Source organism: Elephas maximus, chromosome 3, assembly GCF_024166365.1.
Source record: "Elephas maximus indicus isolate mEleMax1 chromosome 3, mEleMax1 primary haplotype, whole genome shotgun sequence".
Lineage (NCBI taxonomy): Eukaryota > Metazoa > Chordata > Mammalia > Proboscidea > Elephantidae > Elephas > Elephas maximus.
The window spans coordinates 60,657,832-60,718,779 of NC_064821.1; the positions used below are offsets into that span (position 1 = coordinate 60,657,832).

At 46.7% G+C, this 60,948-nt stretch overlaps 1 protein-coding gene and 1 long non-coding RNA gene across 3 annotated transcripts; one reads left to right on the forward strand and one right to left on the reverse strand.

Moving 5' to 3' along the window:
* Nucleotides 1-49,421: 49,421 nt before the first annotated feature.
* Nucleotides 49,422-54,437, reverse strand: CAMK2N1 (calcium/calmodulin dependent protein kinase II inhibitor 1). Its single transcript, XM_049878154.1, has 3 exons — nucleotides 54,213-54,437; nucleotides 52,447-52,662; nucleotides 49,422-50,752 (listed from the first exon to the last, which is right to left on the reverse strand). The coding sequence occupies exons 2-3, from the start codon at nucleotides 52,610-52,612 to the stop codon at nucleotides 50,682-50,684; spliced, it is 237 nt and encodes a 78-aa protein (XP_049734111.1). The 5' UTR covers nucleotides 52,613-52,662; nucleotides 54,213-54,437; the 3' UTR covers nucleotides 49,422-50,681.
* On the forward strand, nucleotides 53,582-59,664 carry LOC126072669 (uncharacterized). 2 transcript variants are annotated; one of them, XR_007516548.1, is made up of 3 exons: nucleotides 53,582-54,337; nucleotides 55,263-55,338; nucleotides 58,962-59,664. It is a non-coding gene; the product is annotated as an uncharacterized LOC126072669 (long non-coding RNA). The 2 variants fall into 2 exon arrangements; XR_007516547.1 differs by lacking the exon at nucleotides 58,962-59,664 and adding an exon at nucleotides 55,780-58,189.
* Nucleotides 59,665-60,948: the final 1,284 nt, after the last annotated feature.

A 60,948-nucleotide genomic window follows, 5' to 3' on the forward strand; every position in this document is an offset into this window, starting at 1 on the left:
GATTACATTATATCTGATGTCTTCATGGAGGTGATTACATCATTATGTAACTACCAAACCACAGCATAAATGCCAAACCACTGAGATTCATGGCCCAGCCAAGTTGACACACAATCTTAACCACTGCAGCTATTGTTATGATTATTTGCATGTTCGCTTACCCAGATGCTTAATAAATGTGTAAATGAACGAGTGCAGGCAGGACTAGCTACGTAACTTGCAGGACTCAGTGCAAATGTGGGCCCTTTGTTCAAAAATTAGGCAGCAGCAGAGCCCTAACCAAGCATGGGACCCATCTGAGCTTGGGACCCTGTGCAACTTCGCAGGTCACGTGCCCGGGAAGCCAGCACTGAGAGCAGGCACATGGAGGAGGTAGAGGCATGGTTTTGAGGCACAGATGACCAGAAGGTTCCCTTTCTATGGTGATTTGGTGCATCCTTCTGGAGTCCCTGGGTGGTGCAAACAGTTTAATGCACTCAGCTGCTAATCAAAAAGTTGGAGGTTCAAGTCCTCCCAGAGGTGCCTTGGAAGAAAGGCCTGGCAGTCTACTTCCAAAAAACCAGCCATTGAAAACCCTATGCAGCACAGTTCTGCTCTGAGACACGCCGGGTCGCCATGAGTGAAAATTGACTTGATGGCAACTGGTTTGTTGGTTTCTGGCTTTATAGATGAGGAAACTCTGTGAGAAGTACCAGAGCTGGAAATTGGACTCAAGTCTCTGACCTCCTGCCCCCACCGACCCTATGCTCCCACACTCCATGGGGGGTGTCTATGCGCCTGTGTGTCTGTCTGTGCGCCTGTGTGCCTGCACGTACCTTGGAGCCGACTGGGGAATCGTTGAGGACTTGCAACCGAGAAATGTTTTCACATTTGCACATTGCGAAGAGACTTTGAGTATGTTCCCCCATGAATCGTGGGTATTCATTCCCAGGGAGCTCTAACTGCTCAGAGAAGGGGTGTGAAATTTAATTTGCACTAATTATTCTGAAGTGAGAGGAGCGGGAGATGAGCTGGCTCTGCACATTCGGCCTCTTCCAGCAGCTCCAGTTCCCCACATTGCAGTTTATTTATGTGCAAGGGGTGGCGATGGGGGTGGGGGTACTGTTACTATGGCAACTGCAGCTGCTGGGATTTGGGGGTGGCTAGGCTGGGTGGTGGGATAAGGAGGAGGGAGTAGGTGAGGGCTGGGGCAGACTCGGGGCTTGTGTGCCCCCGAGTTTTGGGGGCCACTTGCAGAGCCCCCCTGTCTGAGATAGGGGCCTCCCTCTCTCCTTGTATCTCCTGGGCTTTGGGGTTTGCATACGCTACAGAAGCTCAGGGGGAACTGAAGGGGCATTCCCACCTCTCTCTCTCTCTCCCTGTCTATCTGTGCCCCACCCCAGGCCTGTTTCTAGCTGAGCTGGGCCTTTGATGCGGGCAGGTGGGTATCTCAGTCCCACAAGAAGGACTGTCCCAGACCGGAGGGAGGGAACGGTTTCTGTTGTCTCAGTGGTTCCCTGGGTCTGGGAACAGTTTCTGTTGTTTCAGTGGTTCCCTGGGTCAGGGGTGTCCCTCTGAGGCCCCAGGCCCTAGGTAAAGCTGACACATGTGGTCCCTGGGGTAGAGGACAGAAACCCAGAGAGGCCGCTGGCAGAGGACACCCTGGAGGAGAAGAGCAACTCTGGAGCAGAAGCCAAAATGCCCATCCTCCTTCCTTTTGCTCCTCTCTCCATCCCTCCCTCAGCTCCAACTTCCTCTCTTCCCACCTCTTCTACTTCCTCCTCTTCCCCTCCCCCTCTTCCTTCTCTTCTCTCCTATCTTCCCTCTTCCTTACCGACTTTCTTTCCTGCCACCACTAGAGGGCACCAAGGGGCCACAGCAGCCCCATGATTTATCACTCAAGGATGGGCTATGGGGCTATGGGGGTGGGTGGGGCAGGGTGAGGAGTCCGCGCAGCCAATGGGTCTTCAGCAGGGCTGGATGATTCTAGCCAGTTTGGAGTCAGGGGAGGTTTAGGCTGTCCCAAGGACTGAGATCTAGATTGTCACAGTGACATCTCCCCAACAGACTTTGGGGGAAGGGGTTTTAGAGAGGCAGAGGGTGCAATCCCACCTCTTTACATCTCTGACTCCAGTAGGATGGCCTGGAAGGAAGGAGCCTGGATTTGCATCCCAGCCCTGTCACTTCCTTGTGGTTTCACCTTGGGCAAGTCTCATCACCTCTCCAAGCTACAGTTTCCTCTTCTGTAAAATGGGGACAACTAATCCCTCCTCAAAGGCTTACTGTGAGGATTGGATTTGTCTTAGTTATCTAGGTCTGCTATAACAGAAATACCACAAGTGGGTGGCTTTAACAAACGGAAATTTATTCTTTCACAGTCTAGGAGGCTAGAAGTCTGAATTCAGGGCACCAGCTCCAGGGGAAGGCTTTCTATCTCTGTTGGCTCTGGGGGAAGGTCCTTGTCATCAATCTTCCCCTGGTCTAGGAGCTTCTCAGTGCAAGGACTCTGGGTCCAAAGGACACCCTCTGCTCCCAGCACTTCTTTCATGGTGACATGAAGTCTCTCTTCTCTCTTTTATAGGTCCTCTCTTTTATATCTCAAAAGAGACTGACTCAAGATACACCCTGTGGAAACAGGGAACCCAAGATAGAGAAAGGGAGAGTGTTGACACATCACGGGGTTGGCAACCAATGTCACAAAACAATTTGTGTATTGTTTAATGAGAAACTAATTTGTTCTGTAAACTTTCACCTAAAGCGCAATTAACAAAACAACAACAAATAGTAATAAAGGCACTGCTGTCACGTTAAAAAAAAAGATAACCTAATCCTGTAGATTGAGTCCTGCCTCATTATGTTAACTGCCTCTAATTCTGCCTCATTAACATCATACAGGTTAGAATTTACAACACACAGGATAATCATATCAGATCACAAAATGGTGGACAATCACACAATACTGGGAATCATGGACCAGCCGAGTTGACACACATTTTGGGGGGACACAATATAATCCATAACAAGATGGAAGAACATATGGAAACCAATCACACACTAGGCACTCAAATGGTAGCTTCTCTTTGCCTTAGTAGGTCAGTCAGTCAACAGTGTTTGTTGAGCACCTACTATGTGCGAAAAAAAAAAGGACCAAGGGTGGTACAAACAGTTTGTACTCAACTACTAACCTAAAGGTGGGCTGTTTGAACCCACATAGCAGCATCTGGAAAGGACGGGCGAACTGCTTCCATAAAGATTACAGCCAAGAAAACCCTATGGAGCAGTTCTATCCTGCAACATATGGGGTTGCCATGAGTCGAAATCTACTTGAGAGCAACTCGTTTGGTTTTTTGGTTACTATGTGCTAGTGGGAAATGCTGGTGGCATAGTGGTTAAGTGCTACGGCTGCTAACCAAGAGGTCGGCAGTTCGAATCCACCAGCCGCTCCTTGGAAACTCTATGGGGCAGTTCTACTCTGTCTATAGGGTCGCTATGAGTCGGAATCGACTGCAGTGGGTTTTGGTTTATATGCTAGGGGCTCTGCTAGACACTGTGGATCTAGCAGGGAACAAGGTAGACACAGGGCATATCATCATGGAACTTTCACCCTGTTGTTGTTAGGAGCTGTCGAGTCAGTTCCAGCTCATAGCGACCCTACATACAACAGAGCGAAACACTGCTCAGTCTCTCACTATCCTCACAATCATTGCTATGTTTGAGCCCATTGTTGCAACCGCTGCATCAGTCCATCTGTCGAGGGTCTTTTTCTTTTTCGCTGACCCTCTAGTTTACCAAGCATGATGTCCACCTCCAGGGACAGAGTCCCTCCCGATAACATGTCCCAAAGTAAGTGAGAAGGAGTCTTGCCACCCTCGCTTTTAAGGAACATTCTGGGTGTACTTCTTCCGAGACAGATTTGTTCCTTCTTCTGGCAGTCCATGGTATATCCAATATTCTTAGCCAACACCACAATTCAAAGGCATTGATTCTTCTTCTTCAGTCTTCCTTATTCATAGTCCCGCCTTCATGTACTTATGGAACAATTGAAAATACCATGGCTTGGGTCAGGCGAACTTAGTCCTCAAAGTGCCATCTTTGCTTTTCAATACTTTAAAGGGATCTTTTGCAGCAGATTTGCTCAGTGCAATACATCGTTTGGTTTCCTGACTGCTGCTTTCATGGGCGTTGACTGTGGACCCAAGTAAAATCCATTTTAGTTGGATTTACCTTTTTCAGCCTAGTAGGGGTGAAATTATTATCCATAACTGAAACTTTATTTTTAAATTATAATACGTTCTTAACCCAAAACCAAACCCATTGCTTTTGAGTCCATTCTGACTCATACTGACCCTATAGGACAGAGCAGAGCTGCCCCATAGGGTTTCCAAGGAGTGGCTGGTGGATTTGAACTGCCGACCTTTTGGTCAGCAGCCAAACTCTTAACCACTTCACCACCAGCACCTAAGTAGTGATAAATATGTGTGGTGTGTTGCAATAGAGTTCTCCGTGATGTGGGGTGCAGGTCGGGGGAACCTGACGGCTCTGATGTTCAGGTTGGGCCCTAAAGGATGGACAGGGTTTGTGACAAGGGAGGCAGGAGGGAAAGGTGTTAGAGGCAGAAGGAACAGCAGATACAAAGGCCTGGAGGAAGGGAGGACAGGATACATTCAGGCACTCGAGGTGGTCCAGGGTGGTGGAGGGTGGAGGGAGAAGGAGCAGGGTGTGAGAAGAGCTGGAGAAATGAGGGAGTGTCAGGTGCCTGCAGGATATGGGAGCAAGTGTAGCCCTGGAGCAGCGGGAACCCAAACTAAAAGGCCCAGCTGCGTTTTTGTGACAGAGAAAAGATGGGTGTTTTAAAAGTAATGACAACGTTCCTGAGCAGGAAACTGGATCTTTTTTTCGTCCCCAATAGCCCTAGAGCATCTAAAAATAAAGCAGGCATCAAGAGAACATCCTGGCAGTGGCCTCAGGATGCTGGGCTCTGATGTAAACGGAAGAGGACCGGAGTGGACTGGGAGGTTGAGGTGTCCTCACAACGTCCAGGGGGAGGACTGGGAGTCGGGACCCTGGGTCTCCAGCTCTGCTGCCCAAGCAAGTCTTTTTGCTATTGGTTGCCTCAGTCTAGCCACTTGTGAAATGGGAGAGGCTGGTCCTGGCCACCTCCCAGGGACCCTGTGAAAAGGTTCTCCGAACTCAGGAAGACAAGAGGCTTGCTGGTGCCACAATCAAGGTTTGCTTGCTTCATAGACAGCTGGTCTGTTTGCATCAAAGGGCAGGGAGACAAAGCGCAGTGGTTGAGAGCTACGGTTGCTAACCAAAAGGTCAGCAGTTAGAAACCACCAGCCGCCCCTTGGAAACCCTATGGGGCAGTTCTACTCTGTCCTATAGGGTCACTATGAGTTGGAATTGACTCAGCGGCGATGGGTTTGGAACGGTTTGGTTTACTGTGATAGAAGCACTGACTGGGTACAGAGTGGGGCGGGGTGCGCCGGGGGAACAGAAGTGGAAGTCTGATTCTAGTATCAGGCGACTGTCTAGTTGGAGAGACAAGATTCATGCATGAGATAATTTTGAATGTCACAGAAAAAAACAAGAACAAAAAACCCAGTCTGTCCATCTCCTTCCTCCCCTCCCTCCCTCCCTCCTATCTCTGACTGTCCGTATCAACATTGGCAGGTTCTCTCTCTGCTCTGCACTTTGTAAAGTACTCCAAGTGCATCACCTCCCTTAATCCTTACCACACCCCTGAGAGATGGCTGTTATCGTCCTCACTTTAGAGATGAAGAAACCAAGGCTCAGAAAACTTGAGTTGATTTGCCTACCATCACATAGTTTCGAAGTGCCAGGTGTGAGATTAGACTCCAGGTTGTCTGAATCCAAATCTGTCCTCTTAACAACTTGCCAATGATGTATGTGGACCCACGACCACCGTCACCAGTCGTCATGGAGGTAATGACTGAGTGCCAGCCTAGCGTCATGGAGAGACAGAGCACAATTGCAAAGGGGTGACCTCTGACCTGGAGTAGGTTGATGGGTCCTTGTCAGCTGTTACAAGGTCACATTGTCCAGTCCCCTCTCTGAGCTTCAGGTTCACATATGTTGAGAGAAGAGTTTAGACTGAACAACTGGACAATCTCTTCCAGGCCTTAGAGTCTAATATTCTTTCAAAATATAAAGATTGAGGGAAGTGGGAGCCCATCAGTCACTTACTCTTTAATGCTAATTATAGTAGCTTTCCTGGAACTGAGATTGGGTGTAAGAGGAGAAAGTAATAAGGGAGCACGCATGACCAAAAGGACAGGTTGTCTGCTTGGGAGTGTTGCTCTGGGTACCAGGGGAGCGCTGGGTGCTAACAACAGGTGAGGGAGCAGGCAGGAATGGTATCATAGGTAATGCTTTGGTTAGAAAGCTGGACCTACTAAGGCCTCTTCTAGGTTAAAAAATCCATACTGACTCTCCTGGAGGTTTAATGTGGGGCAGCCATTGCTGGCATCAGAGGCCCAAGGAGAGCCCTGAAGTCCTGTGGATCTGGATGGTGCCAAACAATGGCAGGTGCTGATGGACTGAACCATCTCATGACTGGGTTGCTGGTGGCTCGGGGCTATTTTGAGTCATGACCTGCAGCTCTAGTGTCTAAACCTGTTGAGTCATTCTCTCCTGAAACCCTGGCAATCACTGATCTTTTATCTCTCTCTCTAGTTTTGTGTTTTCCAGAATGTCATATAGTTGGAATCATACTATGTAGCCTTTACAGACTGGCATCTTTCATTAAACAATAAGCATTTAAGGTTCCTTCATGTCTTTTTGTGATTGATAGCTCATTCCTTTTTACTCCTGGACAATAGTCCATTGTATAAATGTACCACAGTTTATTTATCCACTTACCTTTTGAAGGACATCTTGGTTGCTTCAAGTTTTTGGCAATTATGAATAAAGCAGCTACTAGCATTAATGTGCAGACTTTTGAGTGGACATAAGTTTTTAACTCATTTGGGTAAATATCTAGGAGCGCAATTGCTGAATCTTACGGTACTACTATATTTAGCTTTGTAAGAAACTGCCAAACTATTTTCTAAAGTGACTGTACCATTTTGAATTCCACCAGCAATGAATGAGAATTCTTATTGCTCCACATCCTTGTCAGCATTTAGTATTGTCACTGTTTGGGATTTTAGCCATTTAATAGGATCTTGTTTTAATTTGATCTTGTTTTAATTTTCATTTTCTCTATGACATATGATGTTGAGCATCTTTTCATATGCTATTTGCCGCTTGTACATCTTCTTTGGTGAAATATCTCCTCAGATATTTTGCCCTTTATAAAAATTTATTGTGGGGAAATATACATAATAAAACATTTACGATTTCAACTGTTTTTATGTGTACAATTCAGTGACATTAATTACATTCCCCAAGTTGTAGAGCCATCACCATTATCTCTGTCCAAATTTTTTCATCACCCTGAACAGAAATGTAGTAACCCTTAAGAAATACCTCCCCATTTTCCCTTCCCACTTGTCCCTGGTAAGCACTAATAAACGTTGGTCTCTATGCATTTGTCTATCCTAGATATTTCATATAAGTAGGATCATACAATATTTGTCCTTTTGTCTGACATTTCCCTTAGCATGAAGAGAAGGACAACACACAATACAGGGGAAGTCAGTAAAATGGGACTAAACCAAAAGCTAAGAAGTTTCCTGAACACAAGCAAACACTTCAAGGGACAGTGTAGCAGAGGCAGGAGTATGGCTTGGATCAGGCCCAGAACTAAAACCATTCCCGAAGCTAACTCTTCAGACAAAGATTAGACTGGACTGTGAGACATAAAATGATACTGGTGAAGAATGTGCTTCTTGGCTCGAGTAGATACATGAGAGTATGTGGGCAGTTCCTGTCCGGAGGCGAGATGAGAAGGCAGAGGGAGACAGGAGCTAGTTGAATGGACATGGGAAATACCGAGTGGAGAAAGGGAGAGACTTTAACTGACTTACTTTGGACATGTCACTGGGAAAGACCAATTGCTAGATAAAGACATCATGTTTGGTAAAGTAGAAGGTCAGTGAAAATGAGGGAAACCCTCAATGAGATGGATTGACACAATAGACTCAAACATACCAGCGGTCATGAAGATGGCACAAAAGCTGGCAACATTTGCTCTGTTATACTTAAGGTTCTGAGCCGACTTGATAGCAACTCACAACAACAACAACAATCAGTGTGAGCATCAGATTCTTTGTAAGTGATTGTCTAATCTCAACTATGAGCTCTTCCAGGGCAGGGACTGGTCTTGTTCTACTCAGTGTCCTGAGAGCCCAGTGCAAGGCCTGCAGCCCTGGAGGAACAAAAGGAGTGAATGAATGGAATGAATGATGCAGACTAGGGGAGTGGTTACAGTGTGGGCCTAGATTGGAAGCCAAGCTCTACCACTCACTAGCTCTGTGACCCAGAGAATGTTCCTCAGCTCTCCAGGTTTCAGTGCCTTAACTACAAAATGGGGAGAAAAATAATCCCTCTTACAATAAGGATTCAATAAGTTAATGAGTGAAAGCACTTTGCCTAGTGCTTGGCACGGAGCGGGCATGCAATAAAACTTGCTGTTATTATGAACCAGGCCTCCCCAGCCCAGCCTCTCCCACCACTGGCTCTGCACTCCCCTGACCACAGCCGCCTCCACCTAACTTCCTCCCAGTGCCCTAGGCAGCTGGCTGAGTTCCTGGTCCACCAACCTTGGCCCTCTGCCATTCAGGGGCTGGCCTATTTAGACTCAGTGTTGGCCTCCAGAGAGCCTGGCCCTGATACATCATGTCCTCACCTGCTGGCCAAGCTAAGACAGTCATCACTGGGGCAACTGAGGCTTCTTCTGGTACAGCAACAGGGCAGTGGGACCTGAATGAGGCATGGTGCCTGGGATGCCCATAGGACTGGGGCTGCTACGGGGAGCAAAGGCTGGCAGGAGTAACAGAGCAGGACGGAGAAGGAAGGCTGATCCGAGCACTTGTCTTGTGGATTTGGGGAAGTCTGGATTTTTAAAAAGACAAAACTCATTTTTCTCCAACCAAGGCATGAATATTTCAAATGTTGACCTTTGGTAGATTGTAAGTTCCAATTCCATTACCCGTCTGTCAGTTTGTTACACTGTGGTAGTGTGTGTGTTGCTGTGGAGTATTTCAAAGACCAACAGGATTACCCATGGTGGATAGGTTTCAGCAGAGCTTCCAAACTAAGATAGACTAGGAGGAAAAGCCTGGTGATCTACTTCTGAATATTAGCCAATGAAAACCTTATGGACCGCAACAGAATATTGTCCAACTCATTTGCTTTGGACATGGCCTCAGGAGGGATCAATTGCTACAGTAGATGTTTGGTGAAGCAGAGGGCCCGCGAGGGTAAGGGAGATGCTCAGTGAGATGGATTGGCACAATAGCCTCAGTGGTAGACTCCAACATGCTGGTGAACATCATGATCCTGCAGAACCAGGTAATGTTTCATTCTGTTTTACCTAAGGGTGCAATGAGTTGGAGTTGACTAAACAGCAGCTATGTATCTGTTTAAGTTCCAGTTAAAGCCAGGGTCCTTAAGCCTTTGAGGAAGAGGCTCTACAATTCCATCCTTCAACTCTCGAGATTTGGGGCTAGGTACCCGGAGGGAGTACTCCGTAACGTGACAGACAAGGGCCATAGCTCTGATCTCCTGTATTGTAATTGTTCATTCGTAAAATGCCTGAGTTCCCTCCAAGGGGACATCAGGGTCAGGTCTGTTTAACTTTGTACCCCTTTTGTGTCCAGCACAGTGCTTGCCACATAATGATAATAAACCAAAACCAAACCCAGTGCCGTCGAGTCAATTCCGACTCATAGCGACCCTATAGGACAGAGTAGAACTGCCCCATAGAATTTCCAAGGAGCGCCTGGTGGATTCGAACTGCCAACCCTTTGGTTAGCAGCCATAGCACTTAACCACTACGTCACCAGGGTTTCCAATGATATAATAATAATATAATATAATAATGATAATAGCTATCTTTTAATGAGCATGTATACCAACCCTAAGGTTGTTGTTGTTACATGCTGTTGAGTCGGTTCAGACTCATAGCAACCCTATGTACAACAGAATGAAACACTGGCCAGCCCTGTGCCATCCTCGCAATTGTTGTTATGCTTGACCCCATTGTTGTAGCCACTGTGTCAATCCATCTAGTTGAGCGTCTTCCTCTTCTTTGCTGACCCCCTACTTTACCAAGCATGATGTCTTTCTCCGGGGACTGATCCCTCCTAATAACATGTCCAAAGTAAGTGAGATGGAGTCTTGCCATCCTCGATTCAAAGGAGCATTGTTGTGCTTTTTCCAAGACAAATTTGTTCATTCTTCTGGCAGTCCATGGTATATTCAATATTCTTTGCCAACACCAAAATTCAAAAGCATCAATTCTTTGGTCTTCCTAATTCATTGTCTAGCTTTCACACAAATATGAAAATACCTTGGGTCAGGAGCACCTTAGTCCTTCCTCAAAGTGTTTTTTGAACACTTCAAAGAGGTCTTCTGCGGTAGATTTGCCCAATAAAATACGTGGTTTGATTTCTTAACCACTGTTTCCACGGATGTTGATTGTGGATCCAACTAAAATGAAATCCTTGACAACTTCAATCTTTTCTCTATTTATCACAGTTTTGCTTATTGGTCTAGTTGTGAGGGTTTTTGTTTCTTTATGTTGAGGTGTAATCCATTCTGAAGGCTGTGGTCTTTGATCTTCATTAGTAAGTGCTTCAAGTCCTCTTCACTTTCAGCAAGGAAGGTTGTGTCATCCCATATTGCAGGTTGTTCGTGAATCTTCCTCCAATCCTGATGCCATAATCTTCTTCATATAGTCCACCTTCTCAGATTATTTGCTCAGCACACAGACTGAATAACTTTGGTGAAAGGATACAACCCTGACACACACCTTTCCTGACTTCAAACCACGCAGTATCCCCTTGTTCTGTTCTTGATCTATGTATAGGTTCCTCATGAGCACAATTAAGTGTTCTGGAATTCTCATTCTTCACAATATTATCCATAACTTATGATCCACACAGTCGAATGCCTTAGCATAGTCAATAAAACACAGGTAAACATCTTTCTGGTATTCTCTGCTTTCAGCCAAGGTCCATCTGACATCAGCAATGATATCCTCACTGCATGCCCTCTTCTGAATCTGGCTTGAATTTTGGCAGTTCCCTGTCAATGTACTGCTGCAACCATTTTTGAATTATCTGCAGCAAAAATTTATTTGTGTGCGATATTAATGATATGGTCTGATAATTTCCTCATTCTGTTAGATCACCTTTCTTTGGAATGGTCACAAATATGGATCTCTTCCAGTCAGTTGGCCAGGTAACTGTCTTCCAAATTTCTTGGAAGAGACTAGTAAGCACTTCCAGCATGGCACCCATTTGTTGAAACATCTCAACTGGTATTACGTCAATTCCTGGAGCCTTGTTTTTCACCAGCGCTTTGGACTTCTTCCTTCAATACCATCAGTTCTTGACGATATGCCAGCTCCTGAAATGGTTGAATGGTAACCAGTTCTTTTTGGTAAGGTAACTGTGTGTATTCCTTCCATCTTCTTTTGATGCTTCCTGAATTGCTCAATATTTTGCCCATAGAATCCTTCAATGTTGTAACTCGAGGCTTGAATTTTTTTAATTATTTAATTTTGAGAAATGACGAGCATTTTATTATTACCTCCATTTTTTAGATGAGCAAGTTGATGCTCAGAGAGGTTAAGAGGACCAGTCATGGTCATGAAGCTCTAAGTGTAATTCTGAGATTTGTTCCCTCCAAAGCCTGTGTTCTGAATTGTGAGTCATACTCCCTCTGCCATATCAAGAGTTTGTTGAATGACTGACAGCGATGACCTACAGTGAGGGGTGATTGTGTCATCAGCAAAGTGCTTGACCAGCTCACCTCTGCCAGCTGCAGCCCTTTGTCAGAAATGGAAGGAAGAGTGTGACCTGGGGCCCATCCATCTGATGGTTGGGGTTGGCTTGAAGATCTACCAGAGATTCAGATGTTCTGGTGGGAACTAGAGCTGCATAGGATGCTTTGTAGCCTGTTTTTTGGATGCAAGAATCTGATCTAGAATATAAAGAGTTCTTCTGTCTCTGTTTAAGCTCCTCCCATGGTAGGGAAGTCACTCTTTTTAACGGATACAGAGCCTAGGTTATTAGGGAACTCCTCATTTTTACTCATCACTTTTTTGGTTAGTCCTTGTTTCTCCCTTCGGGGTCCTATAGAATAAGTCAGCCCAATGCCCCTGTATATACTTGTTCAGTGAATAATATGAAAATGCCAGTCTGGCTCTTAAGGAGTTTTGCAAGCAGTGGCTTAATAATCTAGAACTTGGAATAAGAGCTGATATTTTCCCCTTTCACCTAGTTTTCTGTCTACCACCCTTCTGTCAAACTGTTGTACTATGGTGGTTTGCATGTTGCTATGGTGCTAGAAGCTATGCCATTGGTATTTCAAATACAAGCAGGGTCACCCATGGTGGAAAGGTTTCAACAGAGCTTCCAGACTGAGACAGACTAGGAAGAAAGGCCTAGAAATCTACTTCTGAAAATTAGCCAATGAATACCCTATGGATCACAACAGAACATTGTCCAATATAGTGCTGAAAGATGAACCCTTTAGGTTGGAAGGCACAGTGACCACAACAATCTTCTTGAGCTAATCAAAGACTGTGAAGATGGTGTATGACCGGGCAATGTTTCGTTCTGTTGTATATAAGGTCACCATGAGTTGGAGGTGACTAAGTGACAACTAACAACAACAACAGTTTTCCCTATTGTTAACATCTTACATGACCATGGTACATTTTTTAAAACTAAGAATCTGACTTCTGTTTTACAGTCCAACACATAAAGAGCTTGGAAGTTGTCATTCTCATCCTTACAAGAAAAAAGCTGAATAAACTGAAAATCAACAACTCTTCTTTGGTCACAGGGAAAAAAGCTGCCCTGAAAACCAGAGAGACAAACAGGCAGATACAGAGAATCTCAGTTTACTGGGAGCAGAGTTCAGGAGTAAAAATAACCAGCTGGAGTCAGTACTAATAGGAACATTTAACACCATAATAGAGAAATTGCTGGAGGCTCAGTGTGGACTAGCTCAAGGATTGAAGTCTCCTGAGGAAGGCCTCAGTCTTAGGGAGCCCCACTGTCTTAGACTGGATTCTCTAGAGAAGCAAAACCAGTGAAGTGTATATATTTAAATACATAGATAAAAAATACATAGAGAGAGACTTATTTCAAGGAAATGGCTCACACAATTGTAGAGTCTGATTAAGTCCCAAATGCATCAGTCAGGCCTCAGGCTGGAGGCTTCTCCTGACTCATGTGGTTGCAGGGGCTGACAAACAAAAAATCAGCAGGTCAGATGGCAGGCTGCTGGCTCACATCCCAGGAACCAGATGTCAGAGAATGACAAATCGAATTCAGGATCAAGAGAGTGAGAGAGATTTGCCAGAACATCCTTATATATTGGACGCAGGCCACACCCCCAAGGAAACTGCCTTTCAACTGATTGGCTGCTCATGTCAGATCACAAAATGGAGGATGATTACATTATATCTGCCAAACCACTGAGAATCATGGCCTGACCCAGTTGACACATAACCTTAACCATCACAGTCCATCCCTTGTCAACCTGACATATGTACACATCTCCTTAAACCATACATAATCTCTAAATAAAGACAATTATAAAGACATATTTGCACTTAATATGATAAACGTAATATGTGTACAATTGAGAACACATTAGCATCGTTTACATCTTATATTTTCTAATAAGTAATGGAATAAAGGAAGGAAGAAAACAAAGATATCTGACATATATGTATCATACATACACACATACACTATAACCAAACAAGGAAGAAATACTTATGTCAATTACAGTCCTCATTCCTGCAACTGGTCATGTAGTCATATTTGGCACTTAGAACTACGTTCTTCCAAAAAAAAAAAAAAATTTTTTTTTTTTTCTTCCACCACATATTCTGTATTCCCTTTGCCCTCAGCAGGCACCTCAGCTGGTCGTGGTTCTTAGCCTGGTGGGTTTACCGAAACCTTCATTCCCGAAGGGCTTAGCCATTAGTAGTCATGTCAGAATTGGATGCTGTAGTGTTCCATTAACTTTAATTACAGGGCATGGTAGTATTAAGAGACGTCCTAAGGAATTTTGTGTATTCCAGACACACTCTTCTTTACCTCCATTATGCAGTATCGATTCAGTTTCCCCTTGGTAATCAGAATCAATCACACCAGCCTATATGGTAACTCCCTTCTTTGCCTGTTGATCCAGAGGCATGAGGAGCCCAAAGTGGCCAGGTAGCATTCTTAACTTCCAGTTCAGTGATATTAGTAACGTGTCTCCTGGTGGGAATTAAGACCTCTAGACCCAAAGAGCATAGGGTCATAGGGACAGAAAGCAAAAATTTTACAAGTGGGTCACTAGGGGTAATGGTGAGTGGTGCCACTCCCATTTCAACCCCTTGATTTCTGGATCCATGAATGCTGGCTATGGGAGAAACAGCACTATATATTGAATGCTGGTTTAGACCATATACAGCCTCAAGGAGAACATTTCCCCAACCCTGCAAGGTATTGCCACCTAGCTGGCACAGTAATTGTGTCTTCAGAAGTCCATTCCATTGTTATACCAAGCCAGCAACTTCATGGGGAATATGGTAAGACTAGTGAATTCCATGAGCATGGGCCCACTGCCGTACTTCATTTGCTGCGAAGTGAGTTTCTTGATTCAAGGCAATGCTGTATGGGATACCATGACAGTGGATAAGGCATTCTGTAAGTCCACGGATGGTAGTCTTGACAGAAACATAGTGCAGCAAAGGCAAATCTGTATCCAGAGTGTTTATACCAATAAGAACAAAATATTGCACTTTCTGTGATGGAACTGGTCCAGTGTAATCAACCTGCCATTATGTTGCTGGCTGATCACCCCTAGGAATAGTGCCATATCAGGGATTCAGTATTGGTCTCTGCTAGTGGCAAATTGAGCACCCAGCAGTGGCTACAGCCAAGTTAGCCTTTGTGAGTAGAAGTCCACATTGCTGATCCCATGCATAACCTTCATCCCTGCCACTATGGCCACTTTGTTCATGAGCCCATTGGGCAATGACAAGACTGGCTAGGGAAAGAGGCTTACTAGTATCCACAGAATGTGTCATACCATCCACTTGGTTGTTAAAATCCTCCTCTGTTGAGGTCACACTTTGGTGGGCATTCACATGAGACACAAATATCTTCACTTCTTTGGCCCATTCAAAGATGTCTATCTACATGCCTCTTTCCCATACTTTCTTGTCACCAATTATCCAATCATGTTTCTTCCAAGTCCCTGACCATCCAGCCAAACCACTGGCAACAGCCCATGAATCAGTACACAATAGCACATCTGGCCATTTTCCTTCCAAGCAAAATGAACAGCCAGGTTCACTGCTCGAAATTCTACACACTGGGAGGATTTCCTTTCACCACTGTCCTTCAAGGAGGTAACAGAAAGGGGTTGCAGTGCTACCACTGACCACTTCCAAGTGGTGCCTGCATGTCACCCAGAACTATCAGTAAAGCAGGCATGAGTTTCTCTTCCTCAGTCAACTGATCTTAAGGAATGCCCCAGAAGGCCATAGGTAAAGACTGGGAGGCGGAAGGTAATGTGACAGGAGTGAGGATCATGGGCATTTGTGTCGCTTCCTCATGTAACTTCCTGGCGCCTTCAGGTCCTGTCTGGAGCCCAATATAGTATACACCACTTCTAATGAATAATGAAGTGCTGCTGTGCACCTGCAACTTTATGACTCTGTGGGTCAGACAACACCCAGTTCATGATGAGCAGCTCAGGCTACGTGGTGACTTGGTGGCCCACGATTAAGCATTCGGTCTCTATTAAGGCCCAGAAACAAGCCAAAAAGCTATTTCTTAAAAGGAGAGTAGTTATCTGCAGGGGATGGCAGAGCTTTGCTCCAAATTCCTCTGTGATTCACCAATAGGGGACTGCCAGAGACTCCAAACAACACCTCTATTTGCCACTTACACTTCAAAAACCATTGGATCAGCCAGATCATAAGGCCCAAGTGGCAGAGAGGCTTGCATGCAGCCTGAACTTGTTGTAGAGCCTTCTCTTCTTCTGGGCCTCCCTCAAAACTAGCAGCTCTTCAAGTCACTTGATAAATAGGCCTGAGTTGCACATCCAAATGAGGGACATGTTGCCTCCAAAATCCAAAGAGGCCCACCAGGTGTTGTGCCTCCTTTTTAGTTGTAGGAAGGGCCAGATGTAACACCTTATCCTTCAGTTTTGAAGGAATATCTCAACATGCCCCATACCACTGGACCCGTAGAAATTTCACTGAGGTGAAAGTCACCTTAATTTTTATCAGACTAATTTCCCACCCTCTAGCATGCAAATGTCTTACCAATAAGTTTAGAGTCATTGGTACTTTTTCCTTACTAGCTCCAATCAGCATAATGTCATCAATGTAATGGACCAGTGTGATGTCTGGTGGAAGGGAAAGGAGATCAAGATCTTTGCACACTAAATTATGGCATAGGGCTGGAGAATTGATATACCACTGAGGTAGGACAGTGAAGGTGTATTGCTGGCCTTGCCAGCTGAATACAAACTGCTTCTGGTGATCCTTCAAAACCAAAATCAAGAAAAAGGCATTGGCCCAAACAACTGCTGCATGCCAGGTACCATGAGATGTATTTGCTCAAACAATAAAAACACTTCTGGAACAGCAGCTGCATTTGGAGCCACCACCTGATTACGTTTATGATAATTCACTGTCATTATCCAAGAACCATGTGTTTTTGCACAGGCCAAAAAGGTGAGTTGAATGGGGATGTGATGGGGATCATCACCCATTATGCATTGAATTGTGTCCCCTAAAAGGGTGTGTCAACTTGGCTAGTCCATTGTTGTGTGATTGTCCATGATTTTGTTATCTGATGTGATTTTCCTATGTGTTGTAAATTCTACTTCTAGGATGTTAATGAGGTGGGATTAGAGACAGTTATGTTAATGATCCAGGACTCAATCTACAAGATTAGTTTGTGTCTTAAATCAATCTCTTTTGAGATATAAAAGAAAGAAGTGAGCAGAGAGACAGGTGGACCTCACCACCAAGAAAGTAGAGCCAGGAGCATGTGTCCTTTGGACCTGGGGTCCCTGCACTGAAAAGCTCCTAGACCAGGGGAAGATTGGTGACACGAGCCAACAGAGAGAGAAAGACTTCCCCTGGAGCTGTTGCCCTGAATTTGGACTTCTAGCCTCCTAGACTGTGAGAGAATAAATGCCCTTTTGTTGAAACCATCCACTTGTGGTATTTCTGTTATAGCAGCACAAGATAACTAAGGTACCACCCCTACATCCTGCAAGTCCTTGATAGTGGCACTCATCTCTGCAACTCCTCCAGGAATGTGGTATTGCTTTTGGTTTACAATCTTCCTAGGTAAAGACAGTTCTAATGGCTTCCACTCGGCTTTTCCTACCATTATAGCCATTATTCCACATGTCAGGGATCCAGTGTGAGGCTTCTGCCAGTTGCTAAGTATGTCTACTCCAATTATGCATTCTGGAATTGGGGAAATCACTACAGGATAGGTTCTGGGACCCACTGGACCCACTGTGAGACAGACCTGAGCTAAGTAAGGCTCCATTAATAATCTGACCTCCATATGCCCCAACTCTCACTGGTGGGCCACAGCGACCTTTTGCGTCTCTTGAAATTAGTGTCAATTCATAGGCAGTATCCACTAATTTCTGAAAAATCTGATTATTTCTTTTTCCCCAGTGAACAGTCTCTCTCGTAAAAGAAAATGGACGCCTTGGAGGAAATCTGGGAGGAAGATTGCTGTTGTTGTTGTTGTTAGGTACCATTGTGTCATTTCTGACTCATAGCCACCCTAAGTACAACAGAACAAAACACTGCCCAGCCCTGCACCATCCTCATGATGATTGTTATGCTTGAGCCCATTGTTGCAACCACTGTGTCAATCCATCTAGTTGAGGGTCTTCCTCTTCTTCGCTGACCTTCTACTTTACCAAGCATGATGTTCTTCTCCAGGGACTGATCACCTCCTAATAGCATGTCCAAAGGATGTGAGACGAACTCTTGCCATCCTCGCATCTAAGGAGCATTTTGGCTGTACTTCTTCCAGGACAGATTTATTCGTTCTTTTGGCAGTCCCTGATATATTCAATATTCTCTGCCGACACCATAATTCAAAGGCGTCAATTCTTCTTCAGTCTTCTTTATTCATAGTCGGGTTTCTCACACATATGAGGCAACTGAAAACACCATGGCTTGGGTCAGGTGCACCTTAGTCCTCAAAATGACATCTTTGCGTTTTAACACTTTAAAGAGGCCTTTTGCAACAGAGTTGCCCAATGCAATGCGTCGTTTGATTTCCTGACTGCTGCTTCCATGGCTGTTGATTGTGGATCCAAGTAAAATGAAATCCTTGACAACTTCAATCTTTTCTCTATTTATCACAGTGTTACTTATTGGCCCAGTTATGATGATTTTTGTTTTATTTATGTTGAGGTGCAATCCATACTGAAGGCTGTGGTCTTTGATCTTCATCAGCAAGTACTTCAAGTCCTCGTCATTTTCAGCAAGGAAGGTTGTGTCATCTGCATAACACAGGTTGTTAATGAGCCTTCCTCCAATCCTGATGCCCTGTTCTTCTTCATTTAATCCAGCTTCTCAGATTATTTGCTCATTTTACAGATTGAATAAGTATGGTGAAAGGATACAACCCTGACACATACCTTTCCTGACTTTAAGCCATGCAGAATCCCCTTGTTCTGTTCGAATGACTGCCTCTTGATCTAAAGAGGTCCCTCATTACCGTTATCCATAATTTGTTATGATCCACACAGTCGAACACCTTTGGATAGTTAATAAAAACACAGGTAAACACCTTTCTGGTATTCTCTGCTCACACCAGGATCCATCTGACATCAGCAATGGTATCCCCTTGTTCCATGTCCTCTTCTGAATTTGGCTTGAATTTCTGGCGGTTTCCTGTTAATGTACTGCTACAACAACTTTTGAATGATCTTCAGCAAAATTTTACTTGCGTGTGATATTAATGATATTATTGTTTAATAATTTCCACATTCTGTTGGATCACCTTTCTTTGGAACAGGCACAAATATGGATCTCTTCCAGTCGGTTGGCCAGGAAGCTATCTTCCAAATTTCTTGGCATAGACAAGTGAGCACCTCCAGTGCTGCATCCATTTTTTGAAACATCTCAATTGGTATTCCGTCAGTTCCTGGAGACTTGTTTTTGCCAATGTTTTCAGAGCAGGTTGGACTTCCTCCTTCAGTACCATTGGTTCTTGTCCACACGCTACTTCATGAAATGATTGACTGTTGACTAATTCTTTTTGGTACAGTGATTCTGTGTATTCCTTCCATCTTCTTTTGATGCTTCCTGTGTTGTTCAGTATTTTGCCCACAGAATCCTTCACTATTGCAACTCGAGGCTTGAATTTTTTCTTCAGTTCTTTCGGCTTGAGATACACAGCGTGTGTTCTTCCCTTTTGGTTTTCTACCTCCAGGTCTTTGCACACTTCATTATAATACTTTACTTTGTCTTGAGCTGCCCTTTGAAATCTTCTGTTCAGCTCTTTTACTTCAGCATTTCTTCCGTTCACTTTAGCTACTCGACGTTCAAAAGCAAGTTTCAGAGTCTCTTCTAACATCCATTTTGGTCCTTTCTTTCTGTCCTGTCTTTTTAATGACCTCTTACTTTCTTCATGTATGATGTCCTCAATGTCATTCCACAACTCGTCTGGTCTTCAGTCATTAGTGTTCAGTGCATCAAATTTATTCTTGAGATGGTCTCTAAATTCAGGTCGGATATACTCAGGGTCATACTTTAGCTCTCATGGACTTGTTCTAATTTTCTTCAGCTTCAACTTGAACCTGCATATGAGCAATTGGTGGTCTGTTCTGCAGTCAGCCTCTGGCCTTGTTCTGATGATACTGAGCTCTTCCTTCGTCTCTTTCCACAGATGTAGTCAGTTTGATTCCTGTGTTTTCCAACGGAACAGTCTGCCTCATAAAACACGATAGACTCCTTGGGGGAAATCTGGGAGAAAGATTAACAGTATAAGTTTTTGGTAGTGTAGTGGGGTCCTTCCTCAAAGGGACATAGCCTCCCCTTCATTCAAGGGGTTGTGGGTTTGTAAACTGGCTCAAGTCTCAGAATTGATTAAGGGGCTGTGGTTCTCTATTCTACCAATTCAAGAAAAGCTGCCCTTCACTTGAGATAGAATTCTTCTGCTTGTACAGATCAAGTAAATATTTAGTAGATTTCCCATGTATTTTACTCCTAGGGCCACCATGACTAAGTAGCCAATGTCATAAATCCATACGAGTCAGACTATAATTACTGCTTTGAATATTCTGTCCATTACAGTAGTTATTCCCACCTTGTCCTTGTTGGTTGAGTGCCATCACTTAGCCCCTACCACCCTGGGATCCAACCAGCCCCACTGTGGTTCTCTGTGCCAAAACCCATTGTGGTTAGGCATCTTAATTTGATTAGGGCAGTTCCCACTGTCAAATCTGACTTACATAAAATAGCAATCATAGCAGTCTGCAAGGCTGTCTTCACAAATTTGTTCCTTGCCATTGTGATGAAAGGTGTGTCCTCTGGACACTCCATGGGTAGGTCCATGGGTTCAACCTGATAAATCCACTATAACATGCCAATTTCCCTAAGCCTTTGAATACCGTCTTCTATAGTATATCAAGGCAGTCCTGGCATTTCAACTTGATTTAGTGTAGGCCACTGCTTAATCCATGCTTCAGTGAACCAACCAAATGAACTATTAAATCCCTTTCTAACCTCTCAAGCTAAAATATTGAAGGAAGAATCTTTGCTTAGTGGTCTTCTATCAGCAGACTCAGACTGATCCAACTTTATGTTCATTGCACCATTATCTCACACCCTTAATAGCCATCCTCACACATATTCCCCAGGTTTCTGTTTGTATACATTAGAAAAATAAAGTCGTTATTTTGGAGTGTAGTGTACCTTCTTATGGGTCACACTTTGTACTTCACCTCTTGGGGCTCAATAGAACTAAAGTCTAGAAGGTCTAGAAGCAAAAATGGGTCAGGGGGGTTTGTCCTGGGGACCAGGAACGTCTTACAAGTCATCTTTCTCATGTGATGCCCTAGGTGATATCTCAGGCAAATGTCTTCAGACACAGGTTAGTGAATCTCATCAGATTAGAGTGGAAAGGATAATGGTTTTACTGGGGAAGGTGACTTAGCAGACAAAGATGGAGACCTCTCTACAAATGGGAGTAAGCTTTGAAAGAAAACCTTATTTTTTCTAGTAAGAGAGCTGATAATTGCAGAAACCAAACCCAGAGTCTTATGATAAGAGTGGCTGAATTTCAACACCAACTGAATTCCAAATCTTGAATCCTGTCTAAAGTTAAAGTGAGGGCATTGAATAAATAAATTATGGTATATTCACATAATGAATACTATGCAAAAATTAAGAACAACAATGAATCCGTGAAACATAGTATGGAGGAATCTGGAAGGCATTATGCTGAGTGAAATTAGGCAGTTGCAAAAGGACAAATAGTATGAGGCCACTATTATAAGAGCTCTAGAAAAAGTTTAAACACAGAAGAAAATATTCTTTGATGGTTACAAGGGTAGGGAGGGAGGGAGAGGGGTATTCACTAATCAGATGGTAGACAAGAACTATTTTCTGTGAAGGGAAAGACAACACACAATACAGGAGAGGTCAGCACAACTGGACTAAACCAAAAGCCAAGAAGTTTCCTGAATACAACCGAATGCTTCAAGGGCCAGAGTAGCAGGGACGGGGGTTTCGGGACCATGGTTTCAGGGGACATCTAGGTCAATTGGCATAGAAAAATGTATTAAGAAAATGTTCAGCATCCCACTTTGGTGAGTGGCATCTTGGGTCTTAAACGCTAGCAAGCAGCCATCTAAGAGGCATCAATTGGTCTCAACCCACCTGGGGCAAAGCAGAATAAAGAACACCAAAGACACAAGGTAATTATGAGCCCAAGAGACAGAAAGGGCCAAATAAATCAGAGACTACATCAGCCTGAGACCAGAACTAGATGGAGCCCTGGTACAACCGATGACTGCCCTGACAGGGAACACAACAGAGAATCCCTGATGGAGCAGGAGAACAGTGGGATGCAGATCTCAAATTCTCGTAAAAAGACCAGACCTAATGGTCTGACTGAGACTAGAGGGACCCCAGAGGTCATGGTCCCCATACCCTTTGCTAGCCCAAGACTGGAACCATTTCCGAAGCCAACTTTTCAGACAGGGATTGGACTGGACTACAAGGCAGAAAATGATACAGGTGAGAAACGAGGTTCTTGGCTCAAGCAGACACATGAGACTATGTGGGCAACTCCTGTCTGGAGGTGAGATGAGAAGGCAGAGGGGGATAGGAGCTGGTTGAACTGACATGGGAAGTACAGGGTGAAGAGGAGGAGTGTGCTGTATCATTAGGGGTAGAGCACCTAGGAATACATAGCAAGGTGTGTATAAGTTTTTGTATGAGAGACTGACTTGATTTGTAAACTTTCACTTAAAGCACAATAAATAAATTTTTAAAAAGTGAGGGCGTTAATTGGGAAGAAATGGGATCTTGAAACTTGAGACAGGGACATAAGGGCAGATAATCAGGAGGCTGGAGACACTGAGCCCTAAATTCCATTGAATCACTCCTGCCAACAGAATCAGCCCTTAAGGAAAATTATTTTACTGGAGCCTCACCCACCTGAGTTTTACCAAACCAGCGGTACTGAAGGAAGAAGTCCAAGCTTCCCTGAAGGCACTGGCAAAAAATACAAGGCTCCAGGAATTGACAGAATACCAACCGAGATGTTTCAACAAACAGATGCAGCGCTAGAAGTACTCACTCATCTATGCCAAGAAATTTAGAAGACAGCTACATGGCCAACCGACTGGAAGAGATCCATATTTATGCCTATTCCAAAGAAAGGTGATCTAACCGAATGCAGAACTTATCGAACAATACCATTAATATCACAGGCAAGTAAAATTTTGCTGAAGATCATTCAAAAGCAGCTGCAGCAGCATATGGACAGGGAACTGTCAGAAGTTCAAACCAGATTTAGAAGACAACTTGGGACCAGGGATGTCACTGCTGATGTCACATGGATCCTGGCTGAGAGCAGAGAACGCCAGAAGGATGTTTTCCTGTGTTTTATTGACTATGCAAAGGCATTTGACTATGTGAATCATAGCAAATTATGGTTAACATTGTGAAGAATGGGAATTCCAAAACACTTAGTTGTGCTCATGTGGACCCTGTGCATAGACCAAGAGGCAGTCATTCGAACACAAGGGGATAATGTGTGGTTTAAAGTCAGGAAAGGTGTGTGTCAGGGTTGTATCCTTTCACCATACTTATTCAGTCTGTATGCTGAGCAAATAATCCAAGAAGCTGGACTATATGAAAAAGAATGCGGCATCAGGATTGGAGGAAGGCTCATTAACAACCTGTGTTATGCAGATGACACAACCTTCCTTGCTGAAAGTGAAGAGGACCTGAAGCATTTACTGATGAAGATCAAAGACCACAGCCTTCAGTATGGAATACACCTCAACATAAAAACAAAAATAATCACAACTGGACCAATAAGCAACATCATGATAAATGGAGAAAAGATTGAGGTTGTCAAGGATTTCATTTTACTTGGATCCATAATCAATACCCATGGAAACAGCAGTAAAAAATCAAAAGATGAATTGCACTGGGCAAATCTGTTGCAAAAGGCCTCTTTAAAGTGTTAAAAAGCAAAGATGTCACTTTCAGGTCTAAGGTACACATGACACAAGCCATGGTGTTGTCAATCGCCTCATATGCATGTGAAAGCTGGACAATTAATAAGGAAGACCGAAGAAGAATTGATGCCTTTGAATTATGGTGTTGGTAAAGGATATTGAATATACCTTGGACTGCCAAAAGAATGAACGAATCTGATATGGAAGAAGTACAATCATAATGCTCCTTAAAAACAAGAATGGTGAGACTATGTCTCACATACTTTGGACATGTTGTCAGGAAGGATCAGTCCCTGGAGAAGGACATCATGCTTGGTAAAGTAGAGGGTCAGGAGAGAAGAGGAAGACCCTCAACTAAATGGACTGACACAGTGGCTACAACAATGGGCTCAAGCATAACAATGATTGTGAGGATGGCGCAGTACTGGGCAGTGTTTCGTTCTATTGTACGTGGGGTCGCTGAGTCAGAACTGACTCGATGGCGCCTAAAAACAACCAACCTGGGAGAAGAGAATACCCAACTCCAGACCCCTCTAGCCTTCCTGTCTCACCTAATCAGGAGGGGAAAGCTGAGACACACTTGTGAATGTTACAGTCCATGAACACAGGCTGACGTGAAGAGAAACAGACTCTGAATAGGCCTATATGTATACATAAATTGAATCAGTAATGATTCACTAGTGTTTTCACTAGTGAGTTCTACCAAATAGTTAAGGAAAAAGTGGTACCAATTCTCTGCAATCTGTCCCAGAAAATAGAATCAGAGGGAACACTTCCTAACTCATGTGAAAGCTGGACAATGAATAAGGAAGACTAAAGAAAGATCGATGCATTTGAATTATAGTGTTGGTGAAGCATGTTGAATATACTATGGACTGCCAGAAGAACAAACAAATCTGTCTTGGAAGAAGTACACCCAGACTGTTCCTCAGAGGCGAGGATGGCGAGACTTCATTTCACTTACTTTGGACATGTTATCAGGAAGGACCAGTCCCTGGAGAAGGACATCACACTTGGTAAAGTAGAAGGTCAGTGAAAGAGAGGAAGACCCTCAATGAAATGGATTGACACAGTGGCTGCAGCAATGGACTCAAACATAGTAACAACTGTGAAGATGGCACGGGACTAGGCAGCATTTTGTACTGTTGTAAATGTGGTTGCTGTGAGTTGGAACTGACTTGACAGCCTGTCTTAGTCATCTAGTGCAGCTATAACAGAAATACCACAAGTGGATGGCTTTAACAAAGAGAAATTTATTTCCTCACAGTAGGGTAGGCTAAAAATCCAAGCTCAGGGCGTCAGCTCCAGGGGAAGGCTTTCTCTGTCAGCCTTCTCATCAATCTTCCCCTGGACTAGGAGTTTGTCCACACAGGGACCTCGGTTCCAAAGGATGCACTCTGCTCCTGGCACTGCTTTCTTGGTGGTATGAGGCCCCTACTCTCTGCTTGCTTTCCTTTCCTTTCATCTCTTGTACTATAAAAAGCACTGCAGGCCACACCCCAGGAAGCTCCCTTTACATTGGATAAGGGATGTGACCTTAGTAAGGGTGTTATAATTCCACTCTAATCCTCTTTAACATAAAATTACAATCACAAAATGAAGGACAACCATACAATACTGGGAATCATGGCCCAGCCAAACTGATACACACATTGTTGGGGGGACGTAATTCAATCCATGACACAGCCCCAAACAACAACATTGAAAGAATTATACCATGATCAAGGAGGATTTATTCCAGGCATTCAAGGATGGTTCAACATTCAAAAATCAATTAATGTAATCCATCACATCAACAGCCTAATGAAGAAAAATCATACGTTCATATAAAATAAAGCAGGAAAAGTATTTGACAGAATCTAACACCCATTCATGATAAAATGCTTAGCAAACTAGGAATAGAGGGGAACTTTCTCAACTTCATAAAAAGTATCTACAAAAAACCTATAACTAACATCATACTTAATGGTGAGAAGTGAGACGTTTCTCCCTCAGGTTGGGAACAAGGCAAAGATGTCTTCTCTCGCCATTCCCATTCTACATTGTACAGAAGTCCTAGATAATGCAATAAGAAAAGGGAATAAAAGTTATACAGATTAGGAAAGAAAAAATAAACTTCGTTCACAAATGCTGTGATTGTCTATATAGAAAATCCCAAAGAATATATCAAAAAAAAAAAAAAAACCCTACTGTAACTAATAAGCAATCATACCAAGGTCGCAAAATACAAGGCTTATACACAAAAGTCAACTGTTTTCCTAAACACCAATGACGAACGATTGGAATTTGAAATTAAAAACAATACCATTTACATCAGCACCAAAAAAATGAAATACATAGGTATAAATATAATAAAATCTGTACAAGATCCACATGAGGAAAACTACAAAACTTCGATGAAAGAAATCAAAGAAGATCTAAATAAATGGAGAGGTATTCCATGATAGGAAGACTCAATATTGTTAAGGTATTAATTCTTCCCAACTTGATTGATAGATTCAATGCAATCCCACTGAAAATACAAGCAAGTTACTTTGTGGATGTCGACAAATGGATTCTAAAGTTTATATGGGAAACCAAAAGACCCAGAATAGCCAATGCAATACTAAAGAAGAACAAAGTTGGAGAAATGACACTATCCAACTTCAAGACTTACTATAAAGCAACAGTAATCAAGACAGTGCGATGTTGGTGAAAGAACAGAAAACTAGATCAATGGAACAGAATAACACAAATACAATCAACTGATCTTTGATTAAGGACAAAAGACAATCCAATGGAGAAAGACAGTCTTTTTAACAAATGATGCCAGGACATCTGGACATCCACACACAGAAATAAATCTAGACACTGGCCTTACACCTTTCACAAAAAATAACTCAAAATGGATTATGGCGTAAAATACAAAACCATAAAACTTCTAGAAGGTAACATAGGAGAATATTTAGGTGACCTTTGGTTTGGAGATGAGTTTTTAGCCCCAACAACAAAATCACAATCCATAAGAGAAAGGATGAGAAGTTGGACTTCATCAATGAAAATCTTCTGTTCTGCAAGAGACACTGTTAAGAAAACGAAAAGACAAGTCACAGATTGGGAGAAAATATTTGCAAAACACATATCTGATAAAATACTTGTGCCCAAAATATACAAAGAACTTCAAAAAATTAACGATAAGAAAACAAACAACCCAATTAAAAAGTGGGCAAAATGTCTGAATAGACACCTCACCCAAGAAAGTATACAGATGGTACAGGAGCATATGAAAAGAGGCTTAAAATCATGTCATTAGGGAATCGCAAAGCAAAACAATGAGATACTACTGCACACCTATTGCCCCCACACAAAAAAAAAACCATTGCCATTGAGTGGATTCTGACTCCGAGTGACCCTATAGGACAGAGCTGAACTTCCTCATAGGGCTTCCAAGGAGCACCTTGTAGATTTGAACTGCCTACCTTTTGATTAGCAGCCGAACTCTTAACCACTATGCCACCAGGGTTTCCACCTATCGGAATGGATAAAATCCAAGACAATGACAACATCAAATGTTGGCAAAGATGTAGAGTAACAAGAACTCTCATTCTTTGCCTGTGGGAATGCAAAATGGTACAGTCACTTTGGAAGACAGTTTGTCAGCGTCTTAAAAAACTAAACATAGTCTTACCAAATGATCTAGCCCGATTGTGCTCCTAAGCATTTACCCAAATGAGTTGAAAACTTAATTCCACACAGAAACCTGTTTATTACAGTTCCAGTCGTAACTGTCAAAAGTGGAAGCAATCAAGATGTCCTTCAATAGGTGAATGGACAAACAAATTGGGATACATTCATGCAGTGGAATATTATTCAATGACAAAAAGAAATGACCTATTGAGCCACAAGAAACACGGAGGAACCTTAACTGCATACTAAGTGAAAAAAAGGGGGACATTGGTGGTTCAAGGTAGAGTTCTCACCTTCCATGTGGGAGACCCGGGTTTCGATTCCCATTCAATGTGCGTCAAATGCTGCCTCCACCATCTATCTGTGGAGGCTCACGTGTTGCTACGATGCTGACCAGGTTTTAGCAGAGCTTCCTAAGGCAGACTAGAAGGAAAGACCTGGAGATTTACTTCTGAAAATTAGCCAGTGAAAACCCTATGGCTCACGACAGCCTGATCTGCACCTTATCATGGGAGTGGTGCAAGACCGGGCAGCATTTTGTCCGAGGGTGCATGCGGTCACGAGTCAGGGGCCAACTCCATGGCAGCTAAAAATAACAAGTGAAAGAAGCCAGTCTGTAAAGGCTTAGTTAGTATATGATTCTAACTATATGACATTCTGGACAAGGCAAAACTATGGAGACAGTAAAAACATCAGTTGTTGCCAGGGGCTCAGGGAAGGCGGGGTGGTTGCTGAAAGGGATGAGTAGGTAGGGTACAGGGTATTTTTAGGGCAGTGGAAATTATTCTATATAATACTGTAGTGGTGGATACATGATATTTTGCAGTTGCCAAAACCCATAGAACTGTAAGCACAGAGTGAAACCTTTTAAGTAAGCTATGAACTTTAGTTAATAATAATGTATCAATATTGTTTCATCAATTGTAACAAACGTACCACACCAATGCAAGATGTTAATAATAGGGAAGTCTGTGGGCAGGGGGAGAGGGAGTATCTGGGAACTCTCTGTACTTTCTGCTCAATTTTTCTATAAACCTAAAACTGCAGTAAAAAAAATAAATAAAGTCTATTAATTAAAAAACTCCAAAACTAAGAAACCCAACACTGGCACATTACTATTAATCAAACTCCAGACTTTTTTTGGATTTCACTATTTTTTCCACTAATACCCTTTTTCTGGTCCAGGATCCAATCCAGTCATGTCTCCTTAATGTGCTCTAGTCTGTGACAGCTTCTTAGTCTTTCCTTGGTTTTCCTGTCCTTAAGAGTCTTAAAAGTATCGACCAGGTGTTTTATGTAATGTCCTTTAATTTGGGTTTGTCTGATGTTTTTCTCATGACTAGACAGGGTTATGGGTTTTTAGAAAGCATACCACAGAGGGGAAGTGCCCTTCTCATCACGTGTTATTAGGGGGTACATGATATCCCCATGACCTCACTGGTGTTGTTAACCTTCATCTCTTGGTTAATGTGATGTCTGCTGGGTTAAAGTTAAAGAACTAACATTTAAGTGCTTGCTAAAACCTGTCAATTCCGACTCACGGCAACCCTACAGGACAGGGTAGAACTGCCCCACAAGGTTTCCAAGGAGTGGCTGGTGAATTCAAACTGCCGACCTTTTGATTAGCAACCGAGCTCTTAACCACTGCACCACCAGGGCTCCATTTAAGTGCCTAGTAGGTGCCAAACACTGTTATGAGTGTTAGATCATTTAATCCTTACAACCACCCTAGGAGGAAGATGCTCTTACCACGTCCATTTTACAGGTGAGGAAACGGAGGCATAGAATTTAAAGTAACTGGTCCAAAGTTATATACCAAGTGAGGCTTGATCCCTAACAACCTGGCTCTAGAGCCCTTGTTTTTAAGCACTCCGCTGTATGTCTGCCGGGGTCCAAGCGACCCGTTTGTCATCTAGATGCCTGCAACGGCCTTCTCCCGTTTTCCCACTCCCCTCTCCCCTTGGGCACTCTGCTCCAGCCACACTAGCCTCCTTCTGCTCTGTGAACATGCCAGGCACGCTTCCACCCCAGGGCCTTTGCACTTGCTATTTATTTCCTTTGTTTGAAATTCTTCATGTCTTCGGAGAGGTTTGCTTCTTCCCTTCATCAGGTCTTTGCTAAATAGCTTCCCAGTGAGGCCTTCCCTGACCATTTTGTTTAAAATTTCAACCCCCACCTCCCAGCACTCTCTAGCTCCCAATTCACTTTTTCCATAGCACTTATTACCATCTGAACTTCTTTTTATTTTACTTATTTATTGATCAATCATCTGTCTCCTTCAACTAGCATGTAAACCCCACGAGGACAGAGATTTTGATCTGTCATGTTCATTGCTGTGCCTCCAGTGTCTGGAACAGTGCCTGCATGAAGTAGGTGCTCTGCCAACATTTGTGCATTAATCCCCTGAAGGTCGCCCTATCATTACATCCTTGATGAGAAGGACCAAAGGCAGAGCCTTGTGGTGCATCACTGGAAACTCCTGCAGGCTGACACTGATTCATTGACTTCCATTCCTTGAACTGGGCCTCATTTGAAAGATTAGATCCACTTAACCAACCAGTCCCCTGGTCTGGACATGTAAACTCCAAGAGAAAAAAGGGTGGGTCTGTTCCTCTTGTGAACAAAATACATTTAATACATTGTCTTCCACACATTATGTGCTCAGTAAATGTTGGGAAAAAAACTTGGAAAGACCCGGCAGTGACATGGTCCCCCCTAAAGTAATCCACAAACTGTCTCGTTTCCTTATGATGCTTGTCAAGTCCCATGGATTCTTTCTCAAGAGCAGTACAAGCAATAGGGGATAACCTTGGTCATCAGGACATCCATTTAACAAAACTGATCACCCATCACACACACACACACACGCCCCAATCGTGATGGGACTTGGAAGGGAATAGACAGCATCTATTTACACCCAAATATCCTAGAGGCCTGACTGATCTGAAAGGAATGAACAGAGAAAAATCAGGTGATGCTCTCCAGGGGCTGCAGTGAAAACATTATGCAATTTGGCGTATTATACACGAATAGTTTGTTCAGATCAGAGGCTCTGGGGAAACCGGAGTGAGTCTGGTGTCATGGGTGAAGCGTGGAAAACAGCGATCCCACTACTCTCCTCAGTGGAAAACTGGGGCTCCAGGCAACTTTGAAAAACGATATTTGTTTGGTACCTACTATGTGCCAGGAGATTTACACCCAGAGATCTCAATTCATCCTCACAAGAGTAATGTCCTCTCTTACAGCAGAGGAACCTGAGACACGCAGAGGTTAAGTGGAAGAGTTGAGATTTGAACCCAGCATGTCTGATTTCCCTTGCCTTCCTTCTCTAGTCTGAGCCTGAGCTGCTCTCTCTAGGTTAAGGGAAGAAGCAATTAAGTCCAGATCATGCCCTGAAACAGTGGGATGGACCAAACAACCTCTCATGCCTTCAAGGTCCTTCAAGGTTCCGGATTCCTGGGTCCAGCGGCTTAAGGTGGTCACTCAGGATGCTCACCGTATGAACTGCAACCCCTGACCAGAGTGGCTACACTGCAGACAGAAGCCAGGGATGTGGGAGGAGGGGTTGGGGAGAAACCAGGGAGAATGTGTTCTGGGTTTGTTCATGTCAGCCTTGACCCTGGAAATGAAATGCCTTTTAATTTCATTGTCTGCTTTTGTCTTTCCCCCTGTGATGCTGTCTGGTGCCAGGAGGCCCTTGGCCACAGGATGCGTGTTTCCCAAATCCATTAAAGCCTTTTATTTGTCTGGCTGCTTGCTCCCTGGAGCTCAGCAGGCCTGGGAGACATTACCTCATTCACCCTTCTCACCTGTGCACAGGGTGGGGCAGGGCTGGGGCCAGAAGCAGGGTTGGCCCGGTGGCTCAGAAAAGCAGAGGCCAGGGAGTTCAGCACCAGTGACCTGCTTGCGAGGGTGACAGGTGGTGCCTGCGGCGGTGTCCTCAGGCCTGGGTGCTGGTCCTGGCTCTACCACTGACTCTCAGTGGGACCTAGGGCAATCCCTGGATGCACCAGATCTTAATTTTTCTCCTGTGAAGCAGCAGGATTAGACCAGGCCAAGTTTTCTGCCCTTTGAGCAGTGAAACCCAATTTCTCCAGGTGGAATTGTCTACAGAAGCTTCACCTACGACCCCTCTGGCCTTTGATCACTATTCCCCTGCCCTCTTTGTGTTTTTTAAGGCAATCTCTTAGTTATCTAGTACTGCTGTAACAGAAATACCACAAATGGGTGGCTTTAAAGAGCAGAAATCTACTTCCTCAGAGTTTAGGAAGCTGTTGTTATGTTGTTGTTGTTGTTGTTAGGTGCCGTCGAGTTGGTTTTGACTCATAGTGACCTTACGTACAACAGAACGAAACATTGCCTGGTCCTGTGCCATTCTCATAATCTTTGCTATGTTTGAGCCCATTGTTGCAGCCACTGTGTGAATTCATCTCACTGAAGGTCTTCTTCTCTTCTGCTGACCTTCTACTTTACCAAGCATGATGTCCTTCTCCAGGGACTGGTTCCTCCTGATAACATCTTCAAAGTATGTGAGACGAAGTCTGGACATCTGCTCTTCTCAGTAGCATTCTGACTGTACTTCTTCCAAGACAGATTTGTTCGTTCTTCTGGCAGTCCATGGTATATTCAATATTCTTCACCAACACCACAATTCAGAGCATCAATTCTTCTTCAGTCTTCCTTACTCATTGTTCAGCTTTCACATCCACATGAGGCAATTGAAAATACCATGGCTTGGGTCAGGTGCACCTTATCCTCAAAGCGACGTCTTTGCTTTTTAACACTTTAAAGAGGTCTTTTGCAGATTTGCCCAATGCAATAGGTCGTTGGATTTCTTGACTGCTGCTTCTATGAACGTTGATTGTGGGTCCAAGTAAAATGAAATCCTTGAACCCGGAGGGCATAATGCTAAGTGGAATAAGTCAAGCATATGAGGGCAAACATTGTATGATCCATCTGTTATAAGAAGACAAGAACAGATAAATATAGAGAAACCAATCTGCATTAGTGGTTACCAGGGAGAAGTGAGGAGGAGGGGTAAGTACACTCTAGAACTTAGAGACTCGTTACTTTTGGTGATAGGAAATGTGGCTCTGAGTGTGAAAGTGGTGAGCACAGCACAACCATAGTACAGATGAATGTTTCAGTACAAACAGAAGGGTGGAGACACAAAGACAACACTGACAAATTGTGATAAATGTAACTAATGTCAATGAACAATTTATGTGAAAATTTGTAAAAAAAGAAAAATCATTGGGGGATATACAATTTTGCAACAACAATAACAACAATTAAAAAAAGTGGTTACATAGCTAGGTAAGTATGCATAAATACGTACAGGAAGGCATAGATGAATAACTGTAGGCATTGTGTATATATGTTTATATGTGTGGCATCTATTTTCAAGTATAAAACAAAGCACACAGAGGGCACAGTTAGGGATATTTCCTAGATACAACCAAACACCCCACAGGATTGGCCTACTGGGTTTAAGGGCTTAGGACCACAGTCTAGTGGGGCAACTCAGTCAATTGGCATAATACAGTCTATAAAAGCAATGTTCTACATCCTACTTTGGTGAATAGAGTCTGGGGTCTTAAAAGTTTGCAAGCGGCCATCTAAGATACAACTACTGGTCTCTACTCATCTGGAGCTGAAGAGACAGAAGGAAACCAAAGACTCAAAGAAGAAACTGGTCTACAGAACCAATAGTCTTACACAAACAATATCACCTACATTGAGACCGGAAGAACTAGATGGTGCCCGACTACCACTACAGACATTTCAGACGAGGGACTCAACAGATGGTCCTGGATAGAATGGGAGAAAAACGTAAACAAAACTCAAATTTCTGAAAAAAGTCCAGACTTACTGACTAGTAAAGACTAGATGAACCCCTGCAGCTATCGCTCTGAGATACTTTTTAAACTTGGAACTCAAACCACTCCCAGAGGTCACCTTTTAGCCAAATAACAGCTTGACCCATAAAATAAATAATATCACCCATGAATACTGTGTTCCCCAAAATAATCATCTAGATGAAACCAAATGGTTAACATTTACCCTAGACTAAAGACGAGAAGGCAAGGGGGCACAGTGAAGCTAGATTAATGGAAACAGAACAACCAAAATGGAAATAAAGAGAATGCTGACAAATTGTAAAGAATGTAACCAATATCACTGAACAATACGCATAGAATTGTTAAATGAGAACCTAATTTCCTGTGTACTTTCACCAAAAGCACAATAAAATATTTTTTAAAAAATTAAATCCTTGAGCTACTTGTATCAGATGGACACTTGAGACTGTGTTGGCATCTCCTGTCTGGAGGGGAGATGGGAGGGTAGAGAGGGTTAGAAACTAGCAAAATTGTCACGAAAGGAGAGACTGGAAGGGCTGACTCATTAGGGGGAGAGTAAGTGGGAGTATGGAGTAAGGTGTATATAAGCTTGTATGTGACAGACTGACTTGATTTGTAAACGTTCACTTAAAGCTCAATAAAAATTATTAAAAAAAAAATTAAATCCTTGACAAGTTCAATGTTTTCTCTGTTTATGATGATGCCATTTATTGGGCCAGTTGTGAAACTTTTTCTTTATGTTGAGGTGTAAGTCTTAGGAAGCTAGAAGTCCAAATTCAGGGCACCAGTTCTAGATGAAGGCTCTCCATCGGTTCTGAGGGAGGATCCTTGTCTCAGCGTTTGTAGCCCTGGTTTCCTCAGTTCCTTGGTGATCTTCACACGACATCCATCTTCCCCCCATTTATGCTTTCTTCTGCATCTAATCAGCTCTTTTTATATCTCAGAAGTGATTAGGTTTGGGACAGACTATACTGATACGGCCTCATTAACATAACAAAGAAAACGCTATTTCCAAACAGGACTACAGTCACAGGTATAGTGATTAGGATTTCAAAACTCATATTTTCGGGGGACACAATTCAATCCACAACAGACAGCAAGCTAGTTTATACCACAAGGCCTTTGTACTGGCTTTTCCTTTTGCATGAATATCCTCCCTCCAGAATGATCTATGCGTGGCTGGACCTTTTCCAACTTGTCATTCAGGTGTCAGTTCAATTGATACCTCCTCAGAGCGCCTTTCCCAACCAGCCTGTCCAATGACGTCCTCCTGCACCCCCAAGTCACCCTGTACCCTAGCTCCATTTTAAGCAATGATCACTCCTTGATATTTTCTTTTGTCTTTATGTGTTAACATAATTATTGTCTGTTTCCTCCAGTAGCTAGCAAATTCCATGAGGGTAGAGGTTTTGTCTCCACTCACTGCTTTATTTCCAGCCAAGAATACAACGAAGGCACCAATTCACATCTGATGATGGATGGATGAAGAAATGAATGAATGTCTGAAGTAGATCAAGGTGAGGCTGTGCTCAGTGGAGCAGGGGTGGAGGTTGGGTGGAACTACTAACTGGGCCACCTCCTCGTGGCCTCCCCTCTTCCCGGTCTTAGAACCCCCGCCCCAATCTGGGTGTCACAAAGCCCAGTTTGAAAACGACTTGGACTTGATTATCACTAAGGCTCCTTCCAGCTGTGACAATCCAGCTCACTCTGAAAACGTTGGTACAGCCAAGATGTGCTGTGGTTTCAAGAAGGGCCAGGTCAGTCAAAGTTTCAGCGATCTCCAAGGTGGTGGCCCTTGCATTCAGTTGGAGACTTAGAGGTGGTACAAAGAGTCTTTGAGGAGGAAGATGAGAGGAGGATCAAAGGCCTGGGGTCAGGAATGTGGGGCTTTTACTGTGAACCAACCAGAGGAAATTTAATAGAAAATTAAACACTTAAATGGAAATGTTGAACAGGCCAGACATCAGAGGTCCTTGAATGCTCAGGTTAGCAACTGCACTTAATTTGCAGCAGGGGAGTGGGAGCTGAGGCTTTTGAGAAGATAGTAGAATCATGAGGGGCTTGCATTTGGGGACAAAGTGGACGGGGCAGGAATGGAGGCAGGGAGGCCAGGAAGGAGGCTGAGAGATGAGGCCTGAGCCAAGGCAGTGGGGATGAAGTGGAGAGATGGATTCAATGAGAAAGGGAACTAGGAATGGTGCAGGTTTAGGAGAATCGAGTGTGGTAGGAAAGGAGGAGGGAACAGTCTGAGACAGTACCGAGGTTTCCTACCTGGCTTATAGGGATAATGCTCTTGTTCTGGAGTTGTTCTGGATTAGTGTGTGGGGCAGGGATAGTAGGAGAGGGGAGGGCTTGGTGGCAGGAAGCTCCTCCAGCCCCAGGCTAGGACCACAAGGCTTTACAACTCAGCTGCTCCCCACCTCAGGCTGCCAGAGCCAAGAGGAGCCTTTGAGGCACCCTCCAGCTTGGCTCCCTTTCTGCAGGCCCCAGGATGAATGTGCTAATGGTCACACAAGGGCCTTGGCAGAGAGTAGGGATGACTCAGTGACGACTCATCCCCACTGCTGACAGAAGGCACACCGTGCAAAGTACTGGGAGTGCCAGGGGCACTGGGAGTGCCAGGGGCAGGGAAGCCACCTTTGACTGTGGCCATGCATGTCTGTGATTTGCATTTCCTAAACCATGAGGACAAAGTCCTCATCTTCCCAGCCCACAGGGCTCCATCCCTGACCCTCTTCTCAGACACGAATACGGAGTGCTCCACAATCCTCACAGTTCAGATGGATAAACAATTTCCAGGAAGAATCAATTCAAGAAGATAAGAATTTATAGGCATGTTCTAGAAATCTAGGAGCATTTTTTAGGGTCTGAGGGAGCATGCCTGTATCATGTGCTGAAGCTGCCAGAAATAAGGATACTCTTTGGCTAACCAGTAACCAGCTGTCATTGAGTCAGTTCCAACTCATGGAGACCCCATGTGCGTCAGAGCAGAACTGTGCTCCACAGGGTTTTCAGTGGCTAGTTTTTTGGAAGTAAATCACCAGGTCTTTCTTCTGACGCACATCTGGGTGGACTCGAACCTCCAACCTTTTAGTTAGGTGTGTTAACTGATTGCCCCACCCAGAGACTCCATTCTTTGAATATCTAAAGTGTATTCTGGACTTTGGGGAACGGAATTTGGAATTTGAGGATATATTTCAGTATTCTAGGCTCGTTCCAGAACTCTGGGCTCTGTTTCAGAATTCTCAGGGATATCTGAGAAGCCTAGGCTTTTTGGGTGGGTTAAGGTGTATCCTGGAATTCTGGGGCATATCTCAGGACTCTGGGGGCCTGCTCTAGTCCTGGGCTGACTACCCATCATTCGCCTCCTTGGACCTGTCTTATCCCCTGTGATCTGCCAGTACACATGGCTACAGGGAGGTAGTTGCTATGGCAACAGTATCCATGAGGTGTATCAACCCCAGGAATTTACTCTGCGCCTGTGACATTCTAACTGGTGGAGAATCACAGCTCCTGAAAGCCTGTGGAGCAGGGATTCCAGCCAAATCTGCTTTTGCGCCTCCCTTCCCCCCAACCTTAAATAACCCTCCTTTAAGCTCATCGATCTGGCTGCCCAACTCTCCCTTGGGCAAATGAATATTCAAAAGCAGCCAAAAAGCATATTCAAATCTTATAAACTTCCGCCTGCCTCACCCCATTTAAATGCAACTGCATCTTCTCTTTTGCCCCATTTATCTGCCAGGAAAGTGAAAGGTAATTCCACGAGCTGAGAATAAATGCTTTTCCCAAACCGCTTTAGCATCCCAAGTGAGGGAAGGTGGAGGTGGGGACTGGCTCCTCATTCTTATGGACTGGGTCCCTCAGACCAGGCACACAGGACCCTGCATTGCCAGAGCACATCCACTGAAATGGTGGTCCAGAGAGGGCATGTGACAGCAGATAAGTGGCAGAGTCACCCTAAGCCAAGTCTTCTGAACCTTAGACCTGGGCTCTCCCCCCCAGTGGCTGTTCTCTTGGCCTGAAAGGACCACTGCCCTGCTGCCTGCCAGCTTCCCTCTCGCTACTTATTTGATAGGCTTTCTTGCCTGAGCCCCTGCTTCTGTCCGCAAAACCACAGTCTGTCACGGGTGAAGGACCCCATGCAGATGGGGAAACTGAGGCCCAGACGTGTCCCACTGATGGTTGGTTAGTGGCAGAGCAGGGACCTGAACTTCAGAAACCCAGTTCTCAGTCCAGAGCCATTGCTATCACACCCACCCTATACTATACATTCATTCATTCAGAAAGATTATGAAGTATCTGCTGAATGCTGTGTACCCTGGTGGGCCTGAACATGACAGGAAGCTCACAGTCATCTCACCGGGACCCCCGTTTATGATCAGGGCCATCTGAGTCATGCACCTCATTCATCAACCCTCTGCCCAACAGATATTCTCCCATCTTGTCCCCCACCCCCAATGCCAAGCTCCTTCTAGCCTCTGCCCTTTTGCTCATGACGCCCTCTTTGCCTGAAATACCCCACCCTCCACCATTTATCCCAACCCTACTCATCTTTTAAGACCCACAGAATAGTTCTCTACTCTCTGCAAAGCCCGTCCTCACCAGCACTGGCCATCTGAACACGCACGCCCTTCTTCTAGGACCCTTTGACACAGAACTGCACAAATGAGCCCCTATTTCCTGCTGTTCAGTTTTCTTCCAGTTCATTCCTTTAGGCCTGATCCCATGCTATTTTATTACTATTTATGGCACAATGGTTAAGTGCTCAACTGCTAACAGAAATGTTGACAGTTCAAGCCCACCCAGCGGCCTTGCAGGAGAAAGACCTGGTGATATGCTCCCTTAAACGTTTAAAAAACTCACGGCAATTGAGTCGATTCCGACTCATAGCCACCATATAGGACAGAGTAGAACTGCCCCATCAGGTTTCCAAGGCTGTAAATCTTTATGGAAACAGACTACCACATCTCCCTTCCATGGAGCAGCTGGTGGGCTCCAACAGCTGACCTTTCAGTTAGCAGCTGAGTGCTTTTATCACTGTACCACCAGGGCTCTCTCTTAAAGACTGCAGCCTAGAAAACCCTATGGGGCAGTTCTACTCTGTCACATGGGGGTGCTATAGTCGGAATTGATTCAATGGCACCCGACAACAACTATTATTACACACCTTTTTTCAACAACATGAACAGCGACTATATACTTGGACCTCCCCAGATGGAATACACAGGAATCAAACTGACTATGGAAAGAGATGACAGAGAAGCTCAGTACCATCTGTCAGAACAAGGCCAGGAGCTGACTGTGGAACAGTCCATGAATTGTTTATATGCAAGTTCAAGTTGAAGCTCCAGAAAATTAAAACAAGTACATGTGAGCCAAAATACAACCTTCAGTATATTCCACCTGGATCTGGAGACAATCTAAAGACTAGATTTGATGCATTAAACACTAATGACAGAAGACCAGACAGGTTGTGGGATGACATTATGCAAGAAGAAAGCAAAAGGTCATTAAAAAGACAAGAAAGAAAGAAGGAAAAGACCAAAATGGATGTCAGAAGAGGCTCTGAAACTTGCTTTTGGACACAGAGTAGCTAATGCAAATAGAAAAAATGATGAAGTAAAAGAGCTGAACAGAAGATTTCAAAGGGTGGCTCAAGAAGACAAAGTAAAGTATTATAATGTAATGTGTAAAGACCTGGAGTTAGAAAACCAAAAGGGAAAAACACGCTCAGCATTTCTCAAGCTGAAGAAAAAACTCAAGCCTCAAGTTGCAATATTGAGGATTCTATGGGCAAAATATTGAATGACACAGGAAGCATCAAAAGAAGGTGGAAAGAATACACAGAATCACTATACCAAAAAGAATGGATCAACGTCCAACCATTTCAGGTGGTAGCATATGAACAAGAACTGATGGTACTGAAGGAAGAAGACCCAGCTACACTAAAGGCATTGGTGAAAAACAAGGCTCCAGGAATTGATGGAATACCAATTGAGATGTTTCAACGAACTGATGCAACCCTGGAAGCACTCAATTGTCTATGCCAACAAATTTGGAAGACAGCCACCTGGCCAACTGACTGAAAGAGATCCATATCTGTGCCAATTCCAAAGTAAGGTAATCTAGCAAAATGAGGAAATTATTGACCAATATCATTAATACCACACTTAAGTAAAATGTTGCTAAAGATAATTCAAAAATGATTGCAGCAGTACATTGACAGAGAACTGCCAGAAATTCAAGCCCGATTCAGAAGAGGAGATGGAAAGAGGGATATCACTGCTAATGTCAGACCAATCTTGGCTGAAAGCAGAGAATACCAGAAAGATGTTTACCTGTGTTTTATTGACTATGCAAAGACATTTGACTTTGTGGATCATAACAAATTATGGATAGAATTGTTGAAGAATGGGAATTCCAGAACCCTTAATTGTGCTCATGCAAAACCTACACATAGACCAAGAGGCAGTTGTTCAAACAGAACAAGGGGATACTACATGGTTTAAAAACAGGAAAGGTGTGCTTCAGGGGTATATCCTTTCTCTATATTTATTCAATTTATATGCAGAGCAGATAATCTGAGAACCTGGACTATATGAAGATGATCATGGAATCTGGATTGGAGAAAGACTCATTAACAACCTGCGATATGCAGATGACATAACCTTGCTTGCTGAAACTCAAGACGACTTGAAGCAGTTACTCAGGATGAAGATCAAAGACCACAGCCTTCAGTATGAATTACACCTCAACATAAAAACAAAAACAAAAAATCCTCACAACTGGACCAATAAATAACATCGGAATAACCTGAGAAACGAAGTTGTCAAGGATTTCACTTGACTTGGATCTACTATCAACGCCCACGGAAGCAGCAGTCGAGAAATCAAATGACGTATTGCATTGGGCAAATCTGCTGCAAAAGATCTCTTTAAAGTGTTGAAAAGCAAAGATTTCACCCTGAGGACTAAGATGCGCCTGACCCAAGCCATGGTGTTTTCTATTGCTTCATATACATCCAAAAGCTGGACAATAAATAAAGAAGATTGAAGAAGAATTGCTGCCTTTGAACTATGGTGTTGGTGAGGAATATTGAATACACCATGGACTGCCAAAAGAAAGAAAACATCTGCCTCCGAAGAAGTATGTCCAGGATGCTCCTTAGAAGCAAGGATGACAACACTACATCTCACATACTTCGGACATGTTATCAGGGGCCAGACCCTGGAGAAGGACATCATGCTTGGTAAAGTGGAGAGTCAGTGAAAAAGAGGAAGACCCTCAACAAGATGAATTGACATAGTGGCTACAACAATGGGCTTGAATACAGCAAGGATCATAATGATGGTGCAGGACTGGGCAGTGTTTCATTCTGTGGTACACAGGGTCACTATGAGTCGGAATAGACTTAATGGCACCTAACAATAACAACAAGATCTGATCCTAACTCCCCTTTCCCCCCACTCCCATGCCCCTATAAATGATTTGTTCCAACCACCCCCCAGAGGGCCTTCCCTTTCTCAAGCAAACCCCAGACTTGCCAGCCTCTATCCCTCTTCCTACACCAAGAAGTCCCTTCCCATCACCCTCCACCTCCATGGTCGAGGCCCAGCTGAAATCCCACCTCCTCAATGAATGGTCATCCTGTTGTTGGTTTGTACCCAGCCCTTATGACAGGCATTTCATCTTGTATCAGTTAGAGATGAACATGTCTGTCCTTCCTGCCCCCGACCCCTGTCCCTGACCTCCACCCCCCTACTCCAGACTTGAGGGCTATGCCTGACTCCTCACTGTGTCCCCAGCACGCAGCACTGGGCCTGGCACAGAGTAGGTGCTCATGACTATATGTAGGGGCACATCACAGATGTGACTGGAGCCCAAGCAGCCTCTTGGGTGTCTGTGAAAGGCCCTTGGCAACATGGCATTGTGCTTAAGTGTGTCAAGAGTTAAGAGTATGAGCCAAACACACTCAGTTTCTGGCTCTGGCTCCTTCCTGGCTGAGGACAGGTTACTCAAACTCTCTGAACCTCAGTTTCTTCATACATAAAATGGGGATGATATATAGTTTCCCTGATTCACAGGATTGCTGTGAGAATTAACTAAGAAAACACACAGAACACTTGGCACTGTGGTGTATGGTAAGGCTATTTATCTAATGGAAAAAATAAAAAAATATTGATAATGATAACGTTTTGCCGGCATAACGTGTTTTGTTGTTGCAGAGGTCATTCCTTCCCATTATAATTACCTCGTTGGGTCTGATGATTCCTCCTGGAGGCACACAGATGAAGATACAGAGGTTCATAGTGGGCAGCAAGCCGGGCATCAGCCCTCCTGACTCCTAACTCAGTGCTCTCTGCCGTTACAGGATAAGTATTCTCAGAAGAAGGAGGCAGGGAAGGTGGGACGCTGCTTCCCCCAAGCTCCCCTGGGGCCTCACATTTGAACTTGGTGGAGAAACAGGACTGCAGGAAACCAGGATGTGAGGAAGCATGGGGGCGGGGAGGGCGGAGACGGCCGGGGAGGCGGCCGGGGAGGCCGCCAGACGAGTAAATAATTCACACAGATGAACTGGAGATAACTGTGGCTTCGTGGGGGATTGAGTTCAGGTCGGAGGAGGCGCAGGCGACGGTAGGGGACTTGTAGTGTCCCCTGGCTGAGAGGGGAGAATTCGTGTGGCTTCGCCTGCTAGGAACAGGAACACACGGCCCCAGGTGCAGTCTCCTTGCCACTCCCCGCGAGCGACGGGAGCTCCCCGGAACCACCCTACGGGGCAACCAGCCCCCGCCCAGCCGCCCCCGCCCGGCCGTCCCCATGGCAACCGGCAGGCCTGGTGCCGGGTTCACGGGCCAACCGGATCCTCGGCCTCCCCTCCCCCGCCGGAGGATGGGCGCCTGAGACTCGGAACCCTGTGCGCTCTCTGAGCTGTCAGACGCCGCAGAAAATCCTCTTACCCGACCCTTTGCCTTGAGACCACCGCTCCTGGAGCCCTCCTGCCTGGGGTTCAGTCCCCGCTCTACTACTTCCTAGCCGTGGGACCTTAGGCCGGTGACGTCACTCTGCCTTAGTTTCCTCATCTGTAAAATGGTGATAATAATAACAGTAACTACCTCGTAGGGTGGTTGTGAAAATTAAGAGAATTACATACAAAGAGGGTAGAAGTTACTAACATATAGTGAGCACTGCCTATGACTTTCTATATTGGGAAACTGAGTCCCAGAGAGGCAAAATACTTGCCCAAGATGACTATCCCACATAGTACTGGCAGATCTGGAATTGCAATGCGGATGTCAATCCCTTCTAAAACGCTAACTGTGGATGCTGGTGGCACACTGCTGAGGTTCCCCAAAGGTTCCCTGTGCTTCCTGTGGGCCATCCCCTTTTCCCCCAACCTCCTGAAGCTTCCCACTCATTGGATGGTCACTATCCAGACAGTGAGGCCCCTGAAGGCCAGAAGAGGCCTGGCTTTAACCAGTTCCGCCTCCCAGTGCCAAGCACGAACCCTCTGGCACCTGGCAGATGAGTTGTTGGATGAATATGGATTGAATTAATTAACTAGTTAATTTCCTCTATCCAGACACCCTCCCCAAGCAAGCTCTGGAAGCCCTTAGCCACTCAGCTTTCTGCCTCACATGCCACCTCCTACCCCAACAGCTTCCTGTTGTCACTGCCTGCCCCCCAATCCCAACCCACTCCCATCGTCATTCTGTTAGGATTTCCCATGACACATTTCCCCGGGGCCTCTTCTGCCTTTCGGCCTGTCCTCCTTGCCTTCCTTCCCTCCTTCCTCACCCTTTGTCCTCAAAACAGCTGTTTCTGGGTCAAGGACTCTCCTCCAGGCCCATGGGTCTGTACTTCCCGCCAACATGAGGAGCAACCAAGTAAACCAGGCCCTCATCCCAGGACCCTGGGAAAATGAATGGGCACCCAGTGCTGATGAGGTGGGTGTGTAAGGGACAAGACAGCTGTCATTCTGGGACTCTTGGTCCCGCTAGAGGTGTCTGGGGCTTGCAGACACAAGCTCTCTGTCCCCAGGGCCACCCAAGCTCCAACCCAGCTACCAGGTTTCCTCGGATACGGCCTGGTGGCTGTGGATTTATTTTTGCATACAGTTTGGGAGACTCTCTATTGCTGGAATTACAACAATCTTTTTTTTTTTTTTTTTTTCCCCTCTCTCTCTCTTCTCCTTCCCTCCAATAGGCATATTTTATAAACCAGAGCAGCTGCCTGAAGGTTTCCAAAAGGAAATTCTGCATAGTTTCTAAGCAGGGTGACAGTTCTCCGGCACAGGAAGTTGCTTTTATTAAGTTTTTTTGTTTTGTTTTTTGGTAAGGCTTCATCTGTTGGTCATCAAGCAACACCTGGGGCACTATGGGCAATTTTGCTTCTCCCCTGTTTGCCAGGAACACATGATTGCACCTAAACCACAGTGGGTTTGCCCAACACGGGCAAAGGTGAAGCTATTGAAAAGTGGGTCCCTTAATCACCGCCACCTATGCACAAGAATCCCAAATAATTTATGGAGCATAACTCTCTACCCCTTAAGTGTGGGCTTAGCATAGGGACTTCCTTGCAAAGAGTACAGTATATTGTTGTTGTTGTTAGCCGCTGTCAAGTCGGCCCCCAACTCTCGGCAACCCCACGCATAACAGAATGAAATGCTGCCCAGTCTTTCACCAAGGGGTGAAAATGAGTAAACTTATACTGGAGAAACTCAGCAAACGGTACCCAGCCAAATGATCAAGGTCAACATCAGCAGTGACAGACTTATCAGTCATGTGGATAGCATGTACTCTTGGTATGATATGATCAGAATCACACTTTACCTCTGTGGTCTTCCTCCCAAAAGCGCATAACCCCAGGAGAACCATGAGAAAAAAATATCAGACAGACCCTAATTGAGGGACAGTCTACAAAATACCTGACCTGTGCCTCATGGAAGGGAGTCCCTATGTAGCGCAAACGGTTATGCGTTTGGCTACTAACTGAAAGGTTGGCAGTTTGAATCCACCCAGAGTTACCTTGGAAGACAGGACTGGCAATCTGCCACCTACTTCTGAAAGGTCACAGCCATTGAAAACCCTATGAAGCACAGTTCTACTTCGAAACACATGGGGTTGCCATGAGTCCAGATCAACTCAGCAGCAACTGGTTTTACCCCATCAAAAACAAGGGAAGTCTGAGAAACTATCACAGCCAAGAAGAGCCTAAAGAGACATGACAACTAAATGTAATGCAGTATCGTGGATGGGATCCTGGAACAGAAAAAGTATGTTAGGTAAAAACTAATGAAAGCTTATTAGTTTATTTAATAGTGGTATACCAATGTTGGCTCCTTAGTTGTAAAAAATGTACCACAGTGATGTAAGAGGTTAGCAGTAGGGGAGGCTGGATGAGAGTATATGGCAACTCCCTGCAGCATCTTTGCTACTTTTCTGTAAATCTAAAACTATTCTAAAATACAGAGGGCTTTTTTTTTTTTTTAATGTGAGTCACGTGTTTGAGTTTCACACAGTCCCCAAGTCCCAGCTTTCCTTTGTTCCTCTCTTTTTGCCATCACTGAAGATCTACTGACTTTTGGTGCATCCAAGCCCCAAGCTCCCAATCTCATTTCCATGGGGCTGGTCATCATTTTCAAATCCTGAGAAAATTCCCATTTTACTCACTGTTGTATATACAGTTAGCCTAACACAGTACCTGGCACACAGTAGGGCTAAATTGATAGTAGCCAAATGAATGAAACTCCAGGAAGACTTGTCAAAAGAGATGACCCCAGCAGAGAGCCAGGCTCTTCCCTTCCTGAGGTGAGAAGTTCAGTATCTCCTGGTGTGAATGGCAGATCCAGACTTTAGGCAATCTGGTTAGAAGTGGGTAGCAGACATTTCTTTATGCCACTTTTGGAGAGCAAGCATGTGGATTTACTTAGGACTATATTTATTGAAGGGCTTTGGGGAACTGATGGAGCTAATGAGACACAGGCTGACTTTCTCACACCCGTACCTCCCCCCTCCAATGCCTCCTCCACGGTCTTAAGAGCCCTTTGGATCTCAGCTATAGACTACCCAAACAGCTGCAGAGAAGCTTTGTGGCAGCAAGAACTGTCCGCTAGGTCTTGAAAGCCCATTGCCTGGCATGTAGTAGGCACTTCATATATGTTTATATTGATGGCTACCATTTGTTATGTACCAGGCCCTCTGCTGGGGAGGATGAGAGGTTCCTGTGTAGTCCTTTGTGAGGCAGGTATTATCACCATGCCCAGTTTATGGAAGAAGAAACAGAGGCCCAAAGAGTTTGAGAAACTGGCTCCAAGTCACAACCACAGATAGAGGAGAGAGGTTTCAAATCCAAGTCCTAAGTCCCAAACCCAAGCCCTGAACTCTTACACCGCCATTCACATGCCTGCCCCCTCCCTCCAGAGCCTCCTCGCTGAGCCTTAAAGAAACTCTGCCTTTGAGTCAATTCCGACTCATAGCAACCCTATAGGACAGAGTAGAACTGCCCCATAGGGTTTCCAAGGAGCTGCTGGTGGATTCGAACTGCCGACCTTGTGGTTAGCAGCCGAGCTCTTATCCACTGCACCAGCGGGGCCCCTCACTGAGCCTTAGAGCCTGCCAATCCTGCTGTCTGCTCTTTGGAGAAGCCTCCCTTGCCCACTTCTGCATCTGTGGCCTCCAGACAGCAGTCATTTTCAAGTCTCTTTCTTTTAAAACTTAATTTGCCAATTTTGCCCTTGGAGGTGCTTTTTGATATTCCTTCAAGCTGTCAGCCTGGACAAGCCCCGGAAGCAGAATCCAGGGAGATGTATGCTGATTACAAGCACTCAATTAGTTCAGTTTGAATAATGCAGCCCTGGATGTTGCTGTCGACGCTCCATGCTTGCAGGCTTAGAGACACCCTCCCCCACCTTGGACTTTTAATACCCTTTTCCATATTTATTGCTACCTAACCGGATACTTCACACAGATCCTGCACTTGGTATAATTTGATATCTGCCCAGTCACCAAAGTGCCTTCTCGACAAATGTTTACCCGATGTTAGAGTATATTTAAAAGATTTATATTCCTTTTTGCTGAATGGAGTTCTTGGGAAAGGCACAGTCCGTCTTCCCAAGCAAAGGACCCCACATTCTCTGACGGGGCAGCCTCCAGCAGGAACAGTTTAATGTATCACTTATTAACATGGAGCTGGAGCCTTGGCCGAGGGCCACCCCACTCCCCCTTCCAGCAGAGGGCAACTCCAGGCCTCAGCTGACCACATCCAAGCCCTGCCTCCTGTCCGACCCCTTGCTCAGTTGTCTGTTGAGCAGAATAGCTGGAGACAGGCAGAGCCTCAAAACAACAAAGGACCTTTAAGGCTGAAGGACAATGGCTGCAGCTGGGATTGAGCTGGGGCCTGGGTCAGATGATTCTGCATCTTCATCCAGGAGCAAGGGCTCCAGGTTCAAGTTCTGCCTGGGTGACTTACTAGCTGAGTGACCTACAAAGTTACTTAACCTCTCTGGACCTTGTTTTCTCCTGTACAGTCAATGAAATAAAAGTGCCTATTAGAAACCCTGGTGGCACAGTGGTTAAGAGCTATGGCTGCTAACCAAAATGTCGGCAATTCAAATCCACCAGGTGTTCCTTGGAAACCGTATGGGGCAGTTCTACTCTGTCCTAAATGGTTGCTATGAGTCAGAATCGACTCAGTGGCAGTGGGTTTGGTTTGGTTATTTTATAAAGACGTAGTCCCTGGATGGCATAAAAGGTTAAGTGCTTGGCTACTAACCAAAAGGTTGGTGATTCGAACCCACCCACGGGCACCTCAGAAGAAAGATCTGCCTCCAAAACGTCACAGCCGTGAAAACCCTATGGAGCACATTTCTACTCTGAAACACATGAGGTCGCCATGAGTCAGAATCGACTTGACAGCAACTGATAAGAAAATCTTAAAGGGTCAGAATATCGTACAATGTAGTGCTGGAAGATGAGCCTCTAGGTTGGAAGGCACTACCCAACGGCCACAACAGTGGAAGCAAACATGCCAACAGTCATGAAGATGGTGCAGGACTGGACAGCATTTCGGTATGTTGTCCGTAGGGTCACCATGAGTTGGAGTCAACTCAATGGCAACCGACAACAGTCACATCTTCCGGGGCTCTTGTGAGGACTGGGTGAGTGAGCCTGGCATATGTTAAGAGCTAAATTAATACGGATGTTTTCTGGTCCTTTTAGCCCCCATGGGGCCCCGATTTTCTCACCTCCTAAAGAGAAGAGAGTTCATTCCTGTGGGTTTCCAGGGTTGCTGGGAGGATGATGTGAGTAAATCGAAGGGAAAGCACTTTGTAATTGTCTGGTGCTTTGATCTCTTAAGGACACTGGGTTTTGGGTTTTTGATCTCTTGCATGGTAATTACTCCTGGGTGCAGACAGGAGCTTTGCCTTCTGAAAGAATCTTTTCACCTGGCTCCCGCCCCTCTTGGCAGGCTGATGTCGAACAGGAGGTGGGCCCTGCCCCTGACTCTAAGCATCAGCCTTCCCTGGGCCTCCTTGAAAGGACAGGGGAGAGCTGGGCTCCATGTGCCTAAAGGCCTTCCGCTCCGAAGCACTGGGATTCCCTGGGATCTGCAAGGAGGATAGCCAGGTTAGGGAAGAGGGTCATGGGCCTAGGAAAAGCTAGCTGGCAACCCCAATCATTCCATCGGCACTGCCAGCTTTGCCCGCCATTCCTGATAATGACTGATAGGATGACAAGCTCTCTGTTGGGACCTCCTGTGTGGTTCCAGCTCTGGGGCATCCACTGCCAGGGAAGGGAGATGAGACATCACTGCCCTCCACAATGGGCCCCCCGGAGCCCCTTTCTCTCCCCCCTCCTGGGGCCTGTCTTACCTGATGTCTGAGTCACATTCCGGCTCCTGTCACTGTGAGCTGTGTTGTGACTCCCGGCTGACAGTTTTACAACAAACACATTAAAAGCTGCTGGCACTGGGGCTCCTGGGTGCGTAACAGCCCAGGAGAAAAACCTCTCCCAGTCTTTCTTCAGTCAACATCTTCCACCCAACACCCCTCCTCCCCGCTGCCTGTCCCACCACCACTAACTGCCCAAAGCCTAACACAGGGCTGAGATTTTTTCATTGTGTGGCTTTCCAAGGGATGATTGGAGGAAGGCTGATGAGTGGGAAAAACTGTGACCTCCCAGGATGTGGGCCCCAGAAGAACGAGCTCATCCCACAAATCTGGCTCTCCAAAATTCCAGGGACCTGGGAGCCCTGGAAGGTGAAGGTGCTAGGGAAGGTGCATGGTCTCCCTCAGCCCTGCCTTGAGGACAGGTGGCTCTGGGTGAATTGTTATATGGGCAAATGTCGTTAGTTGCCATCAAGTTGATTCCTAATGATGGCAACCCCATGTGTGCAGAATAGAACAGCTCCATAGTTTTCAAGGCTGCCACTTTTTGGAAGCAGATCTCCAGGGCTGTCTTTTGAGGCACCTCTGGTTGGGTTCAAACCATCAACCCTTTGGCTAGTAGTCAAGGGCTTAACCATTGTGCCACCCAGGGACTTCTTTATGAGCAAATAGTGGCCTGATACTGAGTCCCACTATGTATGGGTATTATGTTACCCTTCCCAACAACCCTATGAGGTAGAAGCTGTGTTACTCCTACAGATTTAGAAACTGAGGCTTAAAGAAGGGATTTGAATCCAAGCCTGCCAGCCTCCAAACGCTACTCTTAGTAAGGCTGGCTACCTCCCAAGACATCATCCCTCCCTGTCTCTCCACCCCATCAGAGGATGGATGACAGAAGTCACAGAGAAGTGGGAAGATCCAGAGCAAATCCAAAGTGGCATGAAATGGCCCTTCAGGGATGGCCTTGACAATCCAGCCCATCTTTCCACCATCTGAGCCCAGCCCACAGCACCCTCCACACCGTCTTTTTGCCCCACAGACCAAAGCCACCCATTCCCTCTCTCCTGTCTGCAGTCAGCAGACAAATAGCAAGTCCCTGGAACCAAAACAGAGGAAAGAGAGGAGTGAGACACAGGAACAGTTTTTATTGTACACTGGAGAAATAGCCCTGTGTGCTGGTTAAAGGTGCAACATACAGATATTGAATTAAGAAAAGAGGGAAGAAGGGTCAGCAGGGAAGGGAAACCTCTTGAAGTCCAAAATTGCAAACAAACAAAAAAAATGGTAAAAGATTTCCTCACGCAAGAGGCATTTTTGCAAATACCATGCAAAACAGGCAGCTGGTGTGCCCTAAGAGAATCCCTATAAATAACAGAAAAGACACTCCAAGCATTCCTGTACACGGACTCAGAGCACAGGGAAAAGAAAAGAAACCAAAATGCCTTTTGGCATTTCCAGATATTTGGCACTCTTGTGATTACATTTTTTTTTTTTTTTTACAGTCCATTAAAGAGAATAAACTGACACAATATTAGAGGGAAAAAAAACAGGCTGCTCACACAACAGACTGCAGGGGGATTAGAAAAAGCTCAAGCATTTTTTTTTCTGGGTTTTTTTTTTTTTTGACATATAAAATGTGTCCATTTGCATTTACTTGGGCAAATAGCTTGCAGCAACAAAGAAACACAAGCTTTACAATTCATTTTAAAATAAAAAAGATCCTTCCGTGTGCCAGTCCTTAGCAAAGTTCCCTTCTTGTTTTAAACACATTCCTGATATCCTCAAAAGACGACCAAAATTAAACAATATCTATAGAGATCATGTTCTGATTTCATTTTGTACATCCAAGGATAACATAAAAAATAGAACTGGACAGCATTTCACATCCAAGTGCACAAAATCATTTTTGCAAGATTAAATAATGTAAACGTTGGGGACAGCCAAATCAGCGAAGAAATCCAACACCTCCAAACCCCTGGTGTTGTGCCTTTATTATTTAAGTGGTTCAAGATCCAGGTCTATCATTGCGCAATATTCACTGTATATAAAAAGAAATGGATATTAATTTCAACAAATAGCTGCAACTGAGACTTCTTTTGTTAATTTCTTTATATGTGTGTGTATAGAGTGATTTCTTAATTTTAATTTATTTATTTTTTATTTTTATTCTTGCAGAGGAGCCCAGAACCTCGTCCTCGTCCTCCTCCTCCTCCTCACGCCTCATCTGTCTCCCGGCCTGACGCGAGATACAGGTTGTTGATTTCATCGTGGGTAGCAAGCTAGTAATAAATTTTCCAAGTGCTTTCTCTTTTCATGCTCTTTTTTTTTTTTTTTTTTTGCCAATAATCTTTATCGCCGTTCTTATTCTCTCCCTTAACTCATTGTCTTTGGGGGAGTTAGACACCAGGAGGTGCCTTGTCTGTCATATTTTTCAGCACGTCATCAATCCTATCATCTTCAATAACAACTGTAAAAAAGGGGGAAAAAGAGAGTTGAGAGAGCTTGGGCCTCGCCAGGGGTCTCCGCCCCCTCCCCCACCCTGCTTCTAGTTATGCCCAGTTGAGGAGGGGGGCAAGGGAGGGGGGCTCCCCACGCGCTGAAACAGCCTCACCCTCCCCAGCCTCTGCCTGGGGTCTTTTTGCTGCTTTCCTCTGAACCTCGACGCCCCCAGGCTGCTCCTGCCAGCTCAATTCTAAGGAAGCACAGAGGGTGCAAACAGCCAGCCTCAGCTGCAGCCAGGGCGCATGTGCTGGCCGAGCTTGTCCTCAACCCACCAAACCCACTGTCGTCGAGTCTATCCAACTCATAGTGACCCCGTAGGGCAGAACAGAACTGCCCCATAGAGTTTCCAAGCCTGTAAATCTTTACAGAAGCATCTTTCTCCCGCAGAGCGGCTGTTGAGTTCGAGCCGCCGATCTTACAGTTAGCAGCCGAGCGCTTTAACCCCTGCGCCACGAGGGTTCCTGTTTATCCCCACAGGGCGCATTTATTTGGTAAAAAGGCTACATGGCAGAGAGGGTGGAAGGAAGGGGGAGCCGAGGCCTCCGGGGCTGGGACCCCCAGGGGCCACCCCGAGCGCAGCACGGGTGGCCATAGCTGGCTGCAGAGGTGCGGGAGCCAGGAGGGAACGCCGGAGCCGGTTCCCACGGCGCGCAGCCGGTCGAGGGTTCGGGCTTTGCCAAGTGGGCGCCCGGCTCTGCGCCCACGGCCCCGGCCTCGTGGCTCTCCTCACCGATTCGGAGGTCAGAGCCTCCCCTGGCCAGCTGCCGGACTCTCTTACCCTTTCTACCTGGCTTCGCCTTTCTTAGTCCCTCCATCTGACTCTCGGAGCGACGGTAGCCTGTCAGAGTCTCTGGGGCTCTCTGTTTAGGGGTGTTACTCGCCCTCATTGTCTCAGCTGCCTTTCTGTCCTCCTCTGTTTCTCCCTCTTAATCTGTTTCTCCCTCTCTGGCTCCTGCTGGAGCTTTGTCTTGGTCTCTCTGCCTACCTCTGTCTCCCGCACCCCACCCCCCACTTTCCTCCACCTCTGCGTCTTGGTCTCCCCGGAGCGGCTGTCGGAATCCCTCATTGTCTCCGCGCCTCTGCAGCTCCCCTCCGAGCCTCTCTGCGCCTCAGTCTCTCCGGGGCTTTTCCAGCTTGCGCGCGGAGCGCCCAGGCTTAGCCACCCCTCCCTCTGCCAAGTCACAATGAAGAGCCCGCCGCGACCCAAGCGCCCCTCGTCTTCTCCACAGGAGTGGGGTCCTCCCCCAGCATTTCCCCCACACTGTCCCTGAGGGAGCCCTGGGACCAAACCCCCGCCCCCCCATTGGTTGCAGAGCGAGTGCAGCTGGACTACTCTGCGCACAAGGGAGAGGGGATGCAGAAATCAAAAAAGCAAACTTTGGCGCGGGTGGTGACTTGGGTATACCCTTCAGACCCCGCTGCAGCTAGAAACCGCCATGCCCCCGCGGTGACCCCACCGGGGACCGTCGCGCCCACCAGGCTGGGGGAGGGGTTCCCGCGGCTCGCGAGAGCTGGACCCGCAGTGCGGGATCCCCCGATTCTGCAGGATGGGATTCCATCGGGTCGGAACGGGGTTCGGGGATAGGAGACTCCCGCCAGCCTCGGCCAGGCCGCGGCGCCCCTGAGAAAGAGGGTGTCGGGGAAGGGCTGCCAACTCACCCCGCTTGCTCCGGCCAATCTGACCCAGCTTGGGCGGCCGCTTGTTCTGCCCGGCGCTGAAGAAGTTGTTGGTGTCCTGCAGGCGGCACGAGAAGATCTGGCCCACGTCGCCGCCGTCGCCGTAGGGGCTCAGCTTCTCGTCGCCGTAGGGCAGCACCTCCGACATGGTTGCGTCCGGGGGCTCCGCTGCGGCGCCTCCTCCGCCCGCGTCCCCGCCTGCGGCGGACAGGGTCAGCGGCGCTGGGGCCGGGGGCGGCCGGCCGGGGACGGCCCGCGGGCTGCGGCGGCTGTGGCGCCGACGACCGGCCGGGGGTCACAGCTGGGAAGAGAGCGCGCCGCCGCCCGAGCGACCCGGCGAGCGCCCGCGGCTGCGCTGCGCTCCGGCTCGGCGCACGAGTGGCTGTTCTCGGCCGAGGGAGCAGGACTCACATCCTCGGCGTTCTGGGCGGGGGCCGGGCGGGGCTGCGAGCGGCAGGCGGGGGTCTCCGCGAGCCCGAGGGCGCACCGGAGAGCGGCGAGGGCAACGGGCTGCTCCTGCAGCGCGGGCTTGGGGAGCTACTGGGGAGCTGCGCGCTGCGGCGGCAAGGGGCGGAGGGGGGGAGGGGAGCGTGGAGAGGGCGGGCGATAGCGGGGGACCGGAGGGCGGGAGGAAGGGGACCGGAGAGGAGCCGGGGAGAAAAAAAGAGACAGCGAGAGGGAGGCAGCGGACGACAGAGAGAGACCGAGGAGAGGGAGCGCGAAGAGAGGAAGGAGGGAAAAAGAAAGGGGAGACTGGATCTGGAGCGGAGGGAAGATGGGAGCAGAAGGGAACGTACCGAGCGGGAGAGAAGGAGGGTCGGAGAGGGCAGGGAAAGAGGGAGAGGAGAAGGAGACAGGGACCCAGCAACAGCAGAAGCGCGCTGCGAGCGAGAATGCCGGCCGGGCGCGGAGGGGGCGGGAGGAGCGGGAGGAGGGACCGGCCCTGGGGAGCGATCCCTGGAAGCCGAGCGACGTCACGGCCGCGCCGGCCGCCGGGGCCCGGCAGCTTCCTGCCCCCGCCCCCGCCCCCTGTCCCGCCCGCGCCCAGGGCCCGTGCGCCCCGCCCCGGCCTCCGGGCCTCCCCGCCCCTCCCCCGGGTGTTTACCCGGCCCGGCGCCCGACCCGCCGCCGGCTCTCCCGAGGGAAGCTGGGCGGAGACTGGAGGGGAGACGGGGAGATCGGGGGCAGTAGGAGACCACGAACGGACGGCGCGCTCGCCGGGAGGGACAGATGCCCGGCAAGAGGTCGGACGGCATCAGAGCGACCCCGCAGGCCGTGCCGCCTGCCGCAAACCGGGGAGCCCCTCCCTCCACCACACTTGCGCCCCACTTCAGACCCTCAGGGCCCAACCGCTCGTTCTCTACCCCACCCCCAGTCCCTTCCCGAGGCCCCGCTCCCCGGGCGGCGCTAGACAGGTTCCCACGGGGCCTCAGGGAGAAGGGGGAGGGAAGGGGCAGTCCTGCCTCCCCGAGGAGAGGAGAGCGCCTCATTACGCCCGGCTCGCCCGGTATGCCCGGCTCCCAGCTCCCGCTGAGTCCGAAAGGGACGTCCCAGGCCTGCCTCCCTCTCCCCTAGGAAGCCTCCCTGCCAGCAACAGCCACGGCCCTGGGGAGATACTGGAACCTCTGAGCTGACGAGAGGGCCCCGGATCCCGAGAGAGAGACTGGGGCAGCCCCAGAGGCCGGGAAGGCACATCTGCCTGAGCAGATAACTCCAAGAGGGCAAAGTGCATGTGGAGGGCTCCTTACCTCGTCCAGAGCTAACAGCTCTTCCCCTGGAGACGGCCTGCTCTCAGCTGAGCCGCCTAACCAGCCATCCTCCAAGATCGTGCATCCTGCTGGAGGCAAGGCTAAGAAACATCCAGGTCCCCCAGGTGAGCGTTCACCTGGCTCACTCTACTTCCCTGCAAGGGGTCCCATGAAAAGTTAATGAGCACTTACAGGTTCACTCTCCCCTTAGGTCCACAACTTTGGGTGGGTGAATAGAGGCTGGTGTTGAAGGGAGAAAGGGGTGGTTTTTTTTTTGTGGCATAACATCTGGTAGAGCCCCCTCCCCAAACGGTTTTTACCTGGCCTCCAGAGACTAGACTCTTGTGTAAGGGCCCGCAGGGAGGAAGAGGGCTGAGACACAGGAGACTTAGGCAATGTGGCAGATGGAATGTGCATGACCTTTGGGCTGGGTTTGAATGCCAGCTCTGTAATTTACTAGCTGTGTGACTTTGGGCAAATCACATTTCCTCTCTGAACTTCCATGATCTCAGCTGTAAAATGGGGTATATGGTGAGGTACCTTATGAGAACAAAGCAAATTCAGATTCCCAGTGCCTGGCTCAGAATGGATGTTCAATGAACATGTGAGGAATGACTTAATGACTGAGCAGGAACAGAAGCACTTCATTTATTCACACTTCTGAGCAGTCAGCTTGAAGAATCAAGAGATGACCTAGCCAGCCCCCTCATTTCTAGATGGGGAAACTGAAGGAGAGGTCAGGGGCTCATCCCAAATCCCACAGCTTGTCAATGGCAGAAGCAGCAGGTCTCCAGACTCCCTTTGCTCCACTCTGGCAAGCCGCCTGTCTCCATTCATTAAGGCTTTTACTAAGTGTCTGCTGTGAGGTTAGCGGAGGGCCGAGTGCTGTGAGAGAAAAACAAAAGCATAACAAGCAGGATGATAAAGTTACAGCAGTAAGAAGCTCTTATATTTGAGTCATGCTTTCTGGTTCCCCCCCACCCCGCCTCGCCCCCAAAGCATTTTCACATCCATTACTGACCTTGCTTCTCCAAATAAATACTTTTTCAGGTAGAAAGACGAGATGATGCATCCCTGTTTAACTGATGTAGCAGAAAGAGGATAAGTGACTTGTCCAAGGTCACAGGTGAGTGATGGAGCCAGGAGAAACCACTCTGCCCAGCTATGAGTCCAAGTCCCTGTAGGGGATTCCCTGCAGTGGTGACAGTAATGAAAGGCTGGGACCACCCCCTCATCTCCCACCTCCCTGCTTCCTGGCTGTTGAGAGTTACTAAGCAATTTACAAGTTGAGCAACTACCACAGTCCTGCTGTACAGAAATAAACAGAAAGGCACAGGGAGGGTTAAGGAATTCCCCTGAACACTCGGTAAATGAGAGTAAAAAGAGAAGCCAGGCTATACACCCCACCTGTTTTCATGTTTACCTTGCCTTGTCCCAAATCAGGTTCAAGGTGGTGGCATCCTACGTTTCCAACTCAGTACCCACCTCCTTACTGAACCACTCACCCTCCCAAGCGTAGAGCTCTTTAACAGTTTGAAAAACATTTCCATGACCATTACCTCCTTAGAGCCTCCCATCAACCTTCGGACTGTCAGGACCATTTTGCAGAGAAGGTACCTGAAGGTTGAGATGCCTCCAAGGTCATACAGAAGTTCTCCAAGGGAAGTATGAATCAATATGGCATTCTCTCCACCCCTGCCTGTCCCAACTACTCCATTGCATAGGCCTCAATCAACCCAAGTTCTGCCACCCTTCAGTGGGGCATACTTACACCCTGAAGCCCCATGCCTCAATCCAAATGCATGCCCTATGGCCCCATTCCTGCCCGCCTGCAGCAGAGGGGCTGGCTGTGTGGAAGATACCAGATTCAGGTAGAGGAACGGACTAAGGCAGAGGTGGAGGCTGCCCTCCAGCCGCCCAGAAAGGAAGCTTGGCAGTACACAGTTTAGTGTAGTAACTCAGGGTGAAGAGCTCCCTGAGGCAGCTGCCAGCCTCCAAAGTCTGAAAACCCAAGTTCAAATCCCTGCTGTCATTTCCTAGCTCTGCCATCATTTTGCCTCTCTGTGCCTCAGTTTCCTCACCTGTCAAATGGGGACAATAATCATTTCTACTGCCTGGTTTTCTGTGGGGAAGGCAATCCTCTATGCATCATGTGTCTGAGACATAGTAAGTCCTCAATAACTGTAGTTAATACTGTTAGCTATTGACTCTCTTTGTGGTCTTGAACGAGCCACTTCTCTCCTCTTGGCCATTGACTCTGCATCATAAAATGGGAAACTTGGAGAAAAGTGCATCGTTTTTTCAGCTACAGAACCAGTTCTCTCAAACCTAATGTAGATAAAAGTGGAGCAAAGGCAAAGGAGGGGGTCCCAGAGCCCTTACCTCTCAGTGCCTCCCTCAAACCTCACCTGAAAGTTCCCTCACAGAACTCCAGGACTCTGTAGGATGAAACACCACAGGACTGGATCACCTTTAGGGACTCTTCCAGCATAGACATTCTAGGAACAAAAGTATTTGAAAGTCCCTACTGTGTACTTGCCCCTGGGCAGTGCAAACAAAAGGTTGGAGGTTGGAGTCCACCCAGAGATGCCTCAGGAGAAAGGCCTGGCAATTGACTTCTGAAAAATCAGTCATTGAAAAGCCTAGGGAGCACAGTTCTACTCTGACATACGTGAGGTTGCCATGAGTCAGAATCAATTAGATGGTAACGCGTCCTGGTACCGGAAGTGTACAACGAGTCCTGCACTGGTGGTGGCAGGTTAGAAAACAGGAAAACCAGCATGGAGTAGATGCTCAGCACACAGCACCCCTTGTTCCCATCCCCTCCTTCCTACCCAGGTAGGGAAATGGAGGCACAGAACAGGCAGCAGCATCAGAGAGTGATGGCAAGAAGACTTGGAGAACAACGTGGCCGCTGGCTATCCCAGCCGCAGGTGTGGGGCATCAGCTGGCAGGCCAGGACCAGGCCCCCGTAGAGATGGAGCACTGGGCATGCCAAGCCTCAACAGGGCTGGCTCAGACCCTAGATGGTCAGCGGGAAAGGCCAGGAGGGGGGGTGGCCATGAATTCATTCCCATGACAGTGGCCAGACAGTCACCTCCAGGGAGGCTAAGTGGCCTCCCAGCAGGAAATAAGCCAAGGCGGGATAAAATCCCACCTTCCCTGTACCCCTCTCAACCCAGCCAATTCCCCACCCTCCTTAAAAGGCAGGGTCTCTGCCCTACCTCTCCACAACATGCACACACACACACACACACACACACACACACGGAGAAAAAAGCGTGTGAACTGGGTGGAGACAGCTTAGACCTCGAATCAAGGAACATTCTATTCATTCACCTTTCATTCATTCAGCAAACGTTTGTTGAGGATTTTTGTGGCAGGCACAGTCCTTTCCCCCAATACAACTCAAGGAGAGCTTCTTTCTTTCTTTAATCACTAAGACCCTTTCTTCAAATAAAATCTTACAAGGAATCTCAGTAGATAAAAAATAGATAAAAGGCAAGCTGCTGGGGTTGAAGAGAAGTTGGAGGGTTTATGATCCCACTCTCTAGGCCCCATCGCCGAGTTGGACGCCCAAGCACCTCTAAAAACTGTCTGGAGCTCTGGAGCACACAGTTTGAAAGCCATTCCTAAAAGAGACTTTGAGTTCATCTAGCCCAAGCCCCTTACTTTACAGATGGGGAAACTGAGGCCCAGACAGGGAATGGACCAGCTAGTCAATAAGAGTCAGGAGGGGAACTCAGTCTCCTAACTGCTGTCTCACATGCCTACTACTGCTGTTACGTTTCACACTCAGAATCCTACAGGGTGGAAGGTTCCAGCAATGCACAATTAGTCATAAAATAAATGGTCTTTTATCAACAATGAAGTTTGATATGTTTCTTTAAAGATCATTTGGTAATTCTTCTGAGTTTTTCTTACACCGACAACCCATAAAGTGAGAGTCACACCAGCTCTTCAGGAAAACTTAAGAAACAGTGAGGACAGTTTGGGGGCGGGGAGCACTTAGGAGCCAAATCTCACCAGGACATGAAAGGGGATCAAGCTTCCCATCCATCGGGTGTCCCAAAGCACAGGTGCTGCCCACACATTGCCTGGCTTTCTGCCCAGCTCAGCCCCAGACACCCCGACTGTGCCTCCTGCCTGTGCTTACCCCAACCCCAATCACTCCACATCAACAGTATGTGAGGGTGGAGGGAAGGGGTCTGGGGAACTCAGGGTTTGGTAACTCTGAGGGTGAAGCTCTATCTGCAACCCACAGCCCAGGCTGAGCAGGTGAGGAGCTGCTGGGAAACCTGGGTGGCCCCGGAGAGCTCTCGTTGCCTCTCAGTCCTCAGCAGGGCAGGCAGACAGACCACGACCTGGGAGGCAGACAAGGATGGGGGTGGTGTGTGAGCCCCAGGGACAAATAATGAGACTGAGACTCAGAAGGTTGGGGGCCACAGTCCAATTACGAAGCCAGGCTCTGAAAACTTCACATGACCCATCAGTCTTTCCTGTCCAGGGCTCCCAAGAGGCCTGACACCCCCCCTTACTTCACCAGAACAAACAACTGAGCCAATGAAGCTGCTAAAGGGGACTCAAGGGACACTGACTCCTCCCCGGTTCAGAAACGGCAGCCACTGCCCTCAAATCGGAACTCACACCCACTGCTTACTATGCCCAGGGTCATGCCAACTGCTGTCTACGTATTTGCACTCACAGTGAGCCTAGAAGGCGGCTACTGCTGTCATCTCTATCTTGCAGGTGAGGACTCAGGCCAGAGAAGTTGAGTGACAAGCCCAAAGCTGCACAGCCAGTGAGAGAGGCTGCAGGTCTGATGCCAGAGGCCAAGCTCTCAACTGCTGGGCAACAGTGCCTCCCTGAGGACGCCTGGGAACTAGGAAACCCAGGACAAGCCTCTTTCAATCCTGGCACCTCAGCGTACCTACGGAAATTGAGGGGAGGGGAAGATTAAAAAAAAAGAGCCAGCTGCTGCCGAGTCAACTCCAGCTCACAGCGACCCTATAGCGAAAATCCAAATCTCTTGTCCACCAAAGTCCCTTTTGGGGATCTGATGAAAGAGATGGATTCTCTTTCCCAGACACAGAACACTGTATTTCCAATCTCCGGGAGATCCCTGAGCCCAGCGCCGCGCAGATGAACGCGGGGCTAGATCTCGTGCGTGATGTTATTCCCCGCCAACGTCCTGTGACGGAAGACCGGTTCACCCGTTGCCGTGCAGTCGGATCCAACTCATGGCGACCCCATGGGTGTCAGGGTAGAACTGTGCTCCATAGGGTTTTCAATGGCTGATTTTTCAGAAGTAGATTGCCAGGTCTTTCTTCCAAGGCTCCTCTGGGCAGACATGAACCTCCAACCTTTTGGTTAGCAGCCGAGGAGTTAACTGTTTGTATCACTCAGGGCCTCCTTGTGACAAGAGAAGGTATTTGTGCATCCGAAGCCCAGATGCGGTAGAATCAATTGAGGACACCCTCACCTTGACTACCAGGGCTCAGTCCTGTGAGGCTCAATCCTGAGTATGGGGATGTGGCCACTAACCGCTGCATCCAGGTCCCACCGAGAGACCTGTGCACAGCTCTGGACCGTTCTGTTCCCAAGCACTGTTATTTATGTGCTTTCCCATCCCACAGGTGTGATGGCATTTGATCTCCATCCACGAGAACCCTGTGAGGATGGCAAGGCAGAGAAGGGATCTCTCCCATTGTATGGTGGGGAAAAGTGAGTCCCAGATGAGGAAGGTGACTTGCCCAATTGGAGACAGGGCCAGGACTGAGAACCCAGGTCTCCCAACAACCAGCATGGTGCCCTGTTAATGAGACCCAATGAAGAATGAATTAAATGAAGGGGGAAATCAGAAGACGTGAGCTCAAACCCAGCTCCACTGCCTCCTACCCGTGTGACCTTGAGGCTCACTTCACTCTCTGAGCCAGAATTCTCCTCATCTATAAAATGGAGGCCACCACACGTTTGCCAGTTCATTGTACTGTGGTAGCTTGCACACTGCTATGATGCTGGAAGTTATTCCACCAGTATTTCAAATACAAGCAGGGTCATCCATAGCAGACAGCTTTCAAGGGAGCTTCTAGACTAAGACAGACTAGGAAGAAAGGCCTGGCGATCGACTTCTGAAAATTAGCCGATGAAACCTTATGGATCACAACAGAACATTGTTCGACTTGCTTGCTTTGGGCACATCATCAGAAGGGATCAATTGCTAGAGGAGGACATCATGCTTGGTGAGGTAGTGGGCGCTCGGTGAGATGGATTGGCACAATAGCCACAGTGATGGACTTGAACTTGCTGGCGATGGTAAGGATGATGCAGGATTGGGCAACGTTTCTTTCTGTCGTACATAAGGTCGCCATGAGTCAGAGTCAACTCGAAGGCAGCTGCCTGTCTATCTATTGCACCCAGGTTTCTTGCTTTGTCTCTCCAAACAGTCATTACCTTCTCACTTGAAAGATATGAGCACCTTCTTCAAAAGAGAAAAAAGGAAGCAAGCCTGTAGAGCTGGAACCTGTGTGATGCAGGACGGAGCAATGCTTCATTCTGTTGTGCAGAAGGCCACCACGAGTCAGAGTCGACTTGATGGCAGCTAACAACATAAGATGGAGGTAACAAGACCAGCCACAAAGGGGTGTTGTCAAAGTCAGACGAGGTGCCGGCTGGGTCATTAAGGTAAGAGATGGGGCAGTTCCATGCAGAGTCCCACCACCAAAGCCCCCCAGAG

Coding starts and splice junctions, on each gene's coding strand:
- CAMK2N1 (XM_049878154.1), bottom strand. CDS start 52,612: ATGTCGGAGGTGCTGCCCTACGGCGACGAGAAGCTGAGCCCCTACGGC. Junction 50,753..52,446: donor GATTGGCCGGAGCAAGCGGG/GTGAGTTGGCAG, acceptor CCTTTTTTACAG/TTGTTATTGAAGATGATAGG.